Here is a 69,238-nt window from a genome sequence, read left to right as displayed (position 1 = left end):
AATTACTTGGAACTTTTTCCTGAAACTAAGTGCAGGAAAGCCCTGTGTGTCTTGGTTTAGTGATGGTTTCATTTCTAGCCATACAATTGATGGATTGTATACAATTTTTGTTAGTGCCAAAATAATCTGTTATATGAACAGACTTCTAAAATAATTTCTGTATATTATATACGTAAGAAGGCTTTTATTAAACAGCTTATTTTCCACTTGCAAGTTTATGGAAATATCAATATGTCAAAATAAAAAGTGGGAGAATTCTTTGCTGTTAGAAGAATGTACTTATTATTTTGATTTCTTAAATGGTACATAATCAAAGTACTGCTGAACTATAGGTGCAGTATTCTACTAAACATTTCAGCTAATAATACCACTGATTTAGAAACAAAACTGTTTATTTTTGCTTTCTGAATTTAGAATGCTGGGATTACCTGTTTAAATCTGTTTTAGGGAATATAGAGATTAAGTCTGTACATACTTGTGTACATATATTCATGCACCTTCTGATTTTGGTTTTCTCGTTTTTGAGTTCTTAGAAAGTATCCACATACTCTTCTTTTTGTAGAAGTAGCTGTTTTAGAGAGAAGAAAAGGATGAGACTTTAAATAGTTGATTCTTTTTGTGTTTTCTACAAACTTTTTTGAATTTTAAATCACAAGCAAACTAATTTTCTGGTTTTTAGAAAGTAGATGATGATTTCAGAGGAGTAAGACATGCCAAACAGCATGCTCGGTAGGATTTTAGGTAGTCAAATGCAGCTGAGAAAAAGTATTTTCAAGTCATAAGTTGCTAATTGATATGCTGTGAACTAGTCAAAATACAAACCATATGATTCATGTTAGATTTTCCTCTAGAGATGGATCTGAATGTTCAGTTCTAGCCAAGGTAGATTTTACTTTCAACTTTTTAATCAATATCACTTTCTGTGCTTAACCTCTTTGGTGTTACCTTGTCCATTTTCATTTGTCTAAAATTCTGCAGGGATGACTACAATTTGGCATAATGGTATAAATGAATCGTTAAGGGTAACTTTAAGTTGAAGATTAAAGCAAGATGCCATTTTCCCCATGTCTTTCATTTTGTTTACATTTTTCCCTTTAAGTTAGTATACACTACACATACTACAATAAAATATAATAATATGAAAAAAGAATATTTTAGATATTCTAGTCCCTTTGCCTTTCCATGTAAATTTTAGAATAATCCTACCTATAATTAACAAATCTTGCAAAGATTTTGATTGGAATTGTGTTAAACTTGTATATTGGTTTGGGGAGAATTGACGTATTTACTATATTGAATCTTCCAATCCATGAACAGTATTTCTCTCCACGTAGATAGAGACTGAATAGATCTTCTTTGATATCATTCACCAGCAATACATAGTTTTTAGCTTGCAAGTCTTGCATGTTTTGTTAGATTTACACATAAGTGTTTCATGTATTTGAGTAATTGTAAATAATATATTTATATTTTTGGGCCAGGCACGGTGGCTCACGCCTGTAATCCCAGCACTTTGGGAGGCCAAGGTGGGCGGATCACAAGGTCAGGAGATCGAGACCATCCTGGCTAACACGGTGAAACCCCGTCTCTACTAAAAATACAAAAAATTAGCCGGGCATGGTGGTAGGCGTCTGTAGTCCCAGCTACTCCGGAGGCTGAGGCAGGAGAATGGCGTGAATCCGGGAGGCGGAGCTTGTGGTGAGCCGAGATCGTGCCACTGCACTCCAGCCTGGGCGACAGAGCGAGACTCCGTCTCAAAAAAAAAAAAAAAAAAAAAAAAAAAAAAATATATATATATATATATATATGTATATGTATCACTTGTTCATTGTGAGTATGTAGAAATACAATTGATACTGGTTTATCCTGTATTCTGTTAATTTGCTGAAATCACATATTCTAGAAGTTTTTCTGTAGCTCCTTGTGATTTTCTACATAAACAATCATGTCACTTACAAATGGGAGCTGTTTATTTCTTACTTCACAATCTGTATGCCTTTAATCTCCTTTTTCATGCCTATTGCACTGTCTAGAACTTCCAACACTGTGAATAAGAGTGGTGAGAGTGGACATTCTTGCCTTGTTCCTGATTTTAGGTAGAAACTATTCAGTCTTTCAGAATCAAGTATGTTCACCATAGGATTTTTGTAGACGATCTTTATCAAGTAAAGAAAGATCTCCTCTACTCCTGTATTTCTGAGATTAAAAAAAAATAATGAATGGGTGTTAAAGTGGGTTAAATACTTTTTCTTCATCAATTGATATGAACAAGTAAATTTTCCTCTTCAGCCTATAATATGATGGATTACATTAATTAATTGTGAATATCCAACCAGCTTTGCATCCCTGGGATAACTCTCACGTGGTCATTGTATATAATTCTTTTATATGTTGGTAAATTCCACTTGCTAATATTTTGTTAAAGATTGCTGCATCATGAGGAATATTAGTCTACAGTTTTCTTTTCTTCCCATTGTCATTGTTTGGTTTTGGTATTGAGGTAATTCTAGCTTTAAAAAATAAACTAGGAAATGCTTCCTCTGCTTCTATTTTCTGGAAGAGATTAATTGGTGTTAATTCTTCTTTAAATCTTTGGTAGAATTCTTCATTGAAACTATTTGTTCCTAAATATTTCCTTTTGTGAATTTTTAAATTATGAATTCAATTTCCTTAATAGGTGTAGACATTTTTAAATTATTTCATATTTAGTGAGTTGTGGCACTTTATATTTTTTGAGAAAATGATCCATTTAATTTGTGTCAAATTTATGTGTGTAGAATTGTTCATAGTATTCTTTTATTATCCTTTTGATGTCTGTAAAATCTTTGATGATATCCCATTTCATTTCTGATGTTGGTAGCTTCTATCTTCTGTCTTCTTTCTTTCTTTCTGAGTCTTGCTAGTGGTTTGCCAATTTTATTAATCTTTCAAAGAGCCAGCTCTTTGCTTCATTGATTTTTTTTTTGCTTTTGTTTTTCTGTTTTCAGTTTCATTGTTCTGCTTGCTTTTTATTTTGTTATTCTTTTACTAGATTCTTGAGGTGAGAGTTTAGATTATTGGTGTGAGACTTTTCCTCTTTTCCAATGTATGCAGTTAGTGCTTTAAATTTACTTCTCAAATGCAAATCAAAACCACAATGAAATGCCATCTCACGCCAGTCAGAATGGCGATTATTAAAAACTCAAGAAACAACAGATGCTGACAAGGTTGCGGAGAAATAGAAATGCTTTTACATTGTTGATGGAATGTAAATTAGTTCAACCATTGTGGAAGACAGTGTGGCAATTCCTCAAAGATCTAGAACCAGAAATACCATTTGACCCAGCAATCCCATTACTGAGTATATACCCAAAGGAATACAAATCATTCTATTACAAAGATACATGCACGTGTATATTCATTGCAGTACTATTCACAGTAGCAAAGACATGGAATCAACCCAACTGCCCATCAATGACAGACTGGATAAGGAAAATGTACATATGCACCATGGAATACTATACAGCCATAAAAAGGAATAAGATCCTGTTATTTGCAGAGACATGGATGAAGCTGGAAGCCATTATCCTCATCAAACTAATGCAGGAACAGGAAACCAAACACCACATGTTCTCACTTATAAGTGGGAGCTGAACAATGAGAACACAAGGACACAGGGAGGGGAAAAACACACACTGGGGTCTGTCTGGGGCGAGGTTGGGGGTAGGGAGAGCATCAGGAAAAATAGCTAATGCATGCTTGGCTTAATACCTAGGTGATGGGTTGATTTGTGCAGCAAACCACCATGGCACATGTTTACCTATGTAACAAACCTGCACATCCTGCACATGTACCCTGGAACTTAAATTTACCTCTTATAACTACTATAACTGTATCCCACAAATTCTGATATGGCATATTTTCATTTTTGTTTAGTTGTGTTTATTGTGTGTATTTTTTAAAAATTTCCTTGAGACTTCCTCCTTGACCCATGTATTTCTAAGTGTGTTGTTTTGTCTCCAGATGTTTAGATATTTTCCTGTTGTTGATTTCTGGTTTGGTTCCATTGTGGTAGGAGAACCCTTTCTTTATGATTTTATTTAAAAAATTTGTTGGTCTTTTATTGTCTTAGATATGGTCTATCTTGGCATATATTCTGTGGGCACTTAAAAAAATGTTATTCTGGCTGGGTGCAGTGGCTCATGCCTGCAATCCCAGCACTTTGGGAGGCTGAGGTGGGTGGATCACCTGAGGTCAGGAGTTTGAGACCAGCCTGACCAACATGGTGAAACCTCATCTACACACACACAAAAAAAATAAATAAATAAATAAAAAATTAGCCAGGCATGGTGGTGTGTGCCTGTAATCTCAGCTACTCAGGAGGCTGAGGCAGGAGAATTGCTTGAACCTGGGAGGCAGAGGTTGCAATGAGCTGAGATCATGCCATTGCACTCCAGTGTGGGCAATAAGAGCAAAACTCCATCTCAAAAAAAAAAAAAAAGTGTATTCTGCCATGGAATACTATGCAGCCATAAAAAGAATGAGATCATGTCTTTTGCAGGGACATGGATGGAGCTGGAGGCCATTATCCTTAGCAAACTATTGCAGGAACAGAAAACCAAATACTGCATGTTCTCATAAGTGGGGGCTAAATGATGGACACATGGACACAGAGAGGAAAAACACATACTGGGGCCTATTGGAGGGTGGAGGTTGGGAGGAGGCAGAGGATCAGGAAAAATAACTAATGGGTACTAGACTTAATTCCTGGATGATGAAATAATCTGTACAACAAACCTCCATGACACTGTTTACCTATGTAACAGACCTGCACATGTACCCCTGAACCTAAAATAAAAGGAAAAAAAAAAGAAAAAAGAAAAAAGAAAATCTCGTGGAATCTACTAAAAGCAAGGAAAAAGAAAATAATGTATCTTCTGTTGTTGGGTGGTGTGTTCTATAAATGTTGATTAGATCTTACGGTTTGATGTTGTTTATTCTTCTATGTTTTTTCTCAATTTTTGTCCATTTGTTTAATCAATTGTTGAGAGAAAACTATTGAAGTCTTCAACTATCATTGTTGACTTGCCTATTTTCTTTTCAGTTCTATCAGTTTTTGCTTTACATAATTTGCAGCCCTGTTGTTTGGTGCATACAAATTTAAGATTGCTATGTCTTTCTGGTAGATTTACCCTTTTATTATTACATAGTGTTCCTATCCATTTCTAGTAATTTTCTTTGTTCTAAATTTATTTGATATTAATATAGCCTCCCTTTATTATTTTTTGCCTGATATGTTTTTCTATCCTTTAACTTATAAACCGCCTATATCATTATATTTGAAGTGAGTTTATCATAAACAGCAAATAATTGAGTCTTTTTTTTTTTTTGAGACAGAGTCTTGCTCTGTTGCCCAGGCTGGAGTGCAGCGGTGTGAAGTGGTGTGATCTCAGCTCACTGCAACCTCCACCTCCCGGGTTCAAGAGATTCTCCTGCCTCAGCCTCCTGAGTAGCTGGGGCTACAGGCTTGTGCCACCACAGCTGGCTAATTTTTGTACCTTTAGTAAAGATGGAGTTTCACCATGTTAGCCAGGATGGTCATCTCCTGACCTTGTGATCCACCTGCTTTGGCCTCCCAAAGTGTTGGGATTACAGGCGTGAGCCACCGCACCCGACAGAGTCATATTTTTAAATCTATTCTGCCAAGCTCTGTCTCTTAAAATTGATGTATTTAGGCGATTTATATTTCCTATAATATTGTTATGTCCAGGCTTAAGTCTGACATTTTATTTTTTGTTTTCTGTTTGTTCTCTCTGTTTTTCATTTCTTTGTTTTCTTTTTCATTGCTTCCTAAATAATTTTAAAATTCCATTTCAATTTATCTATAGCTGTGTGTGTGTATGTGTGTGTACCTCTTTGGATAGCTCTTTTAGTGGTTGTTCTAGGTATTACATTATATTTATGTAACTTATTTATTGTCATTAATTACCAGTCAAGTGATGTGTAGAAATTTCTTCTCCCTTTATGTTTGTTTACCCTCCCTCATTTATAATTGCCTGTAATGTTTTCTCTATATACATTTATAACCATATGATACAGTATTATACGTTTTTCTTCAATCCTATAATTTAGATAACTCAAGAGAAGAAGTAAAGTCCATTTTTTAACCCATATTTTTTCTTGCCATGTTCTTTCTTCCTTCCTGATGTTCCAACTGTCCTTAAGTTAACTTTTTGTTTTTTTAGGGTAGACCTGTTAGTGACAAATTCTGTTAGTTTTTCCTCATCTGTGTATGTCTTAATTTCCCTGGATATTTTTGCTGATACAGTGTTCTAAGTTGATATTTTTTTTCCTTTCAGCACTGGAAAAAGGTGGTGACCTCCTTCGGGCTTACACAGTTTCTGATGAAAATTTTGCTCTGTCATTTTTTTCACCTGTTAGATGTCATTTATCTCACTGCTTTCAAGATTCTTTTTGTCTTTAATTTTTAGTTAATTACTATGGTTTTGGTGTGGCTTTCTTTGGGTTTGTCCTATTTGGAGTTCACTCACCTTCTTAAATCACTAGGTTTATGTCTTCTGCCAAATTTGGGAAGTTTTCAACCATATTTATTTGATAATTTTTTCAGCTTCACTCTCTTTTTCCTCTCATTTTGGGACTCTGAGTACATGAACATTAAATCTTTTGTTATAGCCCCATGGGTCCCTGAGGCTTTGTCCATTTTTTCCAGTGTATTTTCTTTCTTTCTTTTGTTCAGATTGAGATTGCTATTGCTCTGTCTTCAAGGTAGCTAATTCTTTCCTCTGTTCTCTCCTTCTGCTGCTGAGCTTATTTACTGTGCTTTTTATTTTGGCTATTGCACTTTTCAGTTCTAAAATTTCCACGTTTTCTTCTGTATATATCCTATTTTTATGCTGAAACATCCTATTTTTTTCTTTTCTGCTCTTTTCTTCTTCTTTCTTTTTTTAAACCACTGAACTGGACATCCTATTTTTTTCATTCTTTTAAGTGTTAATTGCTCATCAAAGCATTTTAATAATGGTGGCTTTAAAATCTTCATCAGGCTTTTCTTTCCGTTTTGGGATCTATTTTATTGTCTTTTAAAAATTCAATTTGAGATATTCCTGGTTCCTGATATGACAAATAATTTCCAGTTGAAACTTGGACATTTCAGGCATTATGTTATAAGGCTATCGGTCTTATTTAAACTGTTTTAGCTGGCTTCTTTTAACACCTCTCCAGCAGGTAGGCAGGTGAGCTTCATGATGCCAGGTAGGGGTAGGAGTCCAGGCTTCTCACTCTGCCTTCATTGACACCTCAGATAGGTCCCCATTATTACTGAGTGGGAACAGAAATTCTGGCTCCCTATTAGGTGCCCACTAATACCTCTCTGGTTGGTTGGGAGAGGAGTGCCACTTACTATCCCTCACATGACCTTTATTGACAACAAGATGGGACAGTGGAGTGGAGGAGTGAGTGGTAGGTATCAGGGAGTGGTTGCTGGATTAACTCTGGGTGGTGATGAAAATCCTGACTCTCCATTAGTCATTGTCTGACATCACCCTAGAGGAGAGGGGAAGAGATGCTTCATTACTGTTGGGTGAGGTATGGAAGTCTAGGTTTCCACTGACATTTCAGGGGCTTGGGGAAAGGAGTACATTTTCACCAAGAGGGCATGACCATCCTGACTCCCTACTCACTTTCTCTGACACCATCCTGGTGTGTGTGCATGTGTGTGTTGAAGTGTTGGGTTCCTTATGACAGCCTGGTGAGGGTGAAAGTCTAGGCTCCTCATTTGACCTTAGCTGGTGGGGGTGGAGTCGCAGTTTTTTCTGTGGTGTTTGGCTGGCCCCATTACCCAAGATGGAGTGTAGTGGTGCGATCATAGCTCACTGTAACCTCGAACTCCTGGGCTCAAGTGATCCTCCTGCCTCAGCCTTTAGAGTATCTAGGACTATGACACATCGAAGTATGCCTGACTAATTTTATTATTATTATTCATAGAGACAGGGTCTCATTATGTTGCCCAGGTCTGGTCTTGAACTCCTGGCCTCAAGCGATCCTCCTGCCTGGCCTCCTTCCCAAAATTACTTTAAATGATATAATAGCTGACAGCTTGAATAGGTCCTCTTTATTTTGTTGGAGGCAGAGTGTTAGAAGTGACCTAACAAAAAGGATTTGTTTCTTGTCACTAGACTCATTCACTGTGTCAATGAGTGTGTCAGTGGTTTGTGGGAAGCAAACTTAAATGAAAATGTATATTTTTAATTAAATGTTATGAGATGCTTTTTTTTAACTATTGGCTCTTGTGAATTTCAGAAAAATATTGCAAGTCATTTGACTTAGCTACTTAGCTTGCACTCTATGTAAAAATTTTAGAATTTTACCTCTTTGAAAAACTCCTAATATCAATAGTGATATTGTTATTTTGCAGCCTCAAATGACTTTGTTACTTTGGACTAATTTTCACTGAGCTAGTTAATAAGTGACTTTTTATTGTCTAAAAAATTCTTAAGTGTATCATAGAGAGAAAGATTATTGGGTCACTAAGTGGTTTTCTATATATATACCTTTGTCCATATTTAATTTTTGCAGAACTCAAATTAAGGTGGTAAACTCAGTGTGGATATACATTCATGTATTGTATTGATAAGATTAACTACATTTTAAAACTAAAGTGGAAAGCTTTAAACAAAATTGTCATTCAACTATATACGTATTTCTGTAAAACACACACGTAATGATAAATTCGAATTAATAAGCAAAAAAAGGAGAGGATTTGTAATTTAAAATTGATCTTGGAATATACACTCTACACTTAAAGACAGAGAAAAAACTTTTTCTTTCCCTTTAGCATAATCTGCCCAGCTAGCGGGCAGATTCTTATCAGAATGCTCTCACTTAATACCTTGATAACTTTTAGTGCTTTGTGCTGATAGCATCAAGTTTTTAAATTATTTTAAAAACAAACAACAACAAAAAACCATTTGCTTCTGAAACACCTGAAGTTTCTTATAATTGTTACCTTCTTTATGTTTATTTTCAAATGTTTTATTGTCACTCTGGTTATTGAGATATCAAAGTTATAACAATTGCTCACTCTCAGGTACCTATGCACTTAAGTGACCAGTTTCTCTGAAAATTCTTTTTTGTTGTTGCCTTCTTCCAACCTCATACCCTGAATTCAGAATACTAACACTGTCAAGCTATTTTTCACGCCCCCAAATCTTTTTTTCTCACTAGACAGCCACTACCCATTTGGCCACTAGGTGGCGCAAAAGGCTTAATTTTTCACCTTCCTCCGCCTACTGTGAAGGAAGCTAAAAGTAATTAGATGTGTTTGGCATGATTTTTATATTTTAAATTAACGCTGTACTATCAAAAGAGCTACCTGTGTCTCAAACCCACAATGTGGTAAAAGCTGACAAATAAAAAACAGTAGCTCAATTTTCTAGATTAATTTTGTCCAGGTTAAAATATTATTGATATATGTTTTAGTGACCACATAGGTTTCAGTAAGGGTAAAAGGATGCTCTTGTTCGTACTCCAAGTCTGGCATGGTGACTGTCAATACATTCATTCTGAAGAAGATTTTGCTTCTGGGTTTAGCCCTAAAACAGGCCAAATAGAGACGATAAAATAAGTGGAACTGAATTAAAGCATTTCTGAAAAGTTTTATTTGGTTAATTCTGCCCCTTAAGGTCAGAAATTGTGTAGGAAAAGTGTTTCAAAATTATAAATAAGGCAAAATTGTACGTGCTTGATTATTTTATATCACACTTGAACCTTTGCTCATAATTCTGCCTGATCAAAACCTGAGTGTTTCAGGGATTGTAATTTGCCTAAGACGAACCCGGCCAGCCCTGTGCAATTAGAGGTTAATCAGCAGAGAGCTGATAAGGGATGCTGGCTTTCTCTTTTTCTCTGGTAAAGAAGATAACGCCAAGGTTATGATTTTATTGCCCTCTAGCACGTTAGCCATTTTGAATCTCTAGCCTAGAAATTATTTCCTCACAGAGAGATACAGCTCTGTTTTTCAAATACTCTTTGGATCAAGGCTCTTATATTCTTGCTGGTTCCCTCTTTGAGTTTGATAAAACTTTGAAAAGCCTACCAAAGAAATTTCTCTCAGAACTAGACTTCTAGAGAGGAAATGCTGGAACTACGGATGAGAGGCACATGTACAGGCTCAGACCCCGCAGAGACCAGGTCTGATGAGCCACACCACTGCTGCTGCCCCACGGCTTCTAGACGCTGCTGTTGTTTCTGTTGTTAGGACCTGGAGGTTGCTGCAGCCACCACTGAAGACACCTCCTAAACCACTTCTGTTTCAGGAACTTCACTTAAAAAAAAAAGAAAAAAAAAGGAAAAAACCCACCGCTTCCCCAAAAGACAGTTGCATCTTCTGTCACCTTCGCCAGAGAAATAAATACAGTAAAAGGTGCTCTGCAACCCCCACACCCTGGTTCCTCCTGTGGCCGCCTTTGTAACTGAAGTCTTAGGTGGATGAATTTAATTGGTGGAACTTAGGTGCTCTAGCTTCAAAGAAGGCTAGGGGAAGTGAGCTTTCTGGTTTCCACTTTAGGGAGGCAGGACTCAAAAGGTAGGGGAAATTTCACAGTACTCTAAAGGTGTTCAAATCCCATGGGCAGCCAGTAAACATCACAGGTGTGAGGTGCTGGGTGGAGTGGCTGCCGTGAATATGTGTTTTGGTTCATGGACTACATCAGTGGCTCTTAAAGTCCAGTAATTCACAGATTCATGAGAGATAATAAAATGATTATTTTTGTTTTAAGCCATTAAGTTTGGAGTTGGTGTGCTGCACAGCAATAGATAATGGAAACATACAGTATGTATTTCTGCAAGTCTGGCTTCTTCACTTAATATTGTTTCTATGAGATTCATCCATGTTGTTACATTTTCAGTAGTTCATGAAGTTTCATTGTTTCCATAGTACTGTGTTGCATGAATAGACTATGTTTTGTTTATCCATTTACTGTTGAAGAACCATTTTGTTAAACAATTTGAGAGTAATCTGTGGAAATTATGCCACTTGACTCCTAAATATTTTGTCATGTGTAATTTAAGAATAAGGACATTTCTCCTGCAAAACCCTAATACTGTCATCACCCCCAAGATACTTAAAATTGATACCGTATTATCAAACACACAATCCATATTAAAAAATCCCCCATTGTCCCAGTAACACCTAATAGAAATGTCTGTTATTTTAAGCTGGTGTCATTCATTACATGGCAATAGGTAACTAATATGGTGAGTCTGCTTCTTCCAGCAAGGACCCTCAGGGGGGTGTGGTGATTCATAGTTCTCACTCAGACTTCTCTGTGTCTGCTCATATGTCCCTATTTCATATCTCAGGGTCCAGTCTATCCCAACCAGTGGTCTTGCCTTATCACAACAGCCGCTGTTGGATGATGCAACAAACATTTCTACAACTTCATAACCTTTATCATAAGCCCCCGGGCTTGACCCTCAGCCATATCTGTGCTGGGTTGCAGGAGAAAAGGTAGCCTTTAAAACTGCTATAGAGGCATTTACAGTTTTTCATTCATGTCTTGAGTTTGGATTAAAGGCTTTTAATTTGTCTTTTTTCCTTTGTATGCTCTTGAGGGCAGTCTGACGCAGTCAGTCTCTGAAGGTTGGCACAAAAGCCTCCATCGAGTCACCCAGCTTTTGCCTGGTACCTATCCTAACCTAAAACCTTGCCGCATGTTACCTTGGCGAAAGGCCAGTGCCACACTTCAGTGATGATTCAGCTGTCCTACTTGGTTAGAACCGAGTTCACTTCCTTCCTCAACGCTCCTGCCACATTGATCTGGAAGTTTCACCTTGAGCCAAGTGATAGTTAATTTTATGTGTTAACTTGGCTAGGCTATGGTTTCTAGACATTTGAATACCAGTCTAGATATTGCAGTGAAGGTATTTTTTAGATGAGATTTACATTTAAATCAATAGATTTTGGGTAAAGCAGATTACCCTCCATAATGTAAGTGGCCCTTCCAATCAGTTGAAGGTCTTAGGGGCAAAGACTGAGGTCCCCCAAAGAAGAGGGAATTCTGCCTCTGGACCACCTTCAGACTCAAGCCGCAACATCAGCTCTTCCCGGGTCTCCAGCCTACCTGCAGATTTCGACCGTGCCAGCTCCCACAGTAGTATGAGCCAATTACTTAAAATAAATCTCTCTCTGCCAACATCCTATTGGTTCTGCTTCTCTGGAGAATCCCGACTCATACAAGCCACTTTCTATAGAAGGCTGTTTCTTTGAGAAATCCACCCTCTTCTATGTCAACAGAGTTTAGAATCTCCATACTTTATCTCTTCATTTTTGAGAACATAAATTCTGTATTACACATACTTATACTATACTATATATGAAACTTTCATAAACATTGCTGGGCAAAGTTGAATATTGCTGAACCAATTTCCGATGCTTCTGAATAAGTTCAATGGAGTTAAAACATTTTTCTTCTTACATGGTATGTCCAGTGCCCCAGAGCCAGCAGAGTTAAGAACTTGGTAAGGAAGACCAAAGATAATCCATATATTCTAGTTTGTTATATAATATAAAACATGTTTATTAGATTCTAAACGACATAAAAAGAAAATAATACATATGTATCAGTGAGAGAGGTGCAAATTAGGAAGAGAACTAAGGATTATTCTTAATTCCTGCCTTCCTTTCTAAATCCCAATCCCCGATTGAACTCTTTAATTATATTTCCTGTTTATTTTGTTGAATGGAAAAAATGGAAAATTATCTAACATTTGTCATGGAAATATAGGAGAAATTACTCTCAGAGGTATGATGTTATTTAAGTCATTGACATATTGTTAACCTCAGATGCAAATGGTGGAATTAATAATATTCCTCAGTTCATGGTACATAGTCACTGTTGGTCTAGTGCTAGTTTGTAGTTGTATTTGTATTTTTTATTTTTTAGAAACACGGTCTTCCTTTGTCACCCAGGCTGGAGTGCAGTGGTGTGATCACAGCTCACAGTAAGCTCAAACTCCTGGGCTCAAGCAATCTTCCTGCCTTGGCCTCCCAAGTAGGTAGGACTACAGGTGCATGCCACCATGCCAGCTAATTAAAATGTTTTAAATTTATTTTTGGTAAATGGGGTCTTGTTATGTTGCCCATAGGCTTTAGTGCTATGATAAGCTAGTAATTATAGTGAACATTCTTGTCTTGGATACCCAAGGTTTTTCCGTTATGTATATTAGTGGTTACAGATTTTTTGGATTATAACCTTTGCCAAAATAGGAAAGTTTTGATTCCTGCTTCCTTAACTGTTTTTCAAAAATCACAAATGGATATACTTTACCAAATGTCTTTTATTAATAGACTGAGCAAAGGAAATGACTTTTCTATGAATATGGTAAATTATAGCAACAATATGTTTTATTATATTGAACCACCCTAGTATTCCAAGGATTCCCTATTTGATCTTGATGTATCATTATTAGCATAATCATTATTATTATTGTTATTATTACACATATTTTTAGAGACAGGGCCTTGCTCTGTTGCACAGGCCGAAATGCAGTGGTGCAATCATAGCTTACTGCAGCCTCAAACTCCTGGGCTCAAATGATCTTCCTGCCTCAGTCTCCCTAGTAGCTGAGACTACAGGTGCTCACCACCACACCTGGCTAATTTTTTAATTTTTTGTAGAGACAGGATCTCAGTATGTTGACAATGCTGGTCTTGAACTCCTGGCCTCAGGCGATCCTCCCACCTTGGCCTCCCAGTATTATTATTTGTAATATTGTTGAATTCGGTTCATAAATAATTATTTTTTTCTGCCATCTGTGTTCAAGGTGAAATGGGTCTATTATTTTTTTTCCTTGAGTTTTCCACAACTCAATTTGGAGTCAAGATTACACTCGGCTGATAAAATTAGCTTATCAGGTTTAGTTTTTTTCTATTTTCTGGAAAAAGTATATAATATAGAAGTTTCATGTTCCTTGAATGTTTGATAGAACGCATCTGTGAAACCATCTGGGCATTTTCAAAAATATATTTTTTTATTAGATGCCATTGATAACTTTAAAAATTGCTTTAATACTCATTGGTATAGTCAAGTTTTGTATTTCTTTTTGTGCTAATTTTGATAGATTAAATGTTTCTAGGAATTTGCTTATCTCACCTAGGTTTTCAAATTTATTAGCATATACTTGTTCATAACACTCTATGCTTTACATCTGTGTCATATCTGTAGCTGTTCCCCCTTTTTCATTATGTATTTGTTTATTCATTTTTTTCTCCCTTTATCCATAATCAGCCTTGTTGTAACTCTGAATATCTTACAAATATTTTTAAATAAGCAGCTTTTGGAATCAAAAGTATGTTAATTTTCACTACCTCGTTTTTTGCTCTCTATTTCTGTTTCATTGCTTTCTATTCTTATCTTTATAACTCCTTTTCTTCATATTTCTTTCGGTTTGCTCAACTTCTCTTTTTCCAAATTTTTGAGTAGAATTTTTAGGTCATTTATTTTAATTTTTCTTGTTCTAATAAATGTATTTGAAAATATAACATTATTTTATATGTATATTTTATGTGTAACATTTTTACCACCTGGTTCTAAAAGAGTTAATTTTCTTTAAACTGCTATTTATTTATTTGACACAGTGTCCCACTCTATTGCTGAGGCTGGAGTGCAGTGACGCAATCATGCCTCACTGCAGCCTCCATCTCCTGGACTCCAGCGATCCTCCCATCCACGACTGCCTTTTAAATCCATGTTACGGTTAAATATATTTGTTCACTTACAATTTTAAGTATATTTTAGTTATCAAGTTCTAATTTTATTACAGTATAGTTGCAGAATATAGTTTCTTTTTTTTTTTTTTTAAGACAGAGTCTTACTCTGTTGCCCAGGTTGGAGGTCAGTGGCACAATCTCAGCTCACTGCAACCTCTGCCTCCTGGGTTCAAGCGATCCTCCCCGTCTAGCCTCCTGAGTAGCTGGGATTACAGGTGCACCACATCCAGCTAAATTTTTTGTAGAGATGGGGTTTTGCCATGTTGCCCAGGCTGGTCTCAAACTCCTGGGCTCTAAGGATCTGCCCACCTTGACCTCCCAAAGTGTTGGGATTACAGGGGTGAGCCACTGCTCCTGGCCTAGAATATAGATAGTTTCTAAGATACTGATACTCTGGAATTTATTGGTGTTACCTTTATGGAATGATGCATGTCCTATTTGAGTAAATGTTCTGTGTGGCTTGAACTATTATATATAATTTGTGGTTTTTTGGCAACTTTTACAAAATGAATCTTATGAATCTTGTACCTCATTTTATTTCCTTCTTTGCTTTCACTATCCTATGGCCCGGAACCCAATTATTTTTTATCCATTTATAGTTGGCTGATAAATATGTGTCCTGTTAAACTGGCTCTCTGAAGAAAAACAATGCTCCTGACTTGTAGCATTGCTGATTTCTATAGCATAAATACTTCCATCGTGGTCAATATCAAGTTACCAATAGTTAACAACTGTCTTCAAAAATCCTGAATATTTTACAATCTACTCTTGCTAGCCAGTATAAGACAGCACACCACTTTTTTTTTTTTTTTTTAAGATATTAATGTTGTCCATTAGTTTCACTCCTTGGCTTCACTTATTTTTCTTAACCATATTTTCTCTTTGACTCAATGTTGTTTTCTTCTTTTAAAAATTGTTTTAAATTATCTCTGTAAGCTGCTACAAACCTTTATTGGAACGAAGGGCATTAGAACAGTTATTTGGCCAATGCAGAAAAATGAAGTCTTCTAATTTTTTTTTTTTTTTTTTTTTTGAGATGGAGTTTCGCTCTTGTCGCCAAGGTGGAGTGCAGTGGCGTGATCTTGGCTCACTGCCACCTTTGCCTCCCGGGTTCAAGCGATTCTTCCTGCCTCAGCCTCCTGAGTAGCTGGGATTACAGGCACCACACCCAGCTAATTTTTGTATTTTTAGTAGAGATGGAGTTTCACCATGTTGGCCAGGCTGGTCACGAACTCCTGACCTCAGGTGAACCACCCGCCTTGGCCTCCCAAAGTGCTGGAATTACAGGCATGAGCCACTGCGCCTGGCCGAAGTCTTCTAATTTTAAAAGATCTAATCTTCATTCAGTTCTCAGTCTTTGCTGTGCCCTTAAGGCGTGTCACACGCATGTGCAGCTCAGGGGTAACCTGGTACTCCTGAGGGTTCAGACTCAGAATTAGGGAATTTCCGCCTGTACTCTCAGTTTGGAGATTCCCCTACACATTCCTGCCCGCAGGGGCCCTTTTTCTTCGTTCCTCTGGCCAGAAAGCCGGTATTTCTCTTGTTGACTCAGGGCTTGTGCTACCACGCAGTGCAGCTCTGCACCTGAGGCCTGACGTCAGGGCAGAGCTGGGAGAAAAAAGGGGAAAACATTGAAAACCCACTCCCCAGGAGGGGCCCCTCTCCAAGTTTTGGCCTTCACAATCCACCTGCTTTTGTTTACTTTTTGGAGTCCTTGAGTACTTGCTTTTTGTATACTGCCCAGAATTTCTACTTGTGATCAGTGGGAAAAATGGGCTATTTAAAATCTCAAATAAGTTAAATATCATGGCTAGAAACAACTCCAGGCATTTGTAATTTTAAATTTTTTTCTTTACACTCCAGGGGGATGTGATTGTTTTAGAGTTTTGAATTTGTATGTTTAGCCTGAGATCCTACTAGTATTTCTGTTGAATATGTCTGTTGACTGCCCACTTGTTAGCAAAATGGCATTGAATGTTGGAACTGTAAACTACCTTAGAAATCATTCAGCACCATCTTTTGACAGAAAAGGATATGAGAGTTCACTCCTGTCACTCAGGAAGTGCAAGGCAAATATAGAAGCAGAATTAAATTTGTTTTAATACAGTTACTCAGCCATCTGGTAACAGTTTCCTAAGTGCCAACGAATGTATGGGGCTATTTATTGCAGATTTTAAGATGATATATGGGGATTGAGGGAATGGGAAGTTTTAGGGAGTGGCAGAGGAAGGGCATATAATAAAACTGAATCCCAGATCCCAGCCTCAGAACTTATTTTGTGACCTTGGTCAAGTGATTTAATCTTTCCAAACCTCTATGTGTCCTATAGAAGTAATAATAATATCTATATAGGGTTGGGTGCTTTGTTTGTTTTCTTCTTTTTCTTTTCTTTTTTTTTTTTTCTTAAGATAGGGTCTTTCTCTGTCACCCAGGCTAGAGTGCAGTGGCACAATCACAGCTCACTGTAGCCTCAAACTCCCAGGCCTAAGTGATCCTCCCACTCAGCCTCCCAGGCAGCTGGGACTACAGGCATGCACCACCACACCCGACTAATTTTTAAATTTTTTTGTAGAGATGGGGTTCTCACTATGTAGAGATGGGGGGCTCACTTGAGCCCAGGCTGGTCACGAACTCCTGGGCTCAAGCAATCCTCCCGCCTTGACCTCCCAAAGTGCTGGGATTACAGGTGTGAATACAGGGGGTTTTTTGGTTTGAATTTTAAGAGATAAAATTTATAAAACATTTAGCCAATGTCACAAATGTAGCTTCTTTTGGTTATTGTCATTATTCTTTGAAATTCACAAATGCCCCAAAATATTTAAGCATTTTTCATGTATTGCCCTTTAATATGAATGACTGCATTATGAAAGGAATTCTTTTACATGCAAGTTTGCTGATAGTCTTGGCTAATTCTCATGTGTGTAGGTGTCTTGCCTATCTGTCAGTCTTAGCCTTAAAGGAAAGAGTCCCATCGCCTCACTTGCGGCCTCATCATCATGGACATAAGAATGAGAATTTTTATTGTTTGTACTACTTCAAAATCATTCAGTACGTGATGACCTGTCATGTACAGGGCTCTTTATATTTCTAGTTTAGTCCCTTTTGTTTTCTCTAGGAAAGATGTTTTAGACCTGGGACAAAAGAAGAAAGAGTGTATGCTGACATCTAGGAGGGAAGCACCCACCTCCCCTAAGCTCCATCTCCCTGAGCACTCATTTCCCAATGACCATACCAGGTTTTGGTCCTAGAGAGTTTATTACAAAATAAGAAAGAGAAGTCTGGGGAAGGTTCACTCATCATAGAATTTTGGTAGTTCATTGCCCAAGATGACTCGATGGTCCACACCAGCAGCTGTAATAGTGACCAGGTAGATGACACCCCCGCTTGAGCCATCCCGGCTCATGGCCAGAGCAATAGCTGCAGAGGGTTTCAAGTTGGAGAGAGGGAGAGAGAGAATGGCTTAGCTTCAAAAATCTTTTTACTCCCCCTGCATCCATATGCCTACTACCGCTTTCACCTCAAAACTCATCTTCCAGAAAGGCATATTTAGTGGTGTGCTGGTAAATCAGTTTTTTTACAAAAAGGCTTCCATATGTGGCATCTGCTGATGTCCGTGGTGTAAATGCTCCCGCTATGATGAATTGCAAGTTACAAATAGCTAAGCAGTTCACAAATCCTTGACTATTTAACAATCCGCTCTCATGAGTGGTCCCAAGCCAGCCTCAGCACACCTCAGCACACCACTGGTTCTTTTTTTTTTTTTTTTTTTCTCCAGACAGGGTCTCTCTCTGTCACCTAGACTGCAGCGCAGTGGTGCAATCACCGCTCACTACAGCCTTGATCTCCCCGGCTCAGATGATCTTTCCACCTCAGCCTCCTGAGTAGCTGGGACTACAGGTGTGCACCACTATGCCCAGTTCATTTTTTTTTCACTTTTTTTTATTGTTTTTTGTGGAGACAGGGTTTCACCATCTTGCCTAGGCTGGCCTCAAACTCCTGGGCTCAAGTAATCCTCCTGCCTCAGCCTCCCAAATTGTTGGCATTACAGGTGTGAGCCACTGTGCTTAGCACACCACTGGTTCTCACAGTGACTGTGTATCCTCATTTGATTTACTCAGAACAGCCCTGGTTTATCCGTATTGCCCAAGAGCCCCATTGAGCTTTGCATTTGTCCTGCCCCTTTTCACTCTTAAAAGTGTACCAGGCCCGGCATTAACTTAAATGGTCACCCCTGTATTTCTCTTCCTGTTCCTCATAATCTACTTCCTTCCCATGTTTAAAAGCCCTCCCCAGGTACCCTTCCACTTGGCTGGTTACCGTCTGTGGTGAAGCGCCTGCACTCCTCGGGAGACATGCCTGGCTTATATGCTGCATCCACATAACCATAGATAAAGGTGCTGCCGGAGCCACCAATGGCAAAAGGCTGTCGAGTCAGCATTCCTCCCAGGGTTCCATATACCTGGGAGAGGGATCCTCAGGTTAAAGAATCATCAAGCCCTTCCTTCCCACTGAGACATTAAGTGGTCTCTGCACCCTGCAATGAAGCCCTGGTATCTCATATCCCCAAAGTACTATGCTTTCAGAGGTAGTGTCCTTGGAACTCATTGCTAGAATGACATAGGACTTCCATCTTCCTCTGCAGGAGAGTGGGGAAGCCCAGAGGAGAGAGTGCTTTGGGAGAAACTCACCTGACCCCCTTCACGTTGGTCCCAGCCAGCTACCATGAGATGTGCAGACAAGTCCTCTCGATATTTATAACTGATATTTCTCACCACATTTGCAGCAGCCAAAACAAGTGGAGGTTCCTCCAGTTCTATCCTGAGGGAAATATTAGGAATAAAGGTTGATAGAATTTTAAGTCTCACTCTCCTATACTGTTACCATCATCCCTGCTAAACGACCCCTGAAAACTGTAACTGCAATAGCTCAAACTGCAGCCTCCCTCCCATATGTACAGGGGAACCAGAGTCCCACACCACCAACTGGTAAGAAGCTTTCAATTGCTCACTCTTTTGCTCAGCCCCACCCACATAACTTTCTTTTGGCTGCAAGGGCCCTGCCCTTATGGGGAAAAGCAGATAAGGTTACTTCCGTCCCAACGACCTTGATTTCTCGTATGGTAACTGCCTGATATTATGGTGGGTCACAATATCACCTTCTTCCTGATTATTTATATCAGGATAGTGATTTACAGCTTTTAAACTGTGTTCACATATAGAACGTGATTCTCAAAATAACCGTCTCATGAGGTACTATATTATCTCCACTTTACAGATGCAGAAACTGACAGATTCAAGTGCCAGCAAGAGCCAAAACAAGACTCTTCCATTTCCCAGTGTCCAGCTCCTGGAACAGCACACTGTACAGGGATTCATGCAGGTTGGGGGAGCTCTAGTGGGTGGGGAGTCAGAACTCCAGAGCTTCATACCCATGGAGCTCCAGCTGGTAGGCGGCCATGTCGGCCACGGCTTGGGCATCAGCAGCTGAACCAGAGAGTGCACAGTAGATGCGCTCGTGCAGGGGGGACAGCTTGTCAAACACTCGGTTCACCACCGCCTCGCTGTCAGGAGGGAGTCAACAGTCACCAAGTTAAAACTCAGGTTTTTGTTTTTTTTTTTGAGACAGTCTCGCTCTGTCACCCAGGCTGGAGTGCAGTGGAGCAATCTTGGGCTCACTGCAAACTTCGCCTCCCTGGTTCAAGTGATTCTCCTGCCTCAGCCTCCCGAATAGCTGGTATTACAGGCACCCACCACCAAGCCCAGCTAAGGTTTGTATTTTCAGTAGAGACAAGGTCCCAACATGTTGGCCAGGCTGGTCTCGAACTCCTGACCTCAAATATCTGCCCACCTCGGCATCCCAAAGTGCTGAGATTATAGATGTGAGCCACTGCACCCAACCAGAACTCAGGAATTTTTGAGGGTGATCATTCAATGTCTCTCAAATTTATTTGACAAGAGAATAGCATGAAGTTTAATACTTGGATTAAAGCAGGAGGCAAATAATTGTCTCAGATATTATTAATCACTGCAGATGTTAATCAAAATTAGGCTTATTTTTCAGGCTTAGATTTTATAACAAAGCAAAAAATGCTAAGGTAAGAAAAATATGCCTCATCAATTTTCTTTGCTATTAACAATCTTGAGAGAGTTATGTTCTATGGAACATAATGTAAGTAATATTGACCTAACCCCATATACTCATTTTGCATGTGAGGAAATTGGTTAGGAGTGGGAGAAGAGACAAAATAGTTCAATATATGGTAAATGAGAAACCACATATCTGCTTGACAGAATCATCTTTTTGATCCCTAAGCACAGATGGAAAGAAGACCCTCAAAAATCTATCTCCTGTCCCCCTCTCAGACCCTATTCCTTTACTCATCCCTGTACACTACTGGGACAGGTCACATACACATTCAGACCCCAGATCCTCCTCCACAAATTCAGAGACCCAAGCACCCACCAAATAGCTTATCATAGTGGCTTTTGGGGAAGGTCAACTCCATTCCTCCAAAGCTCCAGTTCGCCAGTCTTCATGAATGGGTAAGGAAAGTGTGTATTTGAGGCCATTAGCTTCTTTCCAAACGCATACATCTTCACTTTTACTCACCCTGCAGACACTCGGGAATCAGAACCCATCACAACGCCCCCGTCAAACTCCACTGCCATGATGGTGGTCTGCAGAGACACAGAATATGGAATGTCAGGGCAAGAACAGCCTTGATGCCCTCATGTTAGAGAAGAAGAAACATTCCCAGAGAGGTGAAGTGACTGGCTCAAAGATCACACAGTAACAGGCCAGAGCTGACTGTCAGTACAGGCTTTTTTTCCCTTCATCTTTCCACTTTCTCTATTGCTTCATCCGGCTGCAGGGGAGTGCCACAGCCCAGTTTTGATACAACACAGAAAGAACTGTGTCCCTAAGTTCCAACTTGCCTAGTGGAATCCTCTCCACTGTAGAGAGGTGGAGATGAGGCTCCTACAGGTAGAAGTGAAGCAGCTCCGCAAGTGAAAATTATCTCCAACGCAAGGGCTCATAGTATGTGCAGATGTGGTGTAGACCCAACACAGAGTAATTGACTATGATCTTGGGAAACAAGGTCAGTCTATTTTTTTTTTTTTTGGTCCACAATCCTCCACTCTCACCCCCCATTTCATCAGAAGTGAGCTCTTCCAATTTACTGAACATTGGAAAAAATCGAGGAGGGCAGTGGTTAGCATGGCCAGGGGCAAGGCAGGAGAGAAGCAGCAAGGAACACATATAGATGGTTGAAAATAAAAGTTTCAGTTATGGAATTTCTGATCAAGAGGTAAATACATATCTCAGCAGCCAGGGGGGTAAATTTGTACCAAGAGATAATTTGACTGAGAAGTTTAAGCTGACTTTTCCAGGTCAAGAAAAGAATCAAGAAGAAGTGAGGGAAGATAAAGCTACATTTATTCTACTATTGAGTTGGAAGGAGCCTTAAAGATCCTCGGTTCAAATGAGGAAACCAAGTCACAGAAAATGCAAACGACTTATGCAAAGTCACACAGAGTTAATAGTAGACCTGGGACTAAAATTCAGGTCTAACTCTTATCCCTTGTTTCCACTTCTACTTCCTACTTGCCACTGCTCATTTGGCAGTGAGGGGAGATTTCCCAAATTATAAGTGGTTTCACTGTGTCTTTCTTATCAGGCCGTAAGTTACTCTGGCCCCAAAGGACGCTCCTCTGAGTATGCTTTCCGATGGACCGACTTATCATGAATAGAGGGTCAAAGAACAGGGTTAACTTCAAGTTAGAGGCTATTCCTCTCTAACAAAGCCGCCCCCAAGCCACGAGTGGTGGCAGTAGTCCAGAGCAGAAGCCAGCCAGCCAGTCTTGGGGCTGCCATCTGCCCCAGGCGCCCATCCTAAGCAAAGTCCCCCCAGTGGGCACATGGGAGTGGGCAGGGAAGACACAGGGAAGGGAGTAAGGCAGCATCTGGGCCAAGGAGAGGCCTTCCTGGGTCAAGCTAGGGAAGGGCATCACTGGTTAACACCGAACCCCCATTATCAGTGCTTGGGCTAAGAGTTGCCCAGTGGCAAGTTTATCAAAAGTCTGTGTGATGAGTTGGTCCTTCTCAATAAGTGCCTATATTTCCTTCTCCCAAGTGCTGTTCTACTTCACCCAGGGCACCATTTCCTCATCTCTTTGCACCATCCCCAACCCCTCTTCTTGATTTAACCAGTCCCCACTGTCCGGGACCAGAGTGAAAGCGAAAGCTCTTTAGAGTAGCTTCCCCTTGACGCTTCCAGCTAAGAGTCAAAGCACCCCCTTTTCCACCAGCCTTGCGTGCCTGGTCCCTTCACGGACACTCTAGACGACCCCCCTCAGAAAAGAAATATTCTATGCTCATTGCGGGTTGCAAGCGCTGGCTGCTACAGGCGACCTCCCTGCGCTCCCGTTGGTCTCTGCATTCACTTCTCCGCGCGCGCTTCCAGGGTCCCCTGGCCGCCTCATCTCCTCCACCCCTCTGACAACCCTCAAGCCCAGACCCATTACCCCGGTGTGGACTTCTGCCCGGGGTAAGTCCCCGGTTGGTGCTCCCGCCCGCAGCATCCCTGCCAGGCACCGCTCTCCTCGCCGCCTGGGGCACTGGTTTCGGACCTGGGACAGCGCGCAACGCGCAGCCGACAGCCCCGCCCCTTCGCTGCGCCGCCAGGAGGCGCCTGGGTGCTGCGGGACTGCTTTGCGCGCGGCGCTAACCTGTGTAGGGCAGATCTGCCCCGAGACAAGTGACGAGGCAGCCCCGCCCTGAGGCTGGGGTGGGAAAACTGGTGCAAGTGGAAAGGCAGGAGGCACGGAGAGGCGAGAAGGGTGTGCGTGATGGAGAAAATTGGGCACCAGGGCTGCTCCCGAGATTCTCAGATCTGATTTCCACGCTTGCTCCCAAAATAGTCTGGGCAGGCCACTTTTGGAAGTAGGCGTATCTAGTAGGCGTATCTAGTAAGCAGGCGGCCGCTTTCGATTTCGCTTTCCCCTAAATGGCTGAGCTTCTCGCCAGCACAGCATCAGCCTGTTCCTGGGACTTTCCGAGAGCCCCGCCCTCGTTCCCTCCCTCAGCCGCCAGTAGGGGCGGACTCGGCGGTACCCAGAGCTTCAGGCCCCACCGGGGCGCGGAGAGTCCCAGGCCCGGCCGGGACCGGGACGGCGTCCGAGTGCCAATGGCTAGCTCTAGGTGCCCCGCTCCCCGCGGGTGCCGCTGCCTCCCCGGAGCTTCTCTCGCATGGCTGGGGACAGTACTGCTATTTCTCGCCGACTGGGTGCTGCTCCGGACCGCGCTGCCCCGCATATTCTCCCTGCTGGTGCCCACCGCGCTGCCGCTGCTCCGGGTCTGGGCGGTGGGCCTGAGCCGCTGGGCCGTGCTCTGGCTGGGGGCCTGCGGGGTCCTCAGGGCAACGGTTGGCTCCAAGAGCGAAAACGCAGGTGCCCAGGGCTGGCTGGCTGCTTTGGAGCCATTAGCTGCGGCACTGGGCTTGGCCCTGCCGGTACTTGCCTTGTTCCGAGAGCTGATCTCATGGGGAGCCCCCGGGTCAGCGGATAGCACGAGGCTACTGCACTGGGGAAGTCACCCTAGCGCCTTCGTCGTCAGTTATGCAGCGGCACTGCCCGCAGCAGCCCTGTGGCACAAACTCGGGAGCCTCTGGGTGCCCGGCGGTCAGGGCGGCTCTGGAGACTCTGTGCGTCGACTTCTAGGCTGCCTGGGCTCGGAGACGCGCCGCCTCTCGCTGTTCCTAGTCCTGGTGGTCCTCTCCTCTCTTGGTAAGGGGAACGCAGGGCAAGAGGGGAGGACACAAGGGGACTGGGACAGGAATCAAAGGTAATTGTCAGTGAGGTAGAGTAGCGTGGGTTCTGGGAAATGTGGAGCAGGAGAAGGACTCCTAGCGTGGAACACCACTTCGGTGTAGAAGAAACGGCACTGGACTGGCGGGGGCCAGAGGTTCTGGGCTCCATTGCTGGCCGGGTCTTGATTCTTTGGGCCACGCCGGAAGCGGGGAAATCCTTTGCTCTGGGGCCGAAGGGCGGGGCATCCTCATCTCTAACAGGAGGCTTTTCTACTTCATGATCTCCAGCCTTCCTAATAAAATCCTGAAAGTTCTGGTACAGCAACCACAGGGTAGTGAGTTCCAGGGCAGCCTATTTAGGTTCGGGATTGAGACGTCAGTGTTTCCTTTCTGCTGATGCCCTCCAGGATAATGGTGAGGGGGAGGAGGCGTGGTGGGGCCAGTCTGACTGGAACTGACCTACTTAGACTTAATATTTGTGCGTGACCTCTCTTCTCTTTCTCCAGGGGAGATGGCCATTCCATTCTTTACGGGCCGCCTCACTGACTGGATTCTACAAGATGGCTCAGCCGATACCTTCACTCGAAACTTAACTCTCATGTCCATTCTCACCATAGCCAGGTCTAGGGGCTGAAAATGGGGCACTCTGCAAATGAGGGAGTTGGAAGTTGGGGCTGCTGTCCAAAATGCACTTATATGGGGATACCTGGGACCTTCAGTCTGTTCCCTGAACACACCCTGATCCCCTTTTTTTCCGGGTTCTTTATAGTGCAGTGCTGGAGTTCGTGGGTGACGGGATCTATAACAACACCATGGGCCACGTGCACAGCCACTTGCAGGGAGAGGTGTTTGGGGCTGTCCTGCGCCAGGAGACGGAGTTTTTCCAACAGAACCAAACAGGTTTCTCCTGAAACTCTTTCATTATACGCCATGTACTGTTCATATCCTCATACATCTGCTTTGATCTCCCCCTCCCCGCTCTCTCTCTCTCTCACACACACATACACACATTGTTCCTTCTCATTCTTGATATACCCTCTCTCTCTCTGTCTCTCTCTCTCTGTGTCTCTGTCTCTCTGTCTCTCACACACACACACACACAATTGTTTTTCTCATTCTTGATATACCTCAGGAGCAAAATATTGTCCTCCTTACCTTAAGAAAAACCTAGAGTTTTCATCTAGCATTTTCTTATAAATCTATTCCTATGTATCCTTAGATAGAAACCATAGAATTTCAAACCTGGAAATTTTGAGCTCATAGAGACCAACTGCCTCATCTGACAGAGAAGGAAACTGAGGCCAAGACCCTAAATGCTGAAACTGCACAGTTACATATGGCTAGAGACACACTTGGGGTTAGAACCCTGGTCTCTTGAGTGCTCCACAGACTTTGGCATGCTTTCTAGCAGCACTAGAAGCTGTACAGTTACATATGGCTAGAGATAGACCTGGGGTTAGAACCCTAGTCCCAGTGAGTGCTCCACAGACTTTGGCATGCTTCCTAGCAGCACCCTCCTCCTCCATCTCTGTTATGTGACCAGTTTAAGCTCTTCCTGCCTGTGTGTATAGCATGGGACATACAGGTTCTCTAGGGAACAGAAAGCTTTCAGGAAAATGGAAATTCACATGTGCATTAATGACTTTATAATTAAAATGAAGGTCAGGCCTTTCCTCTTTAACACTCATCTTCCCTGCACTGAGATTTGCAGACCTCTGCAGAACCCTAACCTTGTTTCCTGCAGCCTCCTTAGAACCCCATGTTGACACCCCTGACCCTGGCATCCTGGCTCATTGTTAGTTCCTCTCATCACTTGGAACCTGTCTGATTCACCTCACTCTCTTCTCCCCAACCCTGCAGGTAACATCACGTCTCGGGTAACAGAGGACACGTCCACCCTGAGTGATTCTCTGAGTGAGAATCTGAGCTTATTTCTGTGGTACCTGGTGCGAGGCCTATGTCTCTTGGGGATCATGCTCTGGGGATCAGTGTCCCTCACCATGGTCACCCTGGTCACCCTGCCTCTGCTTTTCCTTCTGCCCAAGAAGGTGGGAAAATGGTACCAGGTATGTTCATGGAGTTGGCCCGCTCTACACAGACCCTCATCTCCCAGACTTGGCAGACTCAGCTCCTCTCACATTGCTTTCAGTCCAACTTTCCTGGCACCCTTACTGATTCTCCATCTTCATGGAACACCCTGTCCCTGTGGTCCATGTTCCCAGGTTGCTCAACATTAACCTCCATACTCTCTGGGTCTTCTTTTCTAGCTTCTCCCCACAATCTGTCTTTAAGAATTTGATCCCCAAGCCGTTCTGAGTCATTTTCCTCTTCCTCGTATTTCTTTAGCATCCAAGGGGCATAGCTGTGTCTCTTTCTCTTTTCTCCTTTTCCTCTGTCTCTTCTCACCTTTAATTTCCAAATAGGTAACTCAGGTATTAGTGTCCCTGATGGTTTGCCAACCCGTGTGACATCTCTTGTCCATGTATCCACAGTTGCTGGAAGTGCAGGTGCGGGAATCTCTGGCAAAGTCCAGCCAGGTGGCCATTGAGGCTCTGTCGGCCATGCCTACAGTTCGAAGCTTTGCCAACGAGGAGGGCGAAGCCCAGAAGTTTAGGGAAAAGCTGCAAGAAATAAAGACACTCAACCAGAAGGAGGCTGTGGCCTATGCAGTCAACTCCTGGACCACTAGTGTGAGCACCTGAAGATGAATACCCATTCCCTTTTCCTTAAGATGCCGTGACTCCATTCCCATTCCTATGACCCTGCTCCCACTCCTCCTTTACTGGGAAATGGTTGGTTCAGTATTTTCGTCCTAGCAACCTGAGGCTCAATGACTCTACTCAGTGTCCCTAGCCCCCTCCCTCTCTTTAAAGATGCTAGGTGGCTTCCTTTCAGTATGGTACATAAAATCCACCCAACCATGTGGATTAGAGAGATGCGTGTCTTCCAGTCCTAGGGCCTTCCTTTGCCTCTCAGGGGAAGTGCAGAGAGCCATAAATTCTTGCACCTGGGCCTGCTTCATGCTGGTACCTTGTAGATTTGTTAGTGAGAGTGATGGGAATAGTGGAAGCCAGGGATGAGGGACATCTGTGATGCACTGGAAAGAGAGCTATGCCAGTGATCCGAAGATCCTGGCTTGATGATGCAATTTACTTGTCTTGTGATCATGACAACAAATTTACCTTCTCTGAGACTGTTTCCTCTTTATTTATTTATTTGTTTGTTTGTTTATTTTTACTTATTATTATTATTTTTGAGCTGGAGTCTCGCTTTGTCGCCCAGGCTGGAGTGCAGTGGCGCGATCTGGGCTCACTGCAAGCTCCGCCTCCCGGGTTCACGCCATTCTCCCGCCTCAGCCTCTTGAGTAGCTGGGACTACAGGCACCCGCCACCACGCCCGGCTAATTTTTTTTTTTTTTTTTTTTTTTGTATTTTTAGTAGAGACGAGGTTTCTTCATGTTAGCCAGGATGGTCTCAATCTCCTGACCTTGTGATCCGCCCACTTCGGCCTCCCAAAGTGCTGGGATTGCAGGCATGAGCCACTGCGCCCGACTGGTTGTTTCCTCATTTTTCAAAAATGGAGTGATATAACCTTCTTTATAAGGCTTTTCATGTATTAGCTGACATCACATGAATGAAAGCCTTTTGTGAAGAGTAAAATGCTCCCCAGACAAGGTGATAGTGGTGATGGTGGTGAAGATAACTGTGACTTGCATGATGTGCATTGAGTCAGACTCCATGGGGTCTCTGGTTCATTCTCCTGTCTGCCTATTGAGCCTGCCGATGTCACTTGGGAGACAGGGACTTGATATTTCCTTTAGGTTAATGACTGTGGTTCTTTGTGTCCCCTCCAGATTTCTCTACCTCAGTCCCTTTTTTTTTGTGGTCTCTTTATAGATTTCAGGTATGCTGCTGAAAGTGGGAATCCTCTACATTGGTGGGCAGCTGGTGACCAGTGGGGCTGTAAGCAGTGGGAACCTTGTCACATTTGTTCTCTACCAGATGCAGTTCACCCAGGCTGTGGAGGTGAGGTCCCTCCACCTTCACTCCCCAGTGTGATTCCTTCCTCTGGCCCAGCACCATCTGTGTGATTTCCTTCCATTCTTTACCCTTCTTGCTTCACATAATGCTGGCAAGCAGACTACCTCACTTTCACTATTCTTACCTCCCTCTAGGTACTGCTCTCCATCTACCCCAGAGTACAGAAGGCTGTGGGCTCCTCAGAGAAAATATTTGAGTACCTGGACCGCACCCCTCGCTGCCCACCCAGTGGTCTGTTGACTCCCTTACACTTGGAGGGCCTTGTCCAGTTCCAAGATGTCTCCTTTGCCTACCCAAACCGCCCAGATGTCTTAGTGCTACAGGTACAACCTACCACTCCCTGTATTCCACTGGCCCCAACTGCAATCTGCCATCCTAAATTTTCTTCCTGCCTTCAGCCTGCTTACTGCCAAGCATATATCCTCCCTAACCCTTTAAAGGCAATGGTAGGCATCATCTGTTCCATAAATCTTCCCCAAACTCAAGAACCCAGTTTGGGCTTCCAAAGAGAATGAGAGAAGAGGTTTCAAAGAGAGTGCTCTCACGTTCCAAGGAATTGCTGCAGCAAAATCTGTGTCTTCGGTCTTCCATCTTTCCTTTTCCTTTGTAATTTGGAATGTGATTTTTCCCTTTCCTGGTGGTATCTGACATCAAGTGTGTGGCATAGTGGTGCTGGGTCTCTGCCCTTGTCTTTGCCGCATCTTCTATCTCTACTCCTTGGGGAGGCATCACCCAGAAATCTGTGCATGTGGGAGGGTAGGAGTTTCTATATTTCCCTGTTTTTCTTCTGGGGTAAGACATCATGCTATGTAACAAGGCAATGACACCCTCAAGGTTAGAGGCCTTGGTAGCCTCTTATCGTGTGCTTCTCTGGCCTCTAGGGGCTGACATTCACCCTACGCCCTGGCGAGGTGACGGCGCTGGTGGGACCCAATGGGTCTGGGAAGAGCACAGTGGCTGCCCTGCTGCAGAATCTGTACCAGCCCACCGAGGGACAGCTGCTGTTGGATGGGAAGCCCCTTCCCCAATATGAGCACCGCTACCTGCACAGGCAGGTATGGAAGCAGGTGGCTTGAAGGAGGGCAGGGAGCATCAAATACGAAGAGCATTCTTACTGAGCACTCTGAAAGAGGGGTTAGGGAATGATAAGAGACCTTGGGTGGAGATGGTGGTGTAGTCAGGAGGGAGGTAGTATGATTTTGTGACATGTTCTCAATAAAGATTTTGAGTCTTCGATCTCTAGATAACCATACTCCCATGTGCCTTGTTCTATGACTCTTCATCATATTTCATCTCAGGTGGCCGCAGTGGGACAAGAGCCACAGGTATTTGGAAGAAGTCTTCAAGAAAATATTGCCTATGGCCTGACCCAGAAGCCAACTATGGAGGAAATCACAGCTGCTGCAGTAAAGTCTGGGGCCCATAGTTTCATCTCTGGACTCCCTCAGGGCTATGACACAGGTACTCTCTCCACTCATCTCACCACCCAGCCATCTTTACCTTTGCTGAAACCCCAGTAGTCTTGCCTTTATCCTTCAGTTCCTCCTTACTCATGGACATCAATTTGAAGTTGTAAGATCATGCTCCTATGGCTTCTTCATCCTGACATCCTCAGGATTCTGTTCATCTTCCCAGAATCTCCCCTATCCAGCTACAACCGTCAGATCTTGGTGTGTGTGAGTGCGTGAATGCATGAGTGTGTCTGTGTGCATGTGTGTGTATGTACATGCGTGCACACATGTGGCTATACCGTTCTCATCTTGGCCCTTTGCTCTGCAGAGGTAGGCGAGGCTGGGAGCCAGCTGTCAGGGGGTCAGCGACAGGCAGTGGCGTTGGCCCGAGCATTGATCCGGAAACCGTGTGTACTTATCCTGGATGATGCCACCAGTGCCCTGGATGCAAACAGCCAGTTACAGGTGAGGCAGTCATCTTCTTAATGGCTATATCCCACCCAATCTTGCTTCTTTTATACATCTTCCGTTAGTTTTACTAACATCATAATTATACAAACCAGTCCTTGCAGTTCTCAGTTCCCAAATCCAGTTCCATTGGATGCCTCCCCAAGGAGTAGAGATAGAAGACGAGGCAAAGACACCTAGAACCAGTTAAAAGAGACTATCTACAAACTACAGGCTGAATTTCTTTCTTTCTTCCTTTTTTTTTTTTTAAGACAGTGTCTCACTCAGTTGCCCAGGCTGGAGCGCAGTGGCACAATCTTGGCTCACTGCAGCTTCAACCTGCTGGGCTCAAGCGATTCTCCCCTCAGCCTCCCGAGTAGCTGGGACTACAGGTGTACACCACTATGCCTGGTTGACTTTTATATTTTTAGTAGAGATGGGTTTCACCATGTTGCCCAGGCTGGCCTTGAATTCCTGAGCTCAGGTAATCTGCCCCCCTCAGCCTCCCAAAGGGCTGGGGTTATAGGTGTGAGCCACTGCGCCCAGTCCTATAGACTGAATTTCTAAAGTGAAACATAAGGAAAAGACTATCCTCATAATATCGTTTATTAAAAAAAATTTTTTTTTGTACAGACAACGTCCCGCTATGTTGCCCAGGCTGGCCTTGAACTCCTGGGCCCAAGTGATCCTCCCTCCTTGACCTCCCAAAGTGCTAGGATTATAGGCATGAGCCACCAGGCCCAGCCCATCCTAATCATATTAATATTAATTAAGCTAGTCTGTTTACATGCACTGTCACTCATTTATTCATTAGGAATCCTTCTGAGTTAGGCATTTATCATCATTCTACAGATGACAAAATGGAGGTTAAAAGAGGTTGAATAAGCTGCTCATATAGAGGTCATATAGCTTTTGAGTGGCGCAGCCTTGACCCAAATTCAGGTCTGCCTGACTTGAGTGCTCATCTCTTTACTACTAAGTTATATTTCCTTAAAATCGAATATAAAAATTCCAAGTCCATGGGTAGAGAAGAGGACTATTCAATAGTCTTTATTCTTCTGTCATGTGTTTCACCCTAGGGTTCTCATTTTTATCCTACTTTTGCACCCTTCATGTAAAACAGTCCTTAATGAAACAAAGGGTTTGTGGAGAAGTACTCAGAATGGGAAGCGTTGGTGTCCTTGGGGTTGTTAGCAGAGCCAGCAGTGATCCTGTGAGGTCAGTCCCAGCCCTGGAAACACAGGTGTCTCCCTGGGCTGAGGGTAGTCCCCGGCTCTGACGGTCCGATGTCTTTCCTCAGGTGGAGCAGCTCCTGTACGAAAGCCCTGAGCTGTACTCCCGCTCAGTGCTTCTCATCACCCAGCACCTCAGCCTGGTGGAGCAGGCTGACCACATCCTCTTTCTGGAAGGAGGCACTATCCGGGAGGGGGGAACCCACCAGCAGCTCATGGAGAAAAAGGGGTGCTACTGGGCCATGGTGCAGGCTCCTGCAGATGCTCCAGAATGAAAGCCTTCTCAGACCTGCGCACTCCATCTCCTTCCCTTTTCTCTCTGTGGTGGAGAACCACAGCTGCACAGTAGGCAGCTGCCTCCAGGATGAGTTACTTGAAATTTGCCTTGAGTGTGTTACCTCCTTTCCAAGCTCCTCGTGATAATGCAGACTTCCTGGAGTACAAACACAGGATTTGTAATTCCTTAGTGTAACGGAGTTTAGAGCCAGGGCTGATGCTTTGGTGTGGCCAGCACTCTGAAACTGAGAAATGTTCAGAATGTACGGAGAGATGATCAGCTATTTTCAACATAACTGAAGGCATATGCTGGCCCATAAACACCCTGTAGGTTCTTGATATTTATAATAAAATTGGTGTTTTGTACTGTGGTTTCTTATGTTTCCGGCACACCAAACGGCTCACTGCCTTTTGCAGCGCACTTTTCAGCAGGTGGTGTCTCCTCTTTTATCATCCTCAATGTTTTACCCCTTAACTGCATCATCTTTTCCCTTAAGCTTTTTAATTCCTATGAGGCCCCTTCCACTTCCCCTATCCCCTTACGCCCACCCCCAAGAATGTGCAAGACCCCAGCCACAGGGCCCACCAGGGCACTAGCGGCCGCAGCTCAGAGCCGTGGCCTCTCCGAGGTGGCAGATGGGGCGGGCGCGGCCAGAGCAAGTGCCAGGCGGGAACGGAGGGACTGGGCGCGCCTCACAACTCACCACCTCGCCCGCTGGTCCTTCCCGGCTCGCCTGGCTCTGAAGCGGCACCTGGAGGGGAAACCTCAGAACAGTAGGCGGGATTGCCTAGTAAATATCTCCCATTCAGGGAGGCCCAGGTCGTGTGACGTCGACAGTTGCTGGGTAGATGAGGCCAACACAGGTTTCAAGAAGAGGCGGGGTTTAGAGGCGTGAAACTCTGCAGTGCTCAGCCAAGCAGGGAGCAACGCCAGGAAGGGCGGGCAGAAAGGGCACGCTCTTGTGGGTGACTACAGGTTAGGAGACCGTTGAACCGGGAGGGGCCCTAGGATGGACCCCGTGGAAAGATTCAGAGACTGCGCCCTCTCCCTGGCGCCGCCTTCCCCTACACGCGGCGGGTATATTCTGTTGCAGTTGGCCCAGGACCTGTTTCCAAGACTCTGCCCCCTCGCACTTCCGTCCCTCCTGGTTTTGTAAAGTGATGCTCATAGGAACCCCCACCCCGCGTGACACTACTCCCAGCTCCTGGCTGACTTCTAGTCTTCTGGTTGAGGCTGCGCCTTTAGATGACACGACCCTACCCACCCCTGTTTCCAGCGGATGCCCGGGCCTGGAGGTACCTCTTACTGTAACCCATCGCCAAGTGGGCTTTTGAAGGCGCCTGTTCCTTTCTCGCTTTCTTCGGAAGACCCTTGACCCATCATTCCCCCGACCCCCATAAAGGGAGAGCAGAGAAGCCGGTCCCCAGTGTGATGGTCCTGGTCCAGGCACTAACTGTCCTTTTCTCGGAAAAGGCAGGGGGATGTGGAAAAGAGTCTTGTTCCCTCCCCTTCGATCTGTGGCTTTCGCTTTCACTTCCTTCTCCGAGAGCGGACAGATCTCTGGGTGCTGGGCGGTCATGGCGCTACTGGATGTATGCGGAGCCCCCCGAGGGCAGCGGCCGGAATGGGCTCTCCCGGTTGCGGGAAGCGGGCGTCGCTCGGACCCAGGACACTACAGTTTCTCTATGCGATCTCCAGAGCTCGCCTTACCCCGGGGAATGCAGGTCGGGGCAGTAGGGAAGCCCCCAGGGATGCAGGGAGGCGGGCGCTGAGGAGTGGAGGGTCGCCTGAGAGGAGGAGGCGAGAGCGGGAGCGCGGGGGACAGGGTGGGGGGCAGCCTTCAGTCCCGGAGAGCGCCAGACCCAAAGAAGAGGCCACATGGGGATGGGGCCTGAGAGGAGGAAGTGCAAGTTAGGACAAAGAGTTACAGGTGAGGTGGGGGCTCCCAAAGGAAGACAAGAGAACTTTCCTGCCCTTGTCCACACACAAATGGTGGAGCCTTTTTCATGGGGTTATCACATGATATAGGAGGTGTGTGGTGTCTTGGGAAACCTATGAACTTTGCCTGCTGGCCTCCTCTCAGCAGCTCACTGTTGCGCGACTTAGAACAAGTCACTTAGTCTAGGTCCCAAGCCCCTCTTCTGTAAAGTGAGGATACTGTTACTAAACGTGTTTTGTGAGGGTTGAATGCTTTATGCATGGAAGAATCCCTTTAAGTCACTCTCAAAATTTTTTAGTAATGGTAATATGTGCTTGCTTTCATTTCTGTTGTGCTGGAAAATGGAAAAGGTTGATACTGGCATGCCTCTTCTTTTCCTTCTCCCAAGCCATTTCCTTCTAGAGATTGGTTATTAACTGTTTCATTTATTGATGGTTAGATCATTTCTGCATATCTCCTCACCCTCATACTCCCTAAAACCTTTTCCTGGAGCCTCTTACTACAGAATTTTTCATTGCCTTTCTCAACCTCTTTTCTCTTATCAGCCCACAGAATTCTTCCAGTCCTTGGGTGGGGACGGAGAAAGGAACGTTCAGATTGAGATGGCCCACGGCACCACCACGCTCGCCTTCAAGTTCCAGCATGGAGTGATTGCAGCAGTGGATTCTCGGGCCTCAGCTGGGTCCTACATTAGTGAGTGTATACGCTCCAGCAGGCAGAATCTGGGGAGCTGGGCTCTCCTTTCCGCAGGAGGCCAACTCTGCAGCAAAGTGGAAGTGGATATTGATTTAGGACACACTGGGGGATCTATGGGGTCATCCCTTCTCTCCCAAAGCTCCATCTTCTTCCAGGTGCTTTACGGATGAACAAGGTGATTGAGATTAACCCTTACCTGCTTGGCACCATGTCTGGCTCTGCAGCAGACTGTCAGTACTGGGAGCGCCTGCTGGCCAAGGAATGCAGGTAAGTGAGGCCTCTCATCTTCCTTTCTTAGCCTAGTGGTTAATCCCCGGATCTCTCAGATCATTGCTCCTTACTCTTGTCCTATGTGGTCCATCTTAGTGCTAATAGCATATTTCACAAAACAGCTTTTTGGTGATAAGACCCTTCTCCCAAATCTCAGCCTGTGCTCCACTCATAAGCCATATAGTATGTCAGTTATTTAGCACTGACACATCCACCCTGGTGGGACAGTATCATTTACTAGGCTGCCTTTGTATGTTTCAGATACTTTAAATTCCAAATCTTTCTCTGATCTTTAGATCCTACAAAATAATTCCTTTCCAATGCTTATCTCTTTAATCATTTCCTGCCCCATCAAGTTGGAAAGAGCTAACCTCTCTTTCCTCACTCCACCTTGTCCTCACCCAGGCTGTACTATCTGCGAAATGGAGAACGTATTTCAGTGTCGGCAGCCTCCAAGCTGCTGTCCAACATGATGTGCCAGTACCGGGGCATGGGCCTCTCTATGGGCAGCATGATCTGTGGCTGGGATAAGAAGGTGGGTGCTCTCCATTCTTCATGTTCCCCCACCATGTTCCCTATGGATGACAGATCTGTTTCCCATCATATACTCCTACTCCCTCCCTGACAAGATGCATGGCATATAGAGTGCTTGGTTATAGAACTGTTCCAGTATATCCATGGACTATTTATTGGCCCAGATATGAATCATTGCATGTGTTTTGTAAGCTTGTCCCTTTTGTTAAACAGTTGATTTCAAGTTTGTTTTTCCTTTTTTATTTCTAAAGTTCGATGACTTTACCAAAGTGGTTTCCTAATTCCAATGTTCTTGTGGTAATATTAATTCTTTTGTTCACTTTTTATGTCTCATATTTGAACCCCCATGTTACCAACATCTTCCTCTCCAATTTCAGCCTGAAATCTTTCATCTTATAGGGTCCTGGACTCTACTACGTGGATGAACATGGGACTCGGCTCTCAGGAAATATGTTCTCCACGGGTAGTGGGAACACTTATGCCTACGGGGTCATGGACAGTGGCTATCGGCCTAATCTTAGCCCTGAAGAGGCCTATGACCTAGGCCGCAGGGCTATTGCTTATGCCACTCACAGAGACAGCTACTCTGGAGGCGTTGTCAATAGTAAGAGACCAATGCTCCCACCACCATGCCTGGGAGGAGTCGGCGGGCGGTGAGGGGGTGATTTAAGATTGAGAAACCAGCCTGGCCAACATGGCGAAACCCCGTCTCTACTAAAACTACAAAAATTAGCCGGACGTGGTGACGGGTGCCTGTAGTCCCAGCTACTTGGGAGGCTGAGGCAGGAGAATCACTTGAACCTGGGAGGTGGAGCTTGCAGTGAGCCAAGATCGCGCCACTGCATTCCAGTCTGGGCCACAGAGTGAGACTCCTTCTCAAAAGAAAAAAAAAAGAAAATGATTGAGAGACTCAAAGGAGGGAGAGTGGTAGGGAGGAAATTTTCAGAGTCAGAAGAAGGGCGTTAAAGGCCCAGTCACATGGTTTTAAGCCTGCGCATGTGTCTTGTTGCTGCCTTCAACATAACATCAGTGACAGGAACTTGCTGAGGTGAAAGGTGACTCCGTGTTCTTTTCTCATTTGTCCACAGTGTACCACATGAAGGAAGATGGTTGGGTGAAAGTAGAAAGTACAGATGTCAGTGACCTGCTGCACCAGTACCGGGAAGCCAATCAATAATGGTGGTGGTGGCAGCTGGGCAGGTCTCCTCTGGGAGGGCTTGGCCGACTCAGGGACCTGAGCCACGTTAAGTCCCAGGAGAAGAAGAGGCCTAGCCTCAGCCAAAGAGAGAGTATGGGCTCAGCAGCCAGAGGAGGCTGGTGAAGTGCATCTTCTGCGTGTTCTCTATTTGAACAAGCATTTCCCCCAGGGAAGTTTCTGGGTGCCCCACTAAGTAGAATAAAGAAAAACGGTTATAAATGCCTCTGTCTTGTGGCTGAATGGGGTTGGGCCTGTGGTTGTTGGGTGGGGCAGAAAGTAAAGAGATGCTTTTTCTGGAGAAGGGACTCAGACCCCTATCTAAGAAATGTGGCCTCACCACATATTTCTTCCTGGGGTTTCCTTCCACACTCATCTCTCCAAGACCTCAGGAAGGCTGCTCATTGTTGTCCATGGACACTTGTTTGCAATTTCACATAGGTTAGGGTCCTTTCCATAGAGAGACACCTGGGGACTCCTGTGTGCTCCATTGTTAATGGTGTGAGGAACAGGGAGTAGGGCACCTAGGATAACTGTTTTTGACTTTATAGAGTAGGATGAAAAAGCTTCCACTTCACCTTAATACGGTAATCATATAAACACCATACCATTTATTCCAAATAACACTTTGGAGATATTGGATATTGAATATAAAGACAGACATTAAGGGTCTAATTTCATGATGTGTCATGCTGAATTGCAAGATGGCAGGACTATAATTTTAGAGGAAGAAGAGATCAGGAGGACTCCCCTAAGTGAGGAGTGTGGGGAAAATGTAAAAGACCCAGGTTAGAAGAAAGAGACACACATCATGAGATTTTCGGAACCATGCTGGAACTATGGACCATGTCACTTTCCAGAAAATAAAGGAAACAAATGCTTGAAAGTAGGAGCACGAGCTTGAGCATGGAGCTTTTTTCATTAGAGAGAGATTCTTAAAATGCCAGAATGAATAGAGTTGTAAAAACTTTAGCGAGCCCCTACTTAAAATCCCTCCTCCCCACCACCACTATTTTAAACTTTAAGTGACTCCTTGGTAGTCACACAGATAACATTTCAAAATGGTGATCTGGAATCCAAGCGACCCTTCCTTTGGGGAATTTGTTTGTTTGTTTGTTTTTAGTTTGGGAGGTGGTTTCAATCTGAAGAGTCCTTTCTGGAATAAACGAATCTTTCTGTTGCATAGGTAGGCTCTGGGTCAGGAAGGATATTTAAAAACCTAATTACTGTTCTAAACAGTGTTAAAATAGAACAAGAACCAAAGCCCAGTACCGGGCATTTCCCTCATAGGCTGAAGGTGCGCCCAACATAATTTGAAGTACAGACTCAGAGGCACCTGAACACGCGCCAGCTCAAGGTGCTCCGGCTGAGAAGGACGGATGAAGATGAACGCTCAGGGCCTACTAAATTCAAAGTCTGTACGTGAAAATCCCCTTTGGCCTGGTGAGATTGGTTGGAACCTTCTATTTAGGAGAGCCCGGCATATTTTTTGCTCGCCTAAAACTGGAGCTTGCATGGAAGAGGGCACTTTTTTTTTATAGACGAAGTCTCGCTCTTGTCGCCCAGGCTGGAGTGCAATGACCCGATCTCGGCTCACTGAAACCTCTGCCTCCTGAGTTCAAGCGATTCTCCTGCCTCAGCCTTCCGAGTAGCTGGGATTACAGGCGTCCGCCACCACGCCCTGGCTAATTTTTGTATTTTTAGTAGAGACAGGGGTTCACCATGTTGGCCAGGCTGGTCTCGAACTCCTGACCTCAGGCGATCCGCCCGCCTCGGCCGCCCAAAGTGCTGTGATTACAGGCGTGAGCCACCGCGCCGGACCAGAAAGAGGGCACTTCTTAATAGTAGGCTCAGAGCTTGAAGTAGTAACTTTGAGAAAATTCAGTGATTCTCCAATTACAAAGCATTCTCCAATTACAAAGCAAGGACAACAGATAAAGTTGCCCTTGAGACAACTGTATTTTACTTAATGATAAAGAAACATTTTTGCAGTTTTATATCCCAGAGTAACCGCCACTAAAGGCGAGTGAGACTCATTGCAGGCCTGTGCCGTGCGAACCAGAGTTCGGGCTCCAGTTCCGCTGTCTGCGGGTCTCGCGCGCCCCCTCCCGGCGGCCCAGCCCAGAATGAAGGCCTTGGCTGGGGAAGCGAAAGCGAAAGCTGCCCGAGCCCTGACGCCAGCCCTGGCCGAGCGTAGCTGGCGGACCAGAGCCGGTAGCGAGGTTGGGAGAGACGGAGCGGACCTCAGCGCTGAAGCAGAAGCCCCTGGAGCTGCAGTCTCCCCGCCGCGGCTGGTGAGTTGGTGCGGAGGGGAACCTGGAGCGCCAACAGGAACGCAGCCCAAGTGACTACCCACTCCACGCTCCTGCTTCCCAGTCCCTCTGCACCCGGCGATACGAGGGAGCGGAGCCCGGACCACTTAGCTCGCCGCGGCAGGCGGGGGTGGGGGTGGGGGTCCGGGGATTTTTTTTTTTTTTTTTTTTTTTTAAAGCACGAGGCTCCTGATGGTCATGCTTCCAGCTCCCCAGAAGGCCGAAAGCTGTCTGTCGTAGGAGGGGTGTACGGATGAGCACCGGTTACTCAGGAGAGCTCTCAGGGTTGAATAGGATAAAATGAGAAGCCGATGGACGGGTTAGGCGGAGCCGGGCGGGTAGGAGGGCAGGGACAAGGATTGGGACTCCACCCCCATGATTTCTCATCTCGTATCCGTTGACAGAGCCATGCAGCTCCCTGACCTGAGACCCTGGACCTCCCTGCTGCTGGTGGACGCGGCTTTACTGTGGCTGCTTCAGGGCCCTCTGGGGACTTTGCTTCCTCAAGGGCTGCCAGGACTGTGGCTGGAGGGGACCCTGCGGCTGGGAGGGCTGTGGGGGCTGCTAAAGCTAAGAGGGCTGCTGGGATTTGTGGGGACACTGCTGCTCCCGCTCTGTCTGGCCACCCCCCTGACTGTCTCCCTGAGAGCCCTGGTCGCGGGGGCCTCACGTGCTCCCCCAGCCAGAGTCGCTTCAGCCCCTTGGAGCTGGCTGCTGGTGGGGTATGGGGCTGCGGGGCTCAGCTGGTCACTGTGGGCTGTTCTGAGCCCTCCTGGAGCCCAGGAGAAGGAGCAGGACCAGGTGAACAACAAAGTCTTGATGTGGAGGCTGCTGAAGCTCTCCAGGCCGGACCTGCCTCTCCTCGTTGCCGCCTTCTTCTTCCTTGTCCTTGCTGTTTTGGGTGAGTCAGGAGAGGACGTTGTGAGTTGGAGGTGGTAAAAGGGCCTGGGCACCAGCACATTCTTGTGTTATTTTTCATGCCTTTTTCAGGTGAGACATTAATCCCTCACTATTCTGGTCGTGTGATTGACATCCTGGGAGGTGATTTTGACCCCCATGCCTTTGCCAGTGCCATCTTCTTCATGTGCCTCTTCTCCTTTGGCAGGTAGGTGATGGGCAGCTGGGTCCATTTGCTAGCCCCAAATCTTTATAGGGGTCTTCACTTCCCTAACTCCATTTCTAGGCCCTTTCAGGCACAAAACACAAAAATACTTAAACTAAAATATGGTGAATGTAGTCACCATTCTGTTTCATCTATCCATTCATTTCTTCCTTCGTTCATATTCATCCAATATCTTCAAAGTTTATCTGATCTTATTATAGGAACAAGTTATGAATGAAGGTAGTACAAAAGGAATTTAAGTCTCAGATGTAATGTCTCTCAGTTGTCTCTCAACATTCCTAGGTCCATGAAATTCCATTTCTTTCTGCCTCCTACCTCCTACCCCTAAGTCTGTCTCCAAAGTATCTCTCCAGGGTCACTCTCTCAGGATAGGTATGCTTCTCCCTCTCACTCTTCTTTCCCAGCTCATCTCGCCAATCCCTGAAGATCTTACTCTGAGGCTTATCACCTTTCTTTCCAGAATCATTACTCTTTTCCCTTCACTTGCTTTCCTTTCTCTTTCTAGACATACTCAAACAAACAAACTGTTTGATAAGGCTGGGACTGGGATGAGGTGAGCGAGGCACCTGGGGTGCAAAGTTTAAGGAGGTGTGCACTCACCTTACCCAAATCCCAGCCGGTCTGATTGTCTCTATTTTTATGGTCATACTTAATTTAGAGTACCCTCGAAAACCATTTCATTGTGCCTTCATTCCATCCTGGCTGCTTTCTGCTGAAACTACAGTCGTGCACTGCATAATGATGTTTAGGTCAATGATGGGCCACATATAAGATGGTGGACCCACAAGATTATAATACCATATTTTTACTGTACCTTTTCTATGTTTAGATACACAAATACTTACTTCTGTGTTACAGTCGCCCACAGTGTTAGGTGCAGTCATATGTTGTACAGATTTGTAGCCTACGAGCAATAGGCTAAACTACATGGCCTAGGTGTGCAGTAGGCTATGACATCTAGGTTTGTGTAAGTACACTCTATGATGTTCATACAACGATGAAACCATCTAACAACACATTTCTCAGAACACATCCCTGTCATTAAAGTACAAACCCTCGTTATATCATGTCTGACTCTTCCAAACGCGTCTTCAATATGGTAACTAAATTTGTATTAGAAACATATATTTTGTAAAATACATGCTTTTATGCTTTATATTTTTTCCTCTAAGTGTTACTGTAGCATGTCGTTGGTCTAAGAGGGATTTTCCAACTCGAAGGATGAAAGATGGGAATCACATGACTCTGGGGCTCCAGAGAATTGTGGGGGCAGGGAATTTATTATTGCAGTTCCCATGATGAAGTATCTATCATGACAGAGAAGGGCTTTGGGTATGGGGCAGGAAGGAGACCAAGGCGGAGGAGACGCACAGAGGGACAAGCCTGAGGGACGCCGGGACAGAAGCAAGCACTGGGATACTTGTTTTCACAATATCTTTTCCCTTCTATTGTAGTCTTCTATTGTGTCTAGTACAGAGTGCACTCCATAAATACTTGTAAATTTGTACATGTTATGATTTTGTTCTCACATCTAGCTCACCATGTCTCCTCTTTTTTCTTCCTCTGTGTATTCTTTACCTCTTCTCTCTCTGTGTGTCTGTCTCTCATTTCTTTCTCTTTTGCCCCTCCTGGCATGCTTTCCCCTGACTTTGCGCTTCTCTGCACTCCTGGCTTGCTCCTCTGTTTCACCCGCTGGCTTGCTCCTTCTCTGCATCTCCCTCCCCTCTTATTCTCCTACCCCACAGCTCACTCTCTGCAGGCTGCCGAGGAGGCTGCTTCACCTACACCATGTCTAGAATCAACTTGCGGATCCGGGAGCAGCTTTTCTCCTCCCTGCTGCGCCAGGACCTCGGTTTCTTCCAGGAGACTAAGACAGGTGGGGCCTGGAGTCCAGGTCTGAGATTCCCATGGACATCCCTTGCCCCTCAGTGACCTTCCACCCACAGCCTCTCCTCCTGCCTTCACCCGTATGCCAGGGCCTGGGGATGCTTTTCTCTTGTTTGGGACAGGGTGGAGAAGCAGCCTCCACTGTCCCTCTGCAAGTGAAGGAGGATGTTCAGAGGAGGGGGCTGTGTCAGAGGGAACGGTCAGGAGGGAGTTTCTGGGGGCCCTGCAGTACACATGGTTTCCTCTTTCCTCACCTGCTCTATCCTTCTTAGGGGAGCTGAACTCACGGCTGAGCTCGGATACCACCCTGATGAGTAACTGGCTTCCTTTAAATGCCAATGTGCTCTTGCGAAGCCTGGTGAAAGTGGTGGGGCTGTATGGCTTCATGCTCAGCATATCGCCTCGACTCACCCTCCTTTCTCTGCTGCACATGCCCTTCACAATAGCAGCGGAGAAGGTGTACAACACCCGCCATCAGGTGAGCGTGCATGTAAGGGAACCCCAAAGGGAGAATAAAACTGACAGGTGAGGAGGCTTCCACATTTGTGGCTAGAGGATCCCCTAGAGAGAGATGTTCTCTTCTCAGCCGTTAGGGGAGAAGGTATAGTGTAGTATATACTACATTTTGTTTGTCCAGCCATCCAACAATGGATATTTGACTTCAGAATGTTCATGATTCTCCAGAACTGTAAACAAAAATGTAAAGTATATGTGAAGGTGTGGGGGAGGGAATAGGAAGGGGAGATGATAGGCGATGATAACTTTTCATTAGCTTCTCAAAGGAGTCTGTACATCCCCCGCCCCCACTGCGAAGATTAAAAATGATTTCTTAGAGGCTTTTAGGCAGGGAGATTTTCCCTTTAAAATCAGCAGAAGAAGTCTGGATGCAGCATAGGGAAAGGAGGCGTCATCAGGAAGTCCTAAGTCTGAATGTCAGCTCCACCTTCTCTTTTTCTTGTATATTGTGGTAAAACACACATAACATAAAATTTACCATTTCAACCATTTGAAGTGTACAGTTCAGTGACATTTAGGAAACCCACATTGTTATTGGGCAACCATCATCACCATCCATCTCCAGAACTTTTTTCATCTTCCTAAAATGAAACTCTGTACCCACTAAATAGTAACTGCCTACTACCCCCAACCCCTGGCCCCTGGCAACCTCCGTTGTACCTTCTGTCTCCATGAATTGTGATGACTCCAGGTGCGGTACATAAGTGGAACCATACAGTATTTGTCTTTTTGTGACTGGCTTATTTTACTTAGCGTAATGTCTTCAGGCCTCATCCATATTGTAGCATGTGTTAGAATTTCCTCCCTTTTAAGGCTGCATAATATTCTGTTGTGTGCATATATCACATTTTGATTATCCATTCATCTGTCAATGGACATTTGGGTTGTTTCCACCTTTTGCTATTGTGAATTATGCTGCTGTGGACATGAGTGTACACCTGTTTGAGACCCTGCGTTTGGTTCTTTTGGGTATATACTTAGAAGTGGAGCTGCTGGATTGTATGGCAATTCTATTTAACAATTTTTGAGGAACCATGTATTAGTCCATTTTTACGCTGCTGATAAAGACATACCCAAGATCGGGCAATTTACAAAAGAAAGAGGTTTATTGGACTTACAGTTCCATGTGGCTGGGAAGACCTCACAATCATGGCGGAAGGTGAAAGACACATTTCACATGGCAGCAGACAAGAGAAAAGACAGCTTGTGCGGGGAATTCCCCTTTTTAAAACCATTATATCTCGTGAGACTTATTCAGTATCACAAGAACAGCATGGGAAAGACTTGCCCTCATGATTCAATTACCTCCTACCCAGTCCCTCCCACAACACATGGGAATTCAAGATCAGATATGGGTAGGGACACAGCCAGACTGTATCAAACCACCATACAGTTTTCCATAGCGGCAGCACCATTTTAAATTCCCACCAGCAGTGCATAAGGTTTCCAATTTCTCCACATCCTCATCAACACCACTTTCTGTTGTCTTTTTTTTTTAATAGCCATTCTAATGGTGATTAGTTGATTAGGATTATCTCATTGTGGTTTTGATTTGCATTTCCCTAATGATTAGTAAATATTGAGCATCTTTTCGTGTGATTTTGGCCACTTATGTTTCTTTCTTGAAAGAATGTCTGCAAGTTCTTTGCCCATTTTCTGATTTTTTTTTTGAGTTGTGGGAGTTCACTATATGTTTTGCATATTAATTTCCTATCAGATATATGATTCACAAATATTTTCTTGTATTTCATGGTTGCTTTTTCACTCTGTTGCTAGAGTTCTTTGATGCACAAACGTTTTAAATTCTGATGAAGTCTGATTTATCTATTTTTTGTTGCCTGTGCGTTTGGTGTTATATCCAAGAAATCACTGTCAAATCTAGTGGCATGAGGCTTTTCTCCTACATTTTCCTAGGAGTTTTATAGTGTTAGCTCTTATGTTTAGGCCTCTGATCCATTTGGAATTACATCTCCACCTTTCTTAACTATCTGTGGCTCCTTGGGAAAACTACCCTTCCTTCCTGATTCAGACACTGGGGATGGGAAAATTACCTCAAATGAAGGTTAAAAAAGTTGCATGTATCTCCTATACTACCTAACACTGAGAGCTCAATAATATTTTGTTCCCTTGCTCCTTCACTCTTATTCCTTCTGGAAAGAAGAGTAAGGAAGAGGGAAAGAAACAGTTTGGTATTTTTAGGTAGACTAGGGAGCATCTCACGGGCTGGAGTAAGATGTGGGGGCCTGCTGTCCTTGCACATCAGCCCTGGTGTTTGCTGGCCCTCTTTTCCAGGCAGTGCTTCGGGAGATCCAGGATGCAGTGGCCAGGGCAGGGCAGGTGGTGCGGGAAGCCGTTGGAGGGCTGCAGACCGTTCGCAGTTTTGGGGCCGAGGAGCATGAAGTCTGTCGCTATAAAGAGGCCCTTGAACAATGTCGGCAGCTGTATTGGCGGAGAGACCTGGAACGCGCCTTGTACCTGCTCGTAAGGAGGGTAAGATACCAGAGTGGTTGTGAAAGGAGCCCAGGAAAGGGGAAGGACAAGGGAAGAGGAAACTGCAGCTGGTTCTAGAGGCCTTTGCAGCTCAGTCTCATAGAGGCAGAGAGGGGGAAAGAATGGGAAGATTCCCAGCCTCATCTCTTTCTTCTCCTCTCCCAGGTGCTGCACTTGGGGGTGCAGATGCTGATGCTGAGCTGTGGGCTGCAGCAGATGCAGGATGGGGAGCTCACCCAGGGCAGCCTGCTTTCCTTTATGATCTACCAGGAGAGCGTGGGGAGCTATGTGCAGGTGAGCGAGAAGCCAAGCCTGCTCTCCTTTTTTCCCCTCTCTTTTTCTTTGTGGCCTTCTGGGCCTTGGGCTTTATTTGTTCCTTTTAACAATACAATACAAAACCAAAACCCGCAAGTAATTTTGCTATGGAGAATTTTAAACATATGCCAAAAATGAGACAAAATAATATTACAAACTCACATGTATACATCCTGTGCTTTAACAATGATCAACTCATGCCCAATCTTGTTGGATATGTATCCCCAGCCACTTCCCCCCACCCATATTATTCTGAAGCAAATCCAAGATATTGTATAGTTTCATCTGTAAATATTTCAGTATGTTTCTTAAAAATACAAACATCTTTAAAAGTGTATAACAACAAAGCTATTATCACACCAAAAAATTAACAGTAGTTCTTAAAATTTATCAAATAGTCAATTGTCAAATTTCCACTTGTGGTATCCATGTAGTGTATGTGTATGAGTGTGTTTATTATACTTTGCTTAAATCAGGATCCAGAAATGGTCCACATATTGTGACTGGTTGATACATCTTTTAAGTCTGTTTATCCATCTATCCATCCATCTATCCATCCATCCACCCATCAATCCATGTATCTGTCTAAAAGTTTCCCTTGCACAGTTTATTTGTTGAAGAAATAGGTTGTTTGTCCTGTGGAGTTTCTTAGGGTCTGGATTTTGTTGACTGAATCCCTGTGGTATTATATGCTATTCTGCCTCTGTACTTCCTGTCTATTGATAGATAAACCTAGAAGCTTGTGAGATTGAGGGTTTTTTTTTTTTTTTTGCCTTTTTCCAGCAACAGTACTTTTTAGGTGGTGATGCACTCTTCCTCCAAGAGGCACACAATGTCTGGTTCTCTATTTGTGGCAACATCAGCCACTGATGAGCAGTACCTACATCCATGACAGAATTAGGGCTGCAAAAGGGAGATACTCTATCATTCTTCATGTATTAGCTGAAGTAGTCTATGAAGGGAGACTTCCCCTCATCTACCATTTCATTACCCGGTGGTACAGTTTGATGAGGAAAGGCAGAGTGAGCATTTAGGTCTCTTCCTACATTTACCAGTTCTCAAAAACAGCTACTTCATCCAGGGCTTTATTTAAACATTTTCCTAGACACTTGATAAACATCTTTTTTGTGTAGAGAACTGCGCTAGGCACTCTGATGGCTACAAAGGTGAGTTGGGCACAGTGCCTGCATTTAAGGAGCTCTCCGTCTAATCAAGCAAGACAGAACTGGGCACAAGTAATAGGAAGGAGTAACTGAAAAGATCTGGGGCTAGAGGCAATGCTGTATGGTAGGAGAATGGACTGTATATCCTTTACATTGCAAATTGGAACACTGGGGTATTGGTGCCACTTTTAAATTCCATCCAAATTGTACATCTAAAGGTGGAGAATCTCTTTTGAATACGGAGGAGGAGCAGTGCAGTTGAGTGGAGTGTGTGAGGAGTCGGGAGGGTGGTTTCTGGTAGAAGTGTGTTTAATTAGCCGGCTCTCCCATTCCTGTTTTCCAGACCCTGGTATACATATATGGGGATATGCTCAGCAACGTGGGAGCTGCAGAGAAGGTTTTCTCCTACATGGACCGACAGCCAAATCTGCCTTCACCTGGCACACTTGCCCCCACCACTCTGCAGGGGGTTGTGAAATTCCAAGACGTCTCCTTTGCATATCCCAATCGCCCCGACAGGCCTGTGCTCAAGGTGCCTGAAAGAGGGAGGAAACCTGGACCCTTGCTCTCTGCTGCTAATGCATAATTGGACATCACAGCCTATAGTTCATTTGCCTCTGAGAACCTGGTCTTGCCTCTGCTAGTAAGAGAAATGGAGGGATTTTGAGGGAGAAGGGGCAGGCCCTTAACTCTTTTTCTGGTTTTCTAGGGGCTGACGTTTACCCTACGTCCTGGTGAGGTGACGGCACTGGTGGGACCCAATGGGTCTGGGAAGAGCACAGTGGCTGCTCTGCTGCAGAATCTGTACCAGCCCACAGGCGGACAGGTGCTGCTGGATGAAAAGCCCATCTCACAGTATGAACACTGCTACCTGCACAGCCAGGTGGGTGAGGAGGGAGAAGACAGGGGACAGGAGAGGGGAGCATGTACAGAGAGAGGATGGGAGATCCATGGGAAGGCACACCAGGTGTTCATTCTGAAGGAGGTAGGTGGGGAGGACAAAAGGGCCCCTGCCTTGGGGGTTTACACATAGTCCTCTGCCCCTGTCCCCACTGCACAGGTGGTTTCAGTTGGGCAGGAGCCTGTGCTGTTCTCCGGTTCTGTGAGGAACAACATTGCTTATGGGCTGCAGAGCTGCGAAGATGATAAGGTGATGGCAGCTGCCCAGGCTGCCCACGCAGATGACTTCATCCAGGAAATGGAGCATGGAATATACACAGGTATCTTCTACAAATTGTAAGCCTGCTCCTTCAGTAAAAAAGAGAAAATCAGACTTACTCTTAGTGGTGAAGGTCATGTCCCTGTAACTTGATGTTTGCTGTTCCTCTGCCCTTTCCTCCATTCCTATGTCTCCTTCCACACACACTGAATTCTTCAGCCTCCCTCTTGCTCAAGAGTCTTTGTTTGCAGAGAGCAATGCAGCAGTGGTGCCCCCTCCATGGGCAGCCCCGTCAGGTCCCCACCCCATTGCCTTCCTCCCACTGGGCCCTCCCCGCACTGGGCCCTCCCACCTCCCGAGGTCCTACTGGAAGTACCTGCTGTGCACTTGTCCCTCCTTGTGTGTTGTCTGTGTCACTTGTATCTGAGGAAGGGAATTTCTCTGATTTCCTCAGATGTAGGGGAGAAGGGGAGCCAGCTGGCTGCGGGACAGAAACAACGTCTGGCCATTGCCCGGGCCCTTGTACGAGACCCGCGGGTCCTCATCCTGGATGAGGCTACTAGTGCCCTAGATGTGCAGTGCGAGCAGGCCGTGAGTACCGTGAGAGGGCAGGGGACAGTGGGGCCTGGGAGGGGCATGCTGGGAGGATCAGCCTGTGCAGAATTGGGCAGAGGGAGGATGAAGGACCTACTAGTGGAAACAGTCTGTGCCTTCTTGGGGTTGGGGAATGGAATCCGGTGGTGTGAGGGCAGCCGCAGTTCCCTCCTGGGCTGCCATTCCTCCAGCTGTGGCAGTACAGCCGGGAGAAAAGGGCAGTCCAGGCCTTTATCTACTGCCCTTTCCTACCTTCTTTTATTTCACACCTTCTTTACCCTAAATCATAAGAGATGGTGCCCAGGTGGATGTGGTGTCCATCTCATTCCTGTCTTTCTGAGGCACTGTGATCACCCCTTCAGCTGCAGGACTGGAATTCCCGTGGGGATCGCACAGTGCTGGTGATTGCTCACAGGCTGCAGACAGTTCAGCGCGCCCACCAGATCCTGGTGCTCCAGGAGGGCAAGCTGCAGAAGCTTGCCCAGCTCCAGGAGGGACAGGACCTCTATTCCCGCCTGGTGCAGCAGCGGCTGATGGACTGAGGCCCCAGGGATACTGGGCCCTCTTCTCAGGGGCGTCTCCAGGACCCAGAGCTGTTCCTGCTTTGAGTTTCCCTAGAGCTGTGCGGCCAGATAGCTATTCCTGAGTTGCAGGCACGATGGAGATTTGGACACTGTGTGCTTTTGGTGGGGTGGAGAGGTGGGGTGGGGTGGGGTGTGGTGGGGTGGAGGCTGTCTGTGTCCAGGAAACTTAACTCCCTGGTGACTAGAGCTTTGCCTGGTGATGAGGAGTATTTTGTGGCATAATACATATATTTTAAAATATTTTCCTTCTTACATGAACTGTATACATTCATATAGAAAATTTAGACAATATAAAAAAGTACAAAGAAGAAAAGTAAAAGTACCCATTGTTTCACTTCCTGGAGATAACCATAGTTGCTATTTTGCTGCCTGTCCCATCAGTCGTTTATCTGTTGTTTGAGATAGAAATTAACCAAAAATGACATAAATATTCATGAGATTGCCTTCCTATATCCTTCCTTGTTCCTACCAGTGTCTGCTATTTTGAAGAAGCTAGGGTCTGGAGGGACAGAGAACAGTTCCCTGATTAACAGTGTTAATAACGACATTGGTAACAGCTACCATTTATAGAGTTTTAATGTGAGTAGGAGCTATGCTAAGTGTTTTTCATGTATTATCGTTTTTAATCATTATCCCCAACCCTATGAGGTTGGTTATTATCCCCATTTTACAGATGAGGAAACTGAAGCTCAAAGAGGCTCAATGACTTTCCTAAGGTGGTCGTAGTGGTGGAGTTGGAGTTTGAACACAGGTCTGACCCTAGAGTCCACACCCTGACCCAATCAGTTATATTGCATCTTGGGTCCATAAACCCTAATCCATAATCCCATCAAGAAAAGCTCTGCTGCTTTTAGCTCTAAATAATTCTGAATCTATTCTCTTCTCTCCAGTCCCGTTGTTATAGTCTTCACTCATAGACTTAAGATGATCCCATCACCAGAGAGGTTTATCTACCATTAGCTTCCCTCTTCCGGCCATTCTTCACAAAGTCATTTTTCTAAATTCTGTGTCACATACGATGATGGCATTTCTGGAAATTCCTTCAGGTGCTCTCAAGCCCTGCTGCAGAGATCCTTTTCAGAGCACACACTGTTCCAGCCCATCTGTCTCACCCTTTCCTGTTGTATCCAGCTCCACAACAAACTTCTGCCTTCCCCAACACCTTTGTGCCTTTGCATATGGTGTTTTCTTGTCCATTTTCTGCTCGACTCGCCCCTGATTTTCAAGTTCAAGACAACTCAGAGTTCAGGTCTTCCAGGAGGCCTTACTTATGTCGTCAGTCTGGGGAACTCTCCATGTGCTTCTATCACTGTGCGGTTACCTCTTTCACAGCCCTTTTAAAGTTCTATCTTCCCTTTCCCACCTTTCTTTTTTTTTTTTTTTTTTTTTGAGATGGAGTCTCGCTGTGTCTCCCAGGTTGGAGTGCAGTGGCGCGATCTCGGCTCACTGCAAGCTCCGCCTCCCGGGTTCACGCTTTCCCACCTTTCTTGACCTTCCACTAGACCATGAGCACCTGGGCGGAAAGCCATATATCTTACTAAGCTTTATATCTGCTACCTGGCCGCGGGCCTAATTCATAGTGGAGAATAAATAAAAAGTCCATTGAATAAATGAATAAATATCTCCTCCATCGTACTAATCTTAATCCTCCCTGCCCACTCCCACCACTGAAAATGCAACATTGTACACATCACTGGTTGTTGGGAGGGACTTACCTTGGAAAGTTGCTATTCTAGGAAAGAGAAACCTTCATATTCCCGGAAACAGCAGGTACTTTCCAGTGCTGGCAATGAATTCCCCAGAACTGCTGTTTTGGATTTTTTCTTGCCTGGCAGCTGTTGGGAGCAGGGTGCAGTGAGGATGGGGTGAGCGTGGGCAGTTTCTTGTGCAGATTTGCCTTTCTTTCATCCTGGGGCTGACTGGCAGCTCCACACCCATCCATCTCTCAAATTTCACAGAGGGTAAAATAGGCATTTGGAGAGAAAGAACTCTGGCCTGATTCCTTTCTCTCCCACAAATGTCCTTTATTCATAAAACAGGAATAATAATTCCTGTATCTCCCAACTACATGGAAGCTGCCGCCCTCACAGAAGAAGATGATCTGAGAAATTCTTTGATTTCCTCAGTACAGTTACACCCATGCATCATAATACTTTAAGCCTGGAAGGCATCTTAAAAATAATGCAACAGTCAAACCTAATTTTACAGAGAAACTGACATGAAATCACGGAGCTAATCATGATAAAGCTGGGTGGAAAACTTATCTTGATGGGCAGCACAGGAAGATGCAGTAGACCTTAAGATGTCCTGAAAGTTTCTTATCTCAGGGGAAACTCCCAGGTAGGCTTTATGTCAGGGACACAGAAAAATGCTCCCTGAAAGTCAAAATATTCGGGCTAGACAGACAAATTCCTGTAAGTGTGGTTTGTCTGGGAACCACAGATGTCACTAATCCTGGTTTGCTCCAGAGTTCTTTTTGTTCACTCCTACCCCCCCATCACCATTTGATTGATCTCCTTACCCTGTAATTTCCCCTTCTTGTCGCTTACCTGCAGTATCTTTCCCACCCAGGCATGCCTTATTCTTTCTAAAGGAAAGTATGAATGGAGAGGGGAAAGCTTGGGAAACTGATAGATTTCCTTGGATGCCAAAACAACTCCATAGCCTGTCTGCCCGGCCCTATGTGGAAACAGCATTGAGTTTCAAGTCCTTTATGCCTCCACCCAGGGATAGCCACTTGGAATCCACATGGCAATTGTGAAACGAGCAGGGAATGCGTAATTGTCAGAATTTTGTGGGGAAAGGACTGGGGAATAAGGAAAACAAAGATCTTCCTTGTGTTTTAGAGCTGTCAGCTAGAGGAGCACCTGCTTGAGTCTGATGCCATCTAATGGTCCCAGAAGATACTGGGTTTTGAACCTAGAGTTCCATGGACTCTTAGGAATTATACTACTACTACTAAGCATTCACTGGTGCTTACTATGTGCTATTGCTGTGCCAAGTATCTGAAACATGTCTTCTTACCTTATTTTTCAAGATAATTCTATGTGGCAGGTATTACTATCTCAATTCTAAGAGTGAGAAAATGGAGTTTTAGAAACATTTACTAACTTGCCTGGGTCACATAGCTAAGGAAGAGGTGGACTTGCCCAGCTTTGCATAAAACTCCTCAAAAGAGTTGCCTATACTCCCTGATTCCACTTATCTTCCTACTATCCTCTTTTTAAAATATATTATTTATTTATTTAAATAAGCAATATATTAATGTGGTTTGAAATTCAAAAGACACAAAGAAATATACAGAGGAAAGCCTCACTCTCAATCCTTCTCAAGGTTTGCTAATTCCTCTTGCATAGGCAATCCGTGCTTCCAGCTTTGTGTTTATCTTTTCAGAGAAGTTTACTGTGTATTAAGCAAATATGTATATCTTTATTCTTGCTCAGTATTTTCGCAAACAGCAGCTCTCTAAGTTCACTGTTCTGAACTTTATTTTTTAAATTAAAAATATATGGCTATGTAGTATTCTATTTTATGGAAGTTCCATATTTCATTTATCCTGTTTCCTTCTACTGATGGCTAGTTAGGTTATTGGAAGTCTTTTGCTGTTGCTAGTTAGTCTTGTGTAGACATTGTAATGCACATGTGCAAAAATACAAGTATGATACAATCTTAAAGGGGAGTTGCTGAGTCCAATATATACATTACAAATATTGATAGATATTGCAAAATTGCCTTCATAGAGGCTATATTAATTTATAGTTCCAGCAGCAACATATGAGTTTATCTGTTTCTCCACATATATATATATATATAACCAACAGACAGTGTTAATTTTTAAAATTTTGACAATCTTCTGGGTGAAAGTAGCATTGTATTGTAGTTATCATTTGCTTTTTAATATTATCATGTAAGTAACAGAGATACTAAACCCAGAAGGATAAGGGAGCAAAGATGAGAAAAATAAACACACATACAAACAACAATAACAAATATGTCTAAAATATTGGAAAATCAGAATGAGAAATGAAATATGACTACGATAAAAATCAGTAATAAAAATGACTATTAAATTTAAAAATAAGGCAGAGCAACCACAAGTGACATGAGAATGAGGCAGACAAAGTTAAAGCACCTAAAGTCTTTGTCTTGTTTGAAAGGAGGGTAGAGATATTGATTACCTCCAGATGCTGCCACATTTGGTAAACATGTTAAAAATGTAAGACTGACTTTTAACTAATATAATTAGAATTTAAAATTCCTAAATCAGTAGGGGGAAATTAAATAATATTTTAAATAAAAATGTAATTGATTTAATATAAGTGATGCAAGGAAAACAAAAGAAGCAAAGTAAGACATAGCAAATACAGAGCACCATATATTGTAACAGAAACGAATGTAAATAGCACAGTGATCACAAGTATAAATAGCTTAAATATGGGAGTTAAAGGAAAGTTCTCAGATTAGATTAACAATATCGCAAAATCCAGTTATATGCCCTTCATAAGATCACAAGAAACCTAAAAACATGAAAATGTTTAATCAAAACCAGATATAAGATACACAAAGCAAACACAGAAGACAGAAAGACAGCTTATGTAATTACAGAAATATCTAAACGTATAGTCTAAAACCAAAGGCATTAGTAAAAACAAAGACAGCCATTACATAGTGATAATGAAGTCACCAGAACATTATACTAAAACTGAATCAGTTTGCACCTAGCAATAAAACTACAAAACATGTAAGAAATATAGGAGAATTATAAGAAGAAATTAATTGACAAATTGAAACATATTTCTCAATGATTATAGAATAAGTGGAAAAATGAATAAGGATATCAAATAAGCCTGTTGATGTTCTTGTCTGTAACATCTAGGAGTCAAAATATATTCTTTAAAACTAATAAATCAAGTGCTCGTATTTACACATTTAAGAGTACAAAGGTAGACACACACACACACACACAAAGAAAGAGGAAGGGAGAGGATATGAGCTAGTTTTGTGATTGTTCATTATTTAAAACTAATAGGAATTATCTAAAGAAAGAGGGAACTAAGTGTGTTATATACAAATAAACTTATCAAAGCAACCTTGAAATATACACCTTCCTTAATATCTGAAAAGGTAAAATTTTAAAAATGCACAATAAAGACATAGTGAAAGATTTTTTAAAAATACTCATGTAAACATTATACTTAACAGAAGTTAATATCTCTGAATTAGACTGAATCTATTTGCTGTATGAATAATTCTAAATGGGCTTCTTAACTGAACTAAATAAATGAAAATATTTTTAAATTAGATTAAGATAAAAACTCTATTATTTGCAATATGCAAAAGACACCTAACATAAAGCCACTCAGAAAGATGTATTCATTATTTTCAACAAATAAGATGATGGGCAAAGGCATAACAAAAGAATGCAAGCAAAAAGGAAGCAGAGGTCACATTCGTCTTACCAAACAAGATGAAATTCAGACACTCCTCACAAAAAAAAAAAAAAAAAAAAAATTGAGTGTGACAAGAAGGGCACTTTATAATGTAAAGTATAAAATTCATATGAATATATGAGACATGTATTTAAGTTCTAAATACCAAATAGGTAGCTCTTATAAAGTAGAAATTAAGGTAGATACAAGGAAAATATTCAGAAGTGTACTACCAATAGAACACTTTAATTCCCTTTCCCTGGACTAGACCAGTTAAGTGGACAAAAAAATAGGCTGGGCCTGGTGGTTCATGCCTGTAATCTCAGCACTTTGGTAGGCCAAGGCGGGCGGATCACCTGAGGTCAGGAGTTCGAGGGCAGCCTGGCCAACATGGTGAAACCCTGTCTCTACCAAAAATACAAAAATTAGCTGGGTGTGGTGGTGGGCGCCTGTAATCCCAGCTACTCGGGAGGCCGAGGCAGGAGAATCGCTTGAATCTGGGAGGCAAAGGTTGTAGCGAGCCAAGATTGCACCACTGCACTCCAGCCTGGGCGGCAGAGTGAGACTCTGTCTCAAAAAAAAAAAAAAAAAAAAGTATGAACACAGAAGATAGAAGATATTACTATCAATAAAAAAATAGATATGCTACATCTATATTGAACTTTTAAAATTGAAAATAGAGGCCGGGTGCAGTGGCTCACACCTATAATCCCAACACTTTGGGAGGCCTAAGCAGTCGGATTGCTTGAACTCAGGAGCTCAAGACCAGTGTGGGCAACAGCGAAAACCCGTCTCTACAAAAAATACAAAAATTAGCCAGGTGTGGTGGCTCGTGCCTGTGGTTTCAACTACTTGGCTGAGGTGGGAGGATCGCTTGGGCCCAGGAGTTCAAGGCTGCAGTGAGCTATGATTGTGCCACTGCACTCCAGCCTGGGCAACAGAGTGAGGCCTTGTCTCTAAAACAAACACACAAACAAACAAATAAAAATTAAATGGCTCAATGGCATAGAAGAAAATATTTTAATGAAGCAAGCATAATATTGATGTTAAACTATGACAATGCACAAAAATAAAAATTGTAGATGAATTTACTTATTATACTGACACAAAAATCCTAAATAAAACATTGCAAACAGATTCTAGCACAGATTAAAAAACACCCATTAAGATCAAGGGGTTTTTTTTGTTTTTTTTTTTCTAGAAAACCTTTTGGAAGTCCATGATATTTTGAATTTCAATGGATATTTCCTGGGAATAATGAGTTCAAATGAATGAATATGTGGAACAAAGCATCACCAACATTTATTTTTTCAGGATGAGGTGATGGACAAAACCATCACAGAGAAATTGAGGCAAATAGTACATGTAAAACAATACTTCGGGTGAGTCCACCTATCCCAAAGTCGTATCAAAGAAGTGGCTGCAGATTGGAGCCCAAAGCCTTTGGTTCCTCAGTTTCCAAATGGATTCTCACTAGGTGGGATCATGAGTTTGCTTTGGACACCCCAAATTCTAACTATTTCTTTTGTTTCTTACATCCTTTCCTTCTTCCCCGGCCCCTTCCCCTCATGTTACACCTCTTGCTGGTTTGAGACGTCAATCACCACTGAGAAAGAATTAAACCAGTATTTTGAGCTGGCAAAATTCTTAGCCTAGTACAATTCCTTCAATTAAACTGTAGCTCAACAATGTGTTCTCTAAAAGTATGATTTAATTTTCTACCTAGCAACTCAGAATATTTTTCATAACTCCTCCGGGGCAGTGTGGATTATGTTGATGTGTTAGGAGGAAGTAGAAGGAAGAAAATGAATTGAGATGTACGTTTTACTTACATGTCAAAGTCACCAAAATAGCAGTTGAAGGGATATTTGTGTCAGGCAATAGGGAGAATAATAATTTTATACCAACCTCAAAAAACAACCACACATACACCCAAATTCTCTCACTCCTCAGAGAAAGGGGAAGGAAAGAAAAGAGAGAAGCAAAATATGAGCTTGAGTGAAAAATCACAGAGGAGCCTGTAGCTATTTAGGGAGGGCTGCTGGCTGAAGTCAGGCAGGAAAAAAAGATCAAAACACCCTGCCCTATTTTTCAGGCTCGTTCAAGTAGAAGACAAAAACATAAATACGGGAGAAAGGAAGAAAACCACATCTTTTTCCTCTTGTCTCCCCAGAACTGAACAGTGTCTCTGATAAGCCCAGGCCCTTCTATTGTAGACACTGACACTAAGCACAGAAAATGACTCAAAAACGCTTCCAATGGGGTGAATCTGATGCTTCAGTTTATTTAAGATGTACCAGAGGCCATTGACGAAGGAGATCCATAGCTTGCTAACTGAAGCTTATTGCTTTCTCTTCTTAGTTCCCATGCCAGGCTCTATGCCATTCCTTGCTTGTCATGTGAGATCACTGATTTCCTTTTGTTAGGTAGGATATGATTTCCTTACAGAGATCTGTCCTGACACCAAATAGCTATGATGAAATTCCTTGGTTATTTTCCCTTTTTGTGTACCTTATCATTACCAGAATGCTAAAGCTGTAGGAATAAAGTTTCCCTGGCTTCCCAAGAAATACAGTGTGACAGAAAAAGTACAGCCTAGGGACTTACTAGTTATGTGAACTTTGGTTCATTCCATCCTTACCTCATCTGTAAAAGGGAGATCATGATAGTATCTACCGCAAAGGGTTTTGTGTGATGATTCTCTCTCTTTCTCTCTCTCTCATACACACACAAGCACACATTTATATAATGTTTAGAAAATGAACTCATAATAAGCAATTGACAAACGTTAGCTATTATTATGTAGGCAAGTCAGATTTTAGAGTTTGTGAGCCTTAGACACATTTACACAGAAGAAAGAGCAGCCCTCCTAACTTTCTGGTCCAGTGCCATATCCTCCACTTCCTCCCCATCCCCACATCCCTTGCCATTTATCAACCCCCTCTCTCCTCTAAATCTAAATACAGGCCCCCGTTTGATCCATATTGTCTAGGCCCTTCCTCTCCTCTCCACATGGCCCTTCCTTCAGCTCTGAGGGAAGCTGCAGAAGCCAGCCATGGTGCTGTCTACAAAGAAGGGGACACATGCCTCTTCCACCCGCTCATGCTGTTACTGCATCTGATCATCTCCGTGCCGTGTCTTTGTTCACTTAGCCTGTGTTGGGTGTTTGTCTCCATTTCCAAATGCAATAAAACATCTGGGAAAGACTAAGGTAGGTGTGGGCAGGAAGAAGGGAGGAAGTTAGACCCAGTGGCTTGAGCGCCCTCTGATGCCTCCTTATCCTCGGCTCCACACAAGCCCTCGCCAGTGTGAGCTCCACAGCCATCCACCTGGAGGAGGAGTACTCAAAACCAGGGTCAAATGCCTTGTACTCGTTTACAGTCCCACCAACAGTGTAAGAGTGTTCCTATTTCTCCACATCCTCTCCAGCACCTGTCGTTTCCTGACTTTTGAATGATTGCCATTCTAACTGGTGTGAGATGATATCTCATAGTGGTTTTGATTTGCATTTCTCTGATGGCCAGTGATGATGAGCATTTTTTCATGTATTTTTTGGCTGCATAAATGTCTTCTTTTGAGAAGTGTCTGTTCATGTCCTTTGCCCACTTTTTGATGGGATTGTTTGTTTTTTTCTTGTAAATTTGTTTGAGTTCATTGTAGATTCTGGATATTAGCCCTTTGTCAGATGAGTAGGTTGCGAAAATTTTCTACACAGGAAGGGGAATATCACACTCTGGGGACTGTGGCGGGGTTGGGGGAGGGGGGAGGGATAGCATTGGGAGATATACCTAATGCTAGATGACGAGTTAGTGGGTGCAGCACACCAGCATGGCACATGTATACATATGTAACTAACCTGCACAATGTGCACATGTACCCTAAAACTTAAAGTATAAAAAAAAAAAATGCCTTGTACTCGGGGTCTACCAGTAAGCCTGTGGCCAGCCTTCCACTTCATGAATCGTCACATTTACATGAGAGATGTGGAGGGAGAGGGGTCAGCCTCCTAGCTCCTGTCCTGTAGCAGTTAAGTCAAGTCAGGCCAGGCTGTGGTAACCAAGCCAGTACCTTCTTTAAAGAACAGTTGTTTCTCATTCATACAGAGTGTGTTGTAGGTGTGAGTGATTCCCTGGGGCAGCTGCTCTTCGTGGTGACTCAGCTAATTAGACTGCTTTTCTCCTGGGATTGTGCCATCTCAACACAAGGCTGTCTTGGTTGACTTGGTAGGGGAGGAGGAGAAGAGTCATGCACGAGGAGTTAAATTCTTTGACCAGGAACCTTTTGTTCACTTTCCATTGGTGAGAACGAGTCGCACAGCTCCAGGAGAGTAGGAAGTCTAGTTTCTCGTTTTCCATGGGCCTTGGAATTAGAGGATGAACGCCAGCGATGTCTTCCAAGTCTTGCTCTCTTTTGCTTTACCTGTTATAATCTCCCATGGAGAAGAAATTATTTTTCTGATTGGTCTGATCCAGGCCTCTAACCAAGGGCATTTACTAAGGGTCATAGAACAGTAAAAGGTTGCACAATTGCATCTCACCTCTCTTTTCTGAATCCTGCTTAATTAAAACTTTAAAAACTCACTTACAGACCACTTCTTGCTCTTCTTAGTTATCAAATATATTTTCTTCCAACTCCTTCTTGACAGATCTTGCCTTGTTCTCAGCTGAGTCCCTTGCAACCATCTAAATGGAACTTCCTCATTCCCCTTTATCCCCTGCTAATCATCCTGTCTTTATTATTTTATCTGAAGAAGTGCACCCTTCTTCCCCCAAGCCTTATGCTCTCTATCTTAGTCCATTTGTGTTACTGTAACAAGATACACGAGATAGGGTAATTTATGAAGAACAGAAATTTATTTCTCACAGTTCTGGAAGCTAGAAGTTCAAGGTCATGGCCCTGGAAGATTTGATGCCTTGGCCATCGACTTGAAAAAAGTCACTGCAGTGAACTTGTGGTTACCATGATACCCTGGGTTCATTCTTAACATGCACAGTATAGGCAAATCAGGGCCACATTTCATGCTGAAAGATGATGTGAAATGATGAGTAAACATTGCCCTTTAAATAATAATAACATAGATGGTGAATTACAATTTGCACTTTTGGTTTTATTTGCTTAAAGATAGTGTTTTACTGTCTAGGTTTTACTGAAAGAATATTTAACTAAACACTTGAGTCAAATCATTCCAGTGTAACAGTCCTCACAAGGAGGAAGGCAGAAGGGCAAAAATGCCAAGCTATTGCCTCCAGCCCTTCTATTTTTATTGATTGACTGATTGATTGATTAAGACAGGGCCTCGTTCTGTTACCCATGCTGGAGTACAGTGGTGCATTCATGGCTCACTGCAACTTTGAACTTCTGGGCTCAAGTAGTCTTCCCACCTCAGCCTCCAAAGTAGCTAAGACCACAGGTGCATGCCACCATGTTTATTTCTTTAATTTTTAAAATTTTATTTGGACATGGGGGTCTCACTATGTTTTCCAGGCAGGTCTCTAACTCCTAGCTTCAAGCAATCTTCCTCCTCAGCCCCCCAAAGTGCTGGGATTACGGGAATGAGCCATCATCCCTGCTCTCTCTAGCCCTTTTTAAAGTCTCTAATCCCATTCAGGAGGCCTCTGCATTCATGACTTAATCACCTCCTAAAGGGCCCACCTTTTGATACGATCACATTGGTGATTAAATTGCAACACATGAATTTTGAGTGACATTCAGACCACAGCATTTTGGAGAAAATGTCCCCTTTCTTCTCTTTTCTATCTTCAGTTTCTCTTTTCTACAGATGCTTTCCACTTCACTTGGAACCTTGTTGAAGTCTCTCCTGTCTTAAAAGTTTCTTTTCCCAAAACACGAGAACTCATTCCTTCTGTCTAACTGTAACTTTGTACTTGTTACCAACCTCTACCCATTTCTATCCCTGACTCCCCAGCCTCTGGTAACTACTAACGTACTCTTTACTTCGATGAGGTCAACTTTTTTAGATTCCACATATGAGTGAAATCATGTAATATAGTCCTTCTGTTCTTGGCTTATTTCACTTAACATAGAGCCCTCCAGGTTCACCCATGTTGTTGAAAATGACAGGGTTTCATGCTTTTTTATGGCTGAATAGTATTCCATCATGTATATATATAACATACTAATTACCCTGATTTGATCACTACACAATGTATACGTGTATTGAAACATCATGCTGTACCCCATAAATATGTACAATTATTACGTGTCAATTTAAAAAACCCAAGAAAAGTATTTTTTCTTACTGTTGTTTTTTTCTAAAGTGTATCCCATTTTTTCCTTTGTTTTCACTTTCAAAATTCTTGAAAGACTGTTTTAATCTGCGGCCTTTGTTTTCTTGTTTCCAATTCATTCTTTTGAAATATGGCTTCTACCTTTAACACTCTGCTGTCCTCTTGAAGGTTATTGGTGCCCTACTAACCATAAAACACAATAATGCTCTCTTAGATTTTATCCTGGTAAGCCTTTTTGCAAAATTTTATTCTTTGAGAATTCTCTTTCCATGTTTTCTTTTCTTTTCTTTTTTTGTGGTCATTTTGGCTTATAGGAAATCGTACTCTCCAAATGTTCTCTATGCCTTCTATTTCTTCTCTGATAATCCCTTTACTAAATCTTCTTGAGGCATATGCTTCAGAATGCTTAATTTACATACTCTTAATTCCTTCTTAATTTACACACTGCCTGTCGGCAATGTCAACACCCAATAAGAAGGGAGACCTATTGGTCAGAACAGGCCAGGGAATAGAAGAATATATAATAAACAGTCTGCCTAGTTCTTCTAGGGCCCCATAATATGTCGAACATATATTTTTACTTCTTCTCCCAGCCCATTTTTAGTATACCTAAATTACTGTCAGTGATTCTGCAGGCAAACAATGGTTGAGTCGTATGACACAACTTTGTGAAAGTATCCTACCCAGTACCTGATGATGCAAAACTCTTCTATCTTGATTGGTTGTCAATCTGAGGAGTTTCCAATCCTGGGGAAGCCAGAAAAACAGCGATTTATACTCTTAATGGGTACTTTCTCACTGAATTTTATGAACCCATTCTGAAGAGGCTGACGATTTTACTATCTCATTTTTTTCCTTTCTCCAGAATGGGTTCTGGGTGGGTCCCCTGGGTGGTGGCTCTGCTAGTGAATCTGACCCGACTGGATTCCTCCATGACTCAAGGCACAGACTCTCCAGGTAAGAACACAGCAATTATTTTTTTCCAGTGTGTATGCAAGAATTGGCACGGGGGAGTGATGCCTTTCTTTGTAAGTCCAGGCCAAAGACCAGACTGGAAGTGGCTTTTGGTTTCAAAGAGCAGTGTTCTTCCCTTTGGCAGAAAGGTACGCCTTGCCTCTTCACATGGGATGGACTTCATATACCAGAGCCACCTATTCAAGGGGTAGGGAGGCAGAAAGAGGGAAACATTGTGTCTTGTTTAGGATCCTTATTGTGTGTATCAACCTCAGTCAGTGCCTGGGCGTGTTTAAGGCCTTGGCTTGGGTTCGAGCCTGCTGGGAGAAACAACCTGCAGTAGGCTGGGTCACAGAGGCAATCTGTGATTTTTTGGTCAGGACACGGAAAGAAATCTCAGTTGGGGTATATGTGGACAAATGAAACTGGAAACAAAGGTTGCTCCTTCTGTCATTTATTAAGCCACTATTATATTGTCAGAATTGTACTAAACAGTTTTGAGAAGTAAGAGAAGTTGAATAGAATACATTGTCCTTGTCCTCCGGCTACCAGGTACAAGTTACTTGTCACTGTTATTTTTCTAGCACAGGTGACAGAATATGCAGCCATGAAGCAATGTGAGACCATGAAAGCACATATTAATGAGCAGAAACAGGATGTAATGTGCTAAGAACAGAATCCCCTTTGCATGTCAGTTTCATTAAAGACAAAAGAGGAACAAACCTGGCCAGGAGAGATCATTATTCTTAGAGAATAGAAACTGCCCTGAGTTTATAATGTCCATTAAACAATACAACTGAAAAAAAAATCAGCACAGATGTTAAATGATGATGAAAAATTCAGATGTCCCCCCTGGTTTAGACTACTAGAGGAAATAGAGAAGAGTATACATGCTGAGAAATTACAGGCTGGAACTTCATCTGAAATTAGCTACTGAGTGAGGGATAAGTGGGGTTCACCCAGGAAGGTCATTCTTATGGCTCAGTTCAGAGTTGGAGGAGGCTTCTGAACTTAGTAAAAGGCAAAAGATTTATACGATCTGAAGAGAAACCAGAGTATAGAGGCTTCTGAACTTAGAAAGGAAAGTAAATTACAACCCAACATTAATAGCAATTATCTTTCAAGTCTTGACTTAGATGCAATTTCTTCAGGACGTCCTTCCTGACTTACCTACATTATTAACCCCATTTGAATTTCCTTTTTATTGTAGTTGTTGTTCTTAAGTGCAGAGAATTGGTTTAATTTTACCCAATGAGTTCACAGCACATTGTAATTATTGGCAGTAGTACAAGACTCTCTCGTCTCTTCCCTTGCCTCCGTTCTCATTCTCTCCCCTCCCTAGAGAATCCATTCTAAACGTGTCTGGTATGTCTCTAAGTATGAGAGTGGCTTTTAGAAATATGTAGCATTATAGCTCTTTATGTGTTTTTAGAATTTAATAAATGTCATTATCTGTTGAATCTCATTCTGTTTCTTTTCTCACTTGATGCTGTGCTTTTTGAGCATACTGAGGTCAAAGGCCTCCTCTTAGGTCCATGTGGTCTGACGTAATTTACCAGGCATGGGTTTTCCCAGAGGAGGGGGCTGGTTCATGGTTTTGGTTTTGGTTTTCCAGAAGATTTTGTGATTCAGGCAAAGGCTGACTGTTACTTCACCAACGGGACAGAAAAAGTGCAGTTTGTGGTCAGATTCATCTTTAACTTGGAGGAGTATGTACGTTTCGACAGTGATGTGGGGATGTTTGTGGCATTGACCAAGCTGGGGCAGCCAGATGCTGAGCAGTGGAACAGCCGGCTGGATCTCTTGGAGAGGAGCAGACAGGCCGTGGATGGGGTCTGTAGACACAACTACAGGCTGGGCGCACCCTTCACTGTGGGGAGAAAAGGTGAGCTGGAAGGTGAGGTCTGGCGGGGCTCAGGAATGTCCCCCATGTGAACCTGGCCATGGCTCTTCTTTCTTACAAGCAATTTTCTGCTTTAGGATAAATGGTTGTCTGTGTAGATGTTCTGGCCCCAGCTGTGATATATTATCCTCACAAGTCAGCCACTGTGATCTTGGTCTCAGACCCCCAAGGTTCTCAGGGACTTCGAGGGCTATTGTACCCTCAAAGAGAAGCAGTAATTGTGGGAGTACCTCAGAAAGTCTAAATCCTCCTGACAGGCATTGACATACCCTGTTACTGATCTTGGGGGCTGAGACTTGCCTATACTTTGTGTTCACTTGGGTGATCTGGGAAAGAGATTAGACATAGTGATAGTCCCTAAAGAACCTCCCGTCCCAGCTTGGTGGTTTTCTTTCACGGTGTCTCATTTTTCCTCCCTTCCTAGTGCAACCAGAGGTGACAGTGTACCCAGAGAGGACCCCACTCCTGCACCAGCATAATCTGCTGCACTGCTCTGTGACAGGCTTCTATCCAGGGGATATCAAGATCAGGTGGTTCCTGAATGGGCAGGAGGAGAGAGCTGGGGTCATGTCCACCGGCCCTATCAGGAATGGAGACTGGACCTTTCAGACTGTGGTGATGCTAGAAATGACTCCTGAACTTGGACATGTCTACACCTGCCTTGTAGATCACTCCAGCCTGCTGAGCCCTGTTTCTGTGGAGTGGAGTGAGAATTAGTTTCTAGTACTCTCTGGGCCTGACTCAGGACTATACTGACTCAATACAGAGCCTGTGTCACTTCTGCATTTATCTTGGTCACAACATGAATTATTCTTTCCCTTGATCTGGGACAGTCACGGAAACCAGAGTCCTTGGGTTAGGGTGGGAGAAAACATGGCAGATATCTATCCTCATATCTTCCAAGAAATGAGGAGATCTAATCACCTCATTATGTGCTTCCAACCCTATGAACTGGTGTCCTCTAATTCTTTGGTCTTAGTATTTAGGAGGCATTCTTATGGGCTGTAAGAATCTGTAACCGATGGGTGGTAACTCCATGGGTGCCAACTTTGGTTTCGAAGAACCTTTTCTAAATTTCTTTATTTTTCTCTAGCTAGCATTGGATTTGGTGTCTAGTACAGATTCTTGGATTCCAAGAAAGTGCTTTAAATATTGGGATATTTTTACTAATTTAAAGACCTGTTTCCCATAGGAGCTCAGTCTGAATATTCTTGGAAAAAGATGCTGAGTGGCATTGCAGCCTTCCTACTTGGGCTAATCTTCCTTCTGGTGGGAATCGTCATCCAGCTAAGGGCTCAGAAAGGTAATGAGCCTGTGAGGAGTGCCCTGCTGCCTGTCCCAGACCTTCCCCACTCCCACCTTCCCTAACGTCAATGATCTGAGGCAAGGAAAGCTGATTGTGCTTCTCAGGGATCACCGGGATAATTTTTTTCTGAAGCTAGAAATGGGATAAGCAGAGAGAGTGCTGACATTGCCAGCCATTTGTTCTTCCCTCAGGATAATCATATTGGGTCCTAATTGGGGCAATCCATTCTTTTCTCAATTTCTTTCCAGGATATGTGAGGACGCAGATGTCTGGTAATGAGGTAATGTCTCTTTTTCCTTGTCTTTGAGTGGCAGATCATTCTCCCGGTTCTTTGGCCAGAGGGACATGACATGGGGGTAGGGAGGAGTAAGGTTGGTGCTGTCTGGATGGGACTGTCCCCTGAGTCTCTGGAACGGCTGTGGGGGGTGGTGAGGCTGCCTCCTGAGACCTTCATCACTGTTCCTCCAGGTCTCAAGAGCTGTTCTGCTCCCTCAGTCATGCTAAGGTCCTCACTGAAGCTTCTCTCTCTGGAGCCTGAAGTAGTGATGAGTAGTCTGGGCCCTGGGTGAGGTAAAGGACATTCATGAGGTCAATGTTTTGAGAATAACTCTCTTCCCTGATCCTTGGAGGAGCCCGAACTGATTCTGGAGCTCTGTGTTCTAAGATCATGCATCTCCCACCCATCTGCCCTTCTCCCTTCTACGTGTACATCATTAATCCCCATTGCCAAGGGCATTGTCCAGAAACTCCCCTAAGACCTTACTCCTTCCAGCCCCAAATCATTTACTTTTCTGTGGTCCAGCCCTACTCCTATAAGTCATGATCTCCAAAGCTTTCTGTCTTCCAACTGCAATCTCCACAGTCTTCAGAAGACAAAGGCTCAGGTAGTCACTGTTTCCTTTTCACTGTTTTTAAAAACCTTTTATTGTCAAATAAAATGGAGATATAAAAAATGTACATTTAGTGAATTATTTAAGGAAAACCCCTGTAATCAAGTCAAGGAACAGGACTTTGCCAGCTCCAGCAGAAGTCTCTGTGTACGTCAGGCCAGTCAAAGCCTCTCCTTCCCCTCGAAAGTGACCATATCCTGATTTTATTGTAACCTCTTTCATGTCTTTGTAGTCTAGTCCCCCAGGTATGTGTTCCTGGACGCCACAGCTTAGTTGTCTTTTACGTCTCTTATACTTCACTGGTTTCTCCCCCATCAGCCTTTTTTCCCCCTTATGATTAATCTGTTGAAAAGCTCAAGCCATTTGACCTGTAGAGTTTCCCACACTCTGGATTTTGCTGGCTGCGTACACATGGTGCAATGTAACACATCCTCTGCCTTCTGTGCCTCCCGCAAATTGGCATCTGGATGCAGAGGCTGGATCAGACTCTGGTTCAATCTTTTCCTTTGGAAAATCTATACGTGGTCTTGTGGCCTTTCACCATGAGAGACATAATTTCCAGCTGTTTCTTTTTGTGATGTTAGCAACCATTGATACTAATTGCTTAGGTCTGTTAATTTATTGGGGATTGCTAAATGGTGGTATTCTGTCATTTTTTCTTCATTTATATGCTTTATTAATGCTACAAGGAGACAGTTCCCTTCATTTACTAGTGAAGAGACACTTCCCTCCACTTACTAGTGGGCTACTTAGTGTACAGTGGAAAGGCAGGATCAGTGTTTGACTCTCCTTTTATTTACCAATTTTCAAGTTAGCAAATTGGTTTCCACTATTAATAAAACCTACAGATGGTCAATCAGGTTTTACTTTTCATTCTTTAAATAATTATAAACAGAAGGATTTAAATGTTTGATAGGTTTTACTCTATTGCAATTTTTATGTTTGTTAAAGCTTATATCCTATATTTTTGGTGAGTGAAAACTTCTTCAAGTGGCTAAAAATGAAACTGAGTTCTTTTGACACAAAGTTCTTTTGATAATTTCTTTGTTATCTGGGATGACAACATGTTTCTGGTTCATCCTGTTCATTTCTTGGCCAGACCTGGAGGTAGCCATTTTTCCAGAAATCCCTGGTTTAGTTTAGTGGGAAATGACATTTAAGACTATAATCCAGCGTTAGGGTGTTTTGTCCCACTGAACCCGCTGCTGGAGTCACCTCAAAAGTGGCGTCAAGGGAGTTACCACAAGGAAGTGCCTGAAACCATTCTGAGATGGTGTGGGTTAGGATTCAAAGAAAGAAGCACTAAATGCCAGGGTGATCAGTCCAAAACATTTGTTTGGGGAATTTACCTACAGAGGGCTTCAGGAGTCCTTGCAGACAGCAAGAGAAAAGGGATGTTCTGCCTAGGTATGTCTGCAGCAACGGGGTCAGGGTATGGAGTTTATATGAAGGTTTAAGGAACCTGGCTCAGGGCTGGGACAAAGTTTCAGTGTTTAGAGCAACAACCTAGATACCTTTATCAGTGCCTGGGAGTGTTAAAGGCCTTGGCTTGGGTTCGAGCCTGCTGGGAAAAACCTGCAGTTGGCTGGGTCACAGAGGCATTCTGTGATTTTTCGGTCAGGACATGGAAAGAAAGCAGGGAGAGGGGCAGTGGGGGAGCCTAAATAGATAGGAGTGGTCATTGTGTCCAGCCTGTTCAATGGAAATAAAACATTTATACATGTATACATTTAAAAAAAATCAGTCGCCCAGGCACGGTGGCTCACACCTGTAATCCCAGCACTTTGAGAGGCCGAGGTGGGCGAATCACGAGGTCAAGAGATTGAGACCATCCTGGGCAACACGGTGAAACCCCGTCTCTACTAAAAATACAAAAATTAGCTGGGTGTGGTGGCGTGCGCCTGTAGTCCCAGCTACTCAGGAGGCTGAGGCAAGAGAAGTGCTTGAACCTGGGAGGTGGAGGTTACAGTGAGCCAAGATTGTGCCACTGCACTGCGGCCTGGTGACAGAGCAATACTCCATCTTAAAAAAAAAATCAGTCTTCTCTATATTACTTCTGCATCTCCTTTCTTTTACACCAAGAACTCTGGTTTTCAAGGACACAGGGACAGACACAATTAGAATGTCCATACTTACTTGCTTTTCCTGAGTTAACATAGACAGCAGTCTAAGGATAATAACACTCATACTACAACCACCAAAATGGCTACTGAAAACGGTTGAAATTCTTTTTACCTACATTCTCCCTATTACCTGTGTTCTCCCTTTTTACCTATGTTCTCCCCCGCTTTCTAGTTGAACTATGTCTATATTAGTTGATCCTGTACCATTGCATAGACTACTTGCTCCCTTGTTAGTCTTAGTTCTGTGAGTAGAGATATGTTTAATGCTCACCATCATTCCTTATGTTGATATCCCTGTCATGTGGTGGTTTTCAAGGTGTGGTCCATGGATCCCTGGGGGTCCCTGGGACCCTTCAAGGGGCCTATGAAGTCAAGCTATTTTTGTACTAATACTAAGATGTTATTTGCCTTTTTCACTGTATTATTTACATAGTGGTACAGAAATCTATGGTGGTCATGTGAAACTGTTAGTGCCTGAGCACAAATCAAGGCAGTGACACCAAGCTGTATAGGTAGGTCATGTTCTTCACTGCCATAAGCTTACAGTAAAAAAAAAAAGAAAAAAAAAAAAAAAAGCAAAAGCCAGTGACTTTGATGAAGCAATAAAATAATTAGTTTACTAAATTTTAAACCTCAAGCACACATCTGTTTAATAGTCAGTGTAAGAACATAAGGCAACATTTCTGGTGCATACTGATGGAAAGGCAGTTGACCTGTGGAAAAGCCATTATATAATTGCATGAGTTGTGAGTGAAGTTAAACATTTTTTTTTAGTGGGTCATCATTTTCCTTGAAAGAATGACTGGAAGGCACACTGTGATTATTCAGACTTGGGTATTTGGTAGAAATTTTCTCAAAAATAAACAAAATGAGCCTATCCCATCAAAGAAAATAATATTGACAGTGGAAATTGGAATTTCAAGAGAAAATTAAAATTTTGGAAAACTTACGTGTGCCGCAGCTTCTCACTACTTAAAGATGTTTCTGATGAGATTGGTGGTGATATTAACAAATATGATTTAAAAAATATTGTTTAATAAAATATATCAACATTTTAAAAATCTGCGTAAACCCATGAATCAATAATTTACAAATAATCAATGCATGATATTGCAAAGTCATGCATGGAGGAAAAGATCCATTTAAAGATAGACTAGTGAATTTTAACACAACAGAATATGAAAAGTTAATTGATAAGGTTTCAGATTCCACACTACAACTAACCTTTAAGAATCTGCCATTTCTTGAGTTTTGGTGTCTTACCAAGGAAGAACAGTTACAATAGCTGAAATGGTTATTGAAACTTTCCTTCTTTTCCCAACTGTGTATCAGAGTGAGGCCAGATTTTCCTCTTTTACTTTAGCCAAAACAACATATTGTTGTAGCTTGAATGTAGAAGAATATATAACCAAGCTAGCTTTATTAAGCCAGACATTAAAGAGATTTTTACAAATGTAAAATAATTCCTTTTTTTTCACTATTTTTTTGTGCTGGAGAAGACAGCTATTTTCCATAAAAGTATGTTGTTTATGTTAACATGTAATGGGTTTGTTATTGTTATTTAATAACAAATAAATTAATATAAA

The 69,238-nt window shown here is 43.4% G+C and overlaps 6 protein-coding genes and 1 long non-coding RNA gene across 10 annotated transcripts in view; 5 read left to right on the top strand and 2 right to left on the bottom strand.

The window, feature by feature from the left end:
• Positions 1–13,027, top strand: part of LOC100608046 (putative protein phosphatase inhibitor 2-like protein 1) — a 17,900-nt gene extending 4,873 nt beyond the window's left edge. Inside the window, 1 exon segment of the mRNA XM_016955232.4 lies at positions 12,942–13,027. The gene's annotated coding sequence lies outside the window, so the exon portion shown is untranslated.
• A 4,976-nt stretch (positions 13,028–18,003) lies between these two features.
• Positions 18,004–23,511, bottom strand: PSMB9 (proteasome 20S subunit beta 9). The gene is made up of 6 exons (XM_001167429.7): positions 23,293–23,511; positions 21,377–21,444; positions 20,196–20,327; positions 19,456–19,585; positions 19,085–19,226; positions 18,004–18,184 (listed from the first exon to the last, which is right to left on the bottom strand). Exons 1-6 carry the CDS (start codon positions 23,347–23,349, stop codon positions 18,057–18,059), a joined length of 657 nt encoding a protein of 218 aa, XP_001167429.1. The 5' UTR covers positions 23,350–23,511; the 3' UTR covers positions 18,004–18,056.
• Positions 23,429–32,387, top strand: TAP1 (transporter 1, ATP binding cassette subfamily B member). Its single transcript, XM_001166911.8, has 11 exons — positions 23,429–24,552; positions 25,082–25,196; positions 25,345–25,475; positions 26,436–26,641; positions 27,068–27,265; positions 28,472–28,600; positions 28,750–28,938; positions 29,497–29,670; positions 29,914–30,076; positions 30,395–30,531; positions 31,814–32,387. Exons 1-11 carry the CDS (start codon positions 23,775–23,777, stop codon positions 32,018–32,020), a joined length of 2,427 nt encoding a protein of 808 aa, XP_001166911.5. The 5' UTR covers positions 23,429–23,774; the 3' UTR covers positions 32,021–32,387.
• Positions 31,099–33,507, bottom strand: LOC101058445 (uncharacterized). Its single transcript, XR_010157969.1, has 3 exons — positions 33,322–33,507; positions 32,726–33,026; positions 31,099–32,266 (listed from the first exon to the last, which is right to left on the bottom strand). It is a non-coding gene; the product is annotated as an uncharacterized LOC101058445 (long non-coding RNA).
• PSMB8 (proteasome 20S subunit beta 8) lies at positions 32,908–36,878 on the top strand. 3 transcript variants are annotated; one of them, XM_063812856.1, is made up of 7 exons: positions 32,908–32,997; positions 33,116–33,317; positions 34,507–34,654; positions 34,813–34,924; positions 35,333–35,462; positions 35,861–36,065; positions 36,550–36,878. In XM_063812856.1, the coding sequence occupies exons 2-7, from the start codon at positions 33,183–33,185 to the stop codon at positions 36,636–36,638; spliced, it is 819 nt and encodes a 272-aa protein (XP_063668926.1). In that variant the 5' UTR covers positions 32,908–32,997; positions 33,116–33,182; the 3' UTR covers positions 36,639–36,878. The 3 variants fall into 3 exon arrangements, with proteins under 3 accessions (XP_063668926.1, XP_001167241.2, XP_001167272.2); XM_001167241.6 differs by lacking the exon at positions 32,908–32,997 and having other exon boundaries at positions 33,017–33,317; XM_001167272.7 differs by lacking the exons at positions 32,908–32,997; positions 33,116–33,317 and adding an exon at positions 33,540–33,746.
• Positions 36,879–38,784: 1,906 nt separating this feature from the next.
• Positions 38,785–49,112, top strand: TAP2 (transporter 2, ATP binding cassette subfamily B member). 2 transcript variants are annotated; one of them, XM_009450990.5, is made up of 12 exons: positions 38,785–38,950; positions 39,373–39,869; positions 39,959–40,073; positions 41,837–41,967; positions 42,251–42,456; positions 44,787–44,984; positions 45,150–45,278; positions 46,806–46,994; positions 47,172–47,345; positions 47,523–47,682; positions 48,076–48,212; positions 48,578–49,112. In XM_009450990.5, exons 2-12 carry the CDS (start codon positions 39,377–39,379, stop codon positions 48,755–48,757), a joined length of 2,112 nt encoding a protein of 703 aa, XP_009449265.4. In that variant the 5' UTR covers positions 38,785–38,950; positions 39,373–39,376; the 3' UTR covers positions 48,758–49,112. The 2 variants fall into 2 exon arrangements, with proteins under 2 accessions (XP_009449265.4, XP_063668924.1); XM_063812854.1 differs by having other exon boundaries at positions 38,812–38,950; positions 39,148–39,869.
• A 12,193-nt stretch (positions 49,113–61,305) lies between these two features.
• PATR-DOB (major histocompatibility complex, class II, DO beta) lies at positions 61,306–65,586 on the top strand. The gene is given in 6 exon segments (NM_001130471.1): positions 61,306–61,433; positions 63,046–63,315; positions 63,758–64,039; positions 64,526–64,636; positions 64,888–64,919; positions 65,108–65,586. Coding segments are annotated over 6 exon segments (822 nt in total). The 5' UTR covers positions 61,306–61,342; the 3' UTR covers positions 65,144–65,586.
• The last annotated feature ends 3,652 nt before the right edge of the window (positions 65,587–69,238 follow it).

This window comes from Pan troglodytes, chromosome 5 (genome assembly GCF_028858775.2).
Source record: "Pan troglodytes isolate AG18354 chromosome 5, NHGRI_mPanTro3-v2.0_pri, whole genome shotgun sequence".
NCBI classification, from domain to species: Eukaryota; Metazoa; Chordata; class Mammalia; order Primates; family Hominidae; genus Pan; species Pan troglodytes.
The sequence above is the reverse complement of the archived record's forward strand: the minus strand, read 5'-3'. Positions and strand labels throughout refer to the sequence as shown.

Bases quoted from the DNA above. Each gene is read 5' to 3' on its own strand.
- PSMB9 (XM_001167429.7), bottom strand. From the start codon at position 23,349: ATGCTGCGGGCGGGAGCACCAACCGGGGACTTACCCCGGGCAGAAGTC. The intron at 19,586-20,195 runs GTATGAAGCTCT...TATTTCCCTCAG, and splicing joins TACCAGCTGGAGCTCCATGG to GATAGAACTGGAGGAACCTC. The intron at 19,227-19,455 runs GTGAGTTTCTCC...TCCCTCTCCCAG, and splicing joins ACCAACGTGAAGGGGGTCAG to GTATATGGAACCCTGGGAGG.
- TAP1 (XM_001166911.8), top strand. From the start codon at position 23,775: ATGGCTGAGCTTCTCGCCAGCACAGCATCAGCCTGTTCCTGGGACTTT. The intron at 25,476-26,435 runs GTTTCTCCTGAA...CCAACCCTGCAG, and splicing joins TTTCCAACAGAACCAAACAG to GTAACATCACGTCTCGGGTA. The intron at 30,077-30,394 runs GTACTCTCTCCA...TTTGCTCTGCAG, and splicing joins CCCTCAGGGCTATGACACAG to AGGTAGGCGAGGCTGGGAGC.
- PSMB8 (XM_001167272.7), top strand. From the start codon at position 33,600: ATGGCGCTACTGGATGTATGCGGAGCCCCCCGAGGGCAGCGGCCGGAA. The intron at 35,463-35,860 runs GTGGGTGCTCTC...TTCATCTTATAG, and splicing joins TCTGTGGCTGGGATAAGAAG to GGTCCTGGACTCTACTACGT. The intron at 36,066-36,549 runs GTAAGAGACCAA...ATTTGTCCACAG, and splicing joins CTCTGGAGGCGTTGTCAATA to TGTACCACATGAAGGAAGAT.
- TAP2 (XM_063812854.1), top strand. From the start codon at position 39,344: ATGATTTCTCATCTCGTATCCGTTGACAGAGCCATGCAGCTCCCTGAC. The intron at 45,279-46,805 runs GTGAGCGAGAAG...CCTGTTTTCCAG, and splicing joins GCGTGGGGAGCTATGTGCAG to ACCCTGGTATACATATATGG. The intron at 47,346-47,522 runs GTGGGTGAGGAG...CCCACTGCACAG, and splicing joins ACTGCTACCTGCACAGCCAG to GTGGTTTCAGTTGGGCAGGA.